The sequence below is a fragment of the Manis pentadactyla genome, chromosome 4 (genome assembly GCF_030020395.1).
Source record: "Manis pentadactyla isolate mManPen7 chromosome 4, mManPen7.hap1, whole genome shotgun sequence".
NCBI lineage: Eukaryota > Metazoa > Chordata > Mammalia > Pholidota > Manidae > Manis > Manis pentadactyla.
Genome location: NC_080022.1, coordinates 172877512 through 172947206, shown reverse-complemented (window position 1 = coordinate 172947206; position 69695 = coordinate 172877512). Strand labels below are relative to the sequence as shown.

At 51.2% G+C, this 69695-nt stretch overlaps 3 protein-coding genes across 23 annotated transcripts; 1 reads left to right on the top strand and 2 right to left on the bottom strand.

The window, feature by feature from the left end:
- Positions 1-6562: 6562 nt before the first annotated feature.
- On the top strand, positions 6563-19971 carry CD300LG (CD300 molecule like family member g). Of its 13 annotated transcripts, none has more exons than XR_008997403.1 (9): positions 6563-6730; positions 7619-7954; positions 10258-10407; positions 10544-10645; positions 11315-11567; positions 12232-12344; positions 14073-14125; positions 16691-16773; positions 17840-18005. XR_008997403.1 is itself a non-coding variant. In XM_057501560.1 (9 exons), the coding sequence occupies exons 1-9, from the start codon at positions 6688-6690 to the stop codon at positions 19249-19251; spliced, it is 1284 nt and encodes a 427-aa protein (XP_057357543.1). In that variant the 5' UTR covers positions 6563-6687; the 3' UTR covers positions 19252-19971. The 13 variants fall into 13 exon arrangements, 12 of the variants coding, with proteins under 12 accessions (XP_057357543.1, XP_057357548.1, XP_057357542.1 ...); XM_057501560.1 differs by lacking the exons at positions 16691-16773; positions 17840-18005 and adding exons at positions 18525-18644; positions 19138-19971; XM_057501565.1 differs by lacking the exons at positions 12232-12344; positions 16691-16773; positions 17840-18005 and adding exons at positions 18525-18644; positions 19138-19286 and having other exon boundaries at positions 11486-11567.
- A 6059-nt stretch (positions 19972-26030) lies between these two features.
- Positions 26031-48729, bottom strand: MPP2 (MAGUK p55 scaffold protein 2). 9 transcript variants are annotated; one of them, XM_036883177.2, is made up of 13 exons: positions 48602-48729; positions 45943-46006; positions 40868-40986; positions 33730-33882; positions 33451-33600; positions 32854-33081; positions 31986-32117; positions 31777-31882; positions 31625-31693; positions 31239-31400; positions 30357-30559; positions 29855-29983; positions 26031-28645 (listed from the first exon to the last, which is right to left on the bottom strand). In XM_036883177.2, the coding sequence occupies exons 2-13, from the start codon at positions 45971-45973 to the stop codon at positions 28469-28471; spliced, it is 1659 nt and encodes a 552-aa protein (XP_036739072.1). In that variant the 5' UTR covers positions 45974-46006; positions 48602-48729; the 3' UTR covers positions 26031-28468. The 9 variants fall into 9 exon arrangements, with proteins under 9 accessions (XP_036739072.1, XP_036739078.1, XP_036739073.1 ...); XM_036883183.2 differs by having other exon boundaries at positions 40886-40986; XM_036883178.2 differs by lacking the exon at positions 48602-48729 and adding an exon at positions 48269-48595.
- A 15230-nt stretch (positions 48730-63959) lies between these two features.
- PPY (pancreatic polypeptide) lies at positions 63960-65470 on the bottom strand. Its single transcript, XM_036883241.2, has 4 exons — positions 65450-65470; positions 64502-64692; positions 64216-64287; positions 63960-64098 (listed from the first exon to the last, which is right to left on the bottom strand). Exons 2-4 carry the CDS (start codon positions 64690-64692, stop codon positions 64074-64076), a joined length of 288 nt encoding a protein of 95 aa, XP_036739136.1. The 5' UTR covers positions 65450-65470; the 3' UTR covers positions 63960-64073.
- Positions 65471-69695: the final 4225 nt, after the last annotated feature.

Sequence of the window (69695 nt, the reverse complement as noted above, 5' to 3'; positions counted from 1 at the left end):
CTCATTCATCATCTAAGACAATCATCCTCAACCCAGAGTAATTTTGCCTTGACTTTCACAAGTTTTGGGGGCAAGGAGAGGACTATTGGCATCTAGTGGGTAGAGACCAGAGATGCTGCGAAACATACCATAATTCACACAGGACAGCCCCCATAACAAAGAATTATCTGACCCAATCGTCAGTAGTGCTGATGCTGAGAAACCCTGATCTAAAGGAAATAAATGAGCATCTTAGATCAGCAGAAGTGATTTAGTCCAAGCAAGTCCAATCCAGAGGGGCACTGGACCAGAATGACTAAGTGGGCCCTTTTTGACCAGATTTTGTCTTCCTTCCTCCTCTTCCCTGCAGCTGGGACTTCAGTTTACAGCCCGGTTCTCTCAGGTAACTCAGATCAAACACTTCTCCCTAAAGCACGGTCAGGCCTAGAGGTCTTTAATGACCATCAGGACCTAGAGAGTAGGGGGCAGCCTTCATTTGCAATGCAAATACAATATAATGCCTGAGCTGTAATAGAGGACAAAATAAAAGGAAAACAATTTGTAACCAAATAACACGTTTCAAAATATCAATGCTCAGGCCCCATGACACTAGAAAGTCTGCCTGTGCTGGATCCCCAAGGCCCCCCGACTTCCTGTGGACTCCAGTGGGGATGTTTCTTCCTCCCTATGTGTGCAACACATCCCCTCATCCCAGCTGTGGCACCTCCAGGTGTGGCCAGGCCACTCTCAGGCTCACAGACACCATAAGGATGTGCTGAGCCTGCCACAAGCTCACAGGTCCGGGAGCCCTTTTGTCCCACTTTTCTCCCATCCTATGATGGCAAGGCACCCCTGCAACACACACACACTCCCAGTTCTCTGGGTGGGAACAGGACACAAGTGTCCTCTCCTCTTGGATCCCCAAACCCACCAGGGGGCAACTCTCTGTTGCCCCCTTTACACCCATAGGGTAAAATCAGGAGCAGAGCCCATACCAGTGCCTCATTCCAGGCCCTTCTCCTTCTCCCCAATCATTGCAGCACTTCTGGGCCAGGAAGGTTTGTTTCTAATGGAGTCCTTAAGCCTAGCTCTTGGCTAGATTTGGGGCTGGGGGGCAGAGGGGGAGAGGACCCCACAATATACATGAAGGGAGAAGAGATGATGCATGTTAGACCAAACACCCTCTTCATAAAAATAAAATCTTGGAATCCAGGCATATTTAAAGAAGGAAGAACAAACCCAAATGAATAGTTAATGTCACAATTATCAAAACTGGAAAAAGAAGAACAAATGAGGCCTAAAGTCAGCAGAAGGAGGGACATAATAAAGATCAGAGAAGAAATAAACAAAATTGAGAAGAATAAAACAATAGAAAAAATCAATGAAACCAAGAGCTGGTTCTTTGAGAAAATAAACAAAATAGATAAGCCTCTAGCCAGACTTATTAAGAGAAAAAGAGAATCAACACACATCAACAAAATCAGAAATGATAAAGGAAACATCATGACGGACCCAACAGAAATACAAAGAATTATTAGAGACTACTATGAAAACCTATATGCTAAGAAGCTGGAAAACCTAGAGGAAATGGACAACTTCCTAGAAAAATACAACCTTCCAAAACTGACCAAGGAAGAAACACAAAATCTAAACAAACCAATTACCAGCAAAGAAATTGAAGTGGTAATCAAAAAACTACCCAAGAAAAAAACACCCGGGCCAGATGGATTTACCTCAGAATTTTATCAGACATACAGAGAAGATATAATACCCATTCTCCTTAAAGTTTTTCCAAAAAATAGAAGAGGAGGGAATACTCCCAAACTCATTCTATGAAGCCAACATCATCCTAATACCAAAACCAGGCAAAGACCCCACGAAAAAAGAAAATTACAGACCAATATCCCTGATGAACGTAGATGCAAAAATACTCAACAAAATATTAGCAAACCGAATTAAAAATTATATCAAAAGGATCATACACCACGACCAAGTAGAATTCATCCCAGGGATGCAAGGATGGTACAACATTTGAAAATCCATCAACATCATCCACCACATCAACAAAAAGAAAGACAAAAACCACATGATCATCTCCATAGATGCTGAAAAAGCATTCGACAAAATTCAACATCCATTCATGATAAAAACTCTCAGCAAAATGGGTATAGAGGGCAAGTACCTCAACATAATAAAGGCCATCTATGATAAACCCACAGCCAACATCATACTGAACAGCGAGAAGCTGAAAGCTTTTCCTCTGAGATCGGGAACAAAACAGGGATGCCCACTCTCCCCACTGTTATTTAACATAGTACTGAAGGTCCTAGCCACAGCAATTAGACAAAACAAAGAAATACAAGGAATCCAGATTGGTAAAGAAGTCAAACTGTCACTATTTGCAGATGACATGATATTGTACATAAAAAACCCTAAAGACTCCACTCCAAAACTACTATAACTGATATCGGAATACAGCAAAGTTCCAGGATACAAAATTAACACACAGAAATCTGTGGCTTTCCTATACACTAACAATGAGCCAATAGAGAAATCAGGAAAACAATTCCATTCACAATTGCATCAAAAAGAATAAAATACCTAGGAATAAACCTAACCAAAGAAGTGAAAGACCTATACCCTATAAGACACTCTTAAGAGAAATTAAAGAGGACACTAACAAATGGAAACTCATCCCATGCTCTTGGCTAGGAAGAATTAATATTGTCAAAATGGCCATCCTGCCCAAAGCAATATACAGATTTGATGCAATCCCTATCAAATTACCAACAACATTCTTCAATGAACTGGAACAAATAGTTCAAAAATTCATATGGAAACAGCAAAGACCCCGAATAACCAAAGCAATCCTGAGAAAGAAGAATAAGGTGGCGGGGATCTCACTCCCCAACTTCAAGCTCTACTACAAAGCCACAGTAATCAAGACAATTTGGTACTGGCACAAGAACAGAGCCACAGACCAGTGGAACAGATTAGAGACTCCAGACATTAACCCAAACATATGTGGTCAATTAATATTCGATAAAGGAGCCATGGACATACAATGGGGAAATGACAGTCTCTTCAACAGATGGTGCTGGCAAAACTGGACAGCTACATGCAAGAGAATGAAACTGGATCACTGTCTAACCCCATACAGAAAAGTAAATTCAAAATGGATCAAAGACCTGAATGTAAGTCATGAAACCATAAAACTCTTAGAAAAAAACATAGGCAAAAATCTCTTGGACATAAACATGAGTGACTTCTTCATGAACATATCTCCCCGGGCAAGGAAAACAAAAGCAAAAATGAACAAGTGGGACTAATCAAGCTGAAAAACTTCTTTACAGCAAAGGACACCATCAATAGGACAAAAGGGCATCCTACAGTATGGGAGAATATATTCGTAAATGACAGATCCGATAAAAGGTTGACATCCAAAATATATAAAGAGCTCATGCACCTCAACAAACAAAAAACAAATAATCCAATTAAAAAATGGGCAGAGGATCTGAACAGACACTTCTCCAAAGAAGAAATTCAGATGGCCAACAGACACATGAAAAGATGCTCCACATCGCTAGTTATCAGAGAAATGCAAATTAAAACCACAATGAGATATCACCTCATACCAGTAAGGATCGCCACCATCCAAAAGACAAACAACAACAAATGTTGGCGAGGTTGTGGAGAAAGGGGATCCCTCCTACACTGCTGGTGGGAATATACATTAGTTCAACCATTGTGGAAAGCAATATGGAGGTTCCTCAAAATGCTCAAAATAGAAATACCATTTGACCCAGGAATTCCACTTCTAGGAATTTACCCTAAGGATGCAGCACTCCAGTTTGAAAAAGACAGATGCACCCCTATGTTTATCGCAGCACTATTTACAATAGCCAAGAAATGGAAGCAACCTAAAGTGTCCATCAGTAGATGAATGGATAAAGAAGATGTGGTACATATACACAATCGAATATTATTCAGCCATAAGAAGAAAACAAATCCTACCATTTGCAACAACATGGATGGAGCTAGAGGGTATTATGCTCAGTGAAATAAGGCAGGCAGAGAAAGACAAATACCAAATGATTTCACTCATCTGTGGAGTATAAGAACAAAAGAAAAACTGAAGGAACAAAACAGCAGCAGAATCACAGAACCCAAGAATGGACTAACAGTTACCAAAGGGAAAGAGACTGGGGAGAATGGGAGGGTAGGGAGGGATAAAGGTGGGGAAGAAGAAAGGGGGTATTATGATTAGCATGTATAATGTGGGGGGTGGGGGAAGGGGAGGGCTTTGCAACACAAAGAAGACAAGTAGTGATTCTACAGCATCTTACTACACTGATGGACAGTGACTGTAATGGGGTTTGTGGGGGGTACTTGGGGTAGGGGAGAGCCTAGTAAACATAATGTTCTTCATGTAATTGTAGATTAAAGATAACAAAATTAAATTAAATTAAATTAAATTATAAATAAATAAAATAAAATCTTGGTAACACTTCTTTTACTTTCCCAAAATTATCATATGATAATCATAAATAATATGCCCTCTCACACACCTTTTTTTTTTTAATTTTGGTATCGTTAATCTACAATTTTTACTAGGTTCCCCCTTCACCAAGTCCCCCCCACATACCCCTTCACAGTCACTGTCCATCTGCGTAGTAAGATGCTGTAAAATCACTACTTGTCTTCTCTGTCACACACTTACTTTTTAACAATTGCAATATAATGCCTGAGCTGTAATAGAGGACAAAATAAAAGGAAAACAATTTGTAACCAAATAACACGTTTCAAAATATCAATGCTCAGGCCCCATGACACTAGAAAGCCTCATGAAGTGTCCGATGCTTCCCTCTGCTTGTAATAAATAAGTTAGGATTTAAGGAAAGTAAGGGATGTGAGGGCGATCTGGCTGCCATATCTGCCATCCCACCAATCACCAGGGTTCATTCGGATGATCGGCTGGCTGGGCAGGCGGCCCTTCCTCCCTCACGGCCCCATGGGCGTCCATCCCGAAGCTGTGAGCTCGGTGGAAGAGGACAACCTTCCCCCACAGAGGAGGATAGTTCTTCCATCAATGGTATATGAGGAAATGCGTCTCCCTGCTAGAACCTCCAAACAAGCTCTCAAGGTCCTTTTGTAGGAGAACGTAAGTCTTGTCAAGCTTCCAAGACTCCAGACACATCCAGATGAGGCGCTGCGTGGGACAGCCTGCCTCTTTACAAGAAAAAAAAGTAAGATCAGAAATTATTCTGTATAAAGACCCCCCCACCAAAAAAAAGAGCAGAAATATACTATCAAACGCTGGAATAAATATTATCTGAATGTGTTTTTATAACTGCAGCAACTGATTACCTTTTGTCGGGTTTTTTTGGTATCATTAATATATAATCACATGAGCAACATTGTGGTTACTAGATTCCTCCCGTTACCTTTTGTAGTTTGTAAGTGTGACAAGTTTTGGGCTGAGATCATTGTAAAAGCGTTTCAACCAATGGGAACTTATGTCCCTGTGCATTCAATGCCAGCAGTGCCCTTCAATCATTGTGAAATTAAGGCACATCTCCCCACATTACCAGAAACACACACATGCGCGCACACACACACACACACACACACAATCTGCTCTCCCAGAACCACTGAGTTAATAATGCTCCAGATATTAACCTGCCAACTGGGAAAATGCCAAAATGTTTAGCAGTGGTTTTCTAACGTATAAAGGGAACTATAGGAAATGTTTCCATTCTTTTTCTTTCTTTCCTTTTTTTTTTTTTTAACGTTTCCGTATTGTGTAAAATTTGCTTACAACCTGTATGAACTTTGCAATCAGGAGAAAACCCGACAATTATTTTGGAAACCGTGTGCCAGGGATCCCTCGAGTGTGAGTGTTTGCTTTGCACCTTTCAAAGAGGATTCAATTCTGAGGTAGAAAATGGCAAATTCACTTTCTTAGATGCTAAGCCAACTCAGGGCGTGCGGGGAGACCAGCTTTGCAGCGCAGCCTGCAGGTGGCTCCAGGTATTCCGCTCTGTCCTGTCCTTCAGCTTCCTTCATTCCCGTCTGCAGCGCCGCCCCGTGGCCAAGGGCGGTACTGTGGGGGGGACTGTTGACTAGGGGGACACTGGGCTCAGCCGCAGAGGCCCCTAATCTCTGTCCAACTCCGCTTGGCAATGTGGTGAAGCATATGGACCCTCTCAGAATAATGGTCTCTTAAATATATAAAATAAAATACATGCCCTTAAGAGAAAACCAGTATTATTGAAGTGGTTATCAAAGCATTTATACTTGTATTATATAACAATAAACATGCTCCAGTGGCTCTTTAATAACCAGCTCTACAGGGAACTACAACGTTTTCCCATCCAGATTCATGGACTCCCTGAATGTCAAACACACACCCTGTAGGGCACAGGGCCATGGGCAGGGTTACGACCCCCTGGAGGGGGCATGGGTTTGGAAGAAGAGCTCACGTGGGTTTTCAGGCACGGGGCGGGTGGTCCCCCACACCCCAACCCAGTGTAAGTAAAGGGAAAGGCAGAGGCGCCTCCCTTCCCCACTGGCCACAATGGGTGACCTTCACGGCTCCTCCCTGACTTCCTTGTCCTGATCCGGAGCATCGGGGGAAGTGAAAGCCCACTTGGCCCTGAGAGGAGCTCTCCGCGTCCTGTGTGTGCTCCTGAGTGTCCAGCGAGCACCATGCAGCCCCTCACCCTGCTGTGGGGCTGTCTCCTGATCCCAGGTAAGATGGGGACGTGGGGAACGGGAGTGGAAGGTTGTGGGGCTCATGACCAAGCTGGCCCTTTGGGTCTGCAGAGAGAGGACCTCCTGTATCTACGTTTCCTTTCTGTGAACCAGTGCACCCGCCTGATCCCTCCAGGCTTCACCCCCCTGGAACTAGTCCTTAGCCCTCAGGTGACAGCCAGGAGCCACGTTTTCTCTGGACCTGTGGGTCCCAGCCCCTTCATGGCTGGGTGGCTGTGCAGGAGACTTCCCTCTCTGGTTCTTGTTTTCCTATTCTGTGCCCAGCGTGGAGGCAGACAAGACACCCTCTATGGGGTTGCCATGTTAAACTCAGCAAGTACTTCTTGAACCTCACTAAACCACTCACAACATCCCTGAGAGATAAAGAATTAACCCTGTTTATCAATTCACAGGCCTGCCTTGTTTCTTTTTTAACTTTTGACATAAAAATTCAGGATATGTCTTACAACTGATGTCATTTTTTCAAGTTACAATGTCTTTTCTTAGTGGTACATCAAATTATGGTGTAGCTTACAAATGATAGCATCTTCAATTCAACGAATAGGACATTATCATCTATAGATGAGCAAACTCAGAGACCAGAGAGGTCAAGCAACTTCTCCAAGGTCACACAGCTTAGTGGCAGAGCTGGGATTTAAACTCCAGACTGTCCGAATCTAGAGCTTTTCTCCACCACCACCTTTCAATGCACCAGGTTTAAGCAAACAGCGCAGCAGTCCCGTCCTGAGGACCTGTGGCGGGGGAAGGGAGTACCAGTTCTTAAAGGGCCAACCCCAGAAAGCAGTGACTGAGGAGGTGTCTTCTGGTCTTGTCCCTGGTGCTTGAATCCAGGGAATTCCAACTTCCATCCTTGCTGTGGTTTCAGGTTGTAGAGCCCTGATGGGCCCGAAGGAGATCAGAGGATTTGAAGGTGACACTGTATCTCTGCAGTGCACCTATGAGGAGGAACTGAGGACATACAAGAAATATTGGTGCAGGAGGAGAGGGTTCCTTTTCTCCCGCTGCTCTGGTGCTATCTACGTGGAAGGAGATGGCCAGGAGAGGACGGAGGGCAGGGTGTCCGTCCAAGACAGACCCCGGGAGCTCATACTCAAAGTGACTCTGAGGAACCTCACTCTGCAGGACGCTGGGAATTATTTCTGTGGGGTCAAAAAATTGGGCCCTGATGAGACTTTCATGGTCTCTCTGCTCATCTTTCCAGGTAATAAATGTCTCTCCATCCCTGGCTGGGGCACGGGAGATGCAGAGGGGAAGAGGGAGGGGTGGGTGAGTGATGAGCAGTGGGGCCAGTTTCCCCATCACAAGGGGGTGTAATGCTCATATCAACCTCACCAGAGATCTGCAGGACACAGGGAGAGGAGGCAAGTCAAGTGCTCGGCTGCTGCTGGGGCACAGCTTGGCCATACGGGCCTCAGTTGCTCTCTCACTCTCCCTGCCCAAGGTCCCAGTGCTAGTAGGTGGCAGAGCAAGACTGAACCCAGATGTGTCAGATGCCACGCTCAGTGCCTTTCCTCTCTGCCCATATGTGGCAGACAGATTGCCGTGGGCTAGGGACAAGACTGACATCCCACAGAATAAAAAGACTCCCTTCCTGGAGTCAGAGAGATTCCTGAGGATTGCTCAAGCTAGGACCCCCACTGCTGCATCCCCACCCCGCCCCACAGCATCACCTACACCACGGCCATACTGCCTCACCCTGCTTGTGGCCCCAGCTCTCCCCCCTTGCCTCCTCTTCCCCGGATCTTGAAGTCCTGAGGACAGGTGCAAGGAATGCCTGAGAACAGGCCTTGGAGGCACTTGTTGAGCTCAGGGACAAGCAGCTGGGGCTGGAGCATGTCTCTGGCTGCCCATGATCCCACCTGGACCTGCTGAGCTGAGGACAGAGAAACCAGAGAAGGCCCCGGGGGGTGGGCCACCCCAGTCTGCCAGTCAGTCGGGGTGAGGTAGGCCTTTGCATACCATTTCAGAGATGGGGGCACTGAGGCTCTGAGAGATGAAATGATTTGGCCCAGGTCTCACGGCCGGAAGTGGTGGAGCCACAATTCAAATGCAGGTCATTTCTGGCTGTGGTGTCTGTTCTTTTTCTCTCCTGGCCCCCCAGCTGGGACCCATCCCATCCCCAGGCCCATTCCCACTGCCAGATCCCCATGATCCATGGGTCTTTAATTCAGTGAAATAAAGGTAAACTCACTGAATAATAACGGCGGCATAAAAACCACATTGAACCTGTTCTCCATGATTCTCTGATTGCCTCCAGTTCTTATCAGTATTCTGACCTCGTTTTTACCTAGTGGTGATCAATTTTACCTACATTTGAGCCTTTCCTGTTTTCATTCTTACTCTCGATTGTAATTATTTATTTGTGTACGATGTATGCATTATTATGTTACCCGCCTGTATCAGACCTTGCTGACCTCTCTCTGTTGACAGTTGGGATACTGAAAATAAAGAAGATGAATGGCAGTGGTGTGCTGGTGAATGTTCCAGCTGGCTGGGGAGGCTCTGATCTGTAGTGTTTGCCAGTTTCTGTGGTTTTAAATGACCTTGCCACTGTCAGTTTCCAGCCACCAACACTTTAACAACAGGCTCACAAAGTTCCTGAAAAGTTAACCATCAGCTCTTTGGAGCGAGTATGAGCCATCTCCAGCCCACCACTGAGCAGGATGAAACATCAGAATGTCTAGGAAGTTCAGAACAAGGCAAGAGCACCCACTATCATTTCTTTCATTCCCTGTTGCCTGGAGGCCCTAGGTAATGAAATATGACAGGGTAAAGAAGTATAAATATTGGAAAGGAAAAGATAAATTCTCTTTATTTGCTGAAAATTTGGTCATTTACTCAGAATAATCGGAGAAAACTGACCTAGAATTAGAATAGAGATGGAGGGATAGGGGAGAGTCCAGGATGGCTCATAAGACAGAGGAGGTGAATGATGGGCATGGGGGGCTGGGGAGTGGCTCCTGGGGGGTTGGCCACACCAGGTTTCTGCCCACTGTGCTGAGCACAGAGGTGAGGCATTTTACCCTTGCGGGTGTCCCAGTAAACAACTTGTTCCAGCATCAATGAGTATTAGCTCGGCCGATGGCACACTCTAAGTCCTGTGGGTATGAAATGGATGAGAGCTTTGCTCCTTCTGGCGAAAGCATTATGGAGGAGTTGACTTTTGAGCTGGTGCCCTAGAGCAGAAAGAAGTGTGTTAGACATAGATGGAAAGGACAGGCATGGCACAGAGAGGAACAGCATGTCAAGGCATGGAGGTTTGCAGGAGGCTCGCTTAACTGGGAATGAAGAACAACTCTGGCTGGCGGCCTGAATGGGGAAGAGGTGAAACTTACAAGGTGGGTTGAAGACTGAGCTTAAAAGGCCTTGAAAGGCGTGCTAAAGTGTTTGAACTTCAGGTTACAGGCAGTGTGGGGAGGGGGGTCAGCTTATAGGCAATGGGGGGTGGGCGTGGGCATTGACTGTTCTGATGCAGGAAGTGATAGGATGCAATATATATTTCAGAGACAAAACTGGCATCAGGAAGGGTGGCCCGGAAAGGGCAGGCTGGCGGGCAGCTGGGCACAAGGAATTCTGAAGGTCCGAGTGGGAGGCCACAGGGACCACAGGAGGGGAGGCCAGCAATCAGCTGGAATCTATCATCGGTGGCTCCAGGTAGCTGAGGGGAGGAGATGACGCTGCTCTGAGCCAAGACTGGGGGTGGGAAGGCCGCTGGCTGCTCCCAGGGAGGACGTCCAGCCCAGAGCCGTGACCCTTGCCCGCCTGAGACTAGCTTCTCCCTTCCCTCTAGGTCCCTGCTGTCCTCTCTCCCCCGCTCCCTCCTTTCAGCCTCTTGCTACAAACAGCCTCCAGCCCAAGGCAAAAGCTTGGCAAACTCAGCCCCCAGGATTGAGTGAGTGAATGCTTTTTCTGTCCTTCCCCCTTGGCTTTATAGAGAAACACCCAGCGAGCGCCAGCCTGGTGCCAGACGCTCCACTGTGTGGCCCCCACAGCCCGGGAGCTGGACTTTGGCTGAGGACTGGAGGCTCAGCAGTTAGACGAATGGCTCAAGGTCCCACAGGAAGCAGCCCAGCCGGGGAGTAGGCACAGCTTGACCACAAGCTCAGGCTCTGTCTGATCCCCCTGGGGTCTGAGGTGGGCAGGAGAGGTTGGGCCTCAGACTCTGACCTCTGGACCTGTCTCTGACACCCGATGGCTGGGGAAGGAGGTCATGGCCTGCTGAGGCATAGGTGGTGAGGGTGGGCGTGTGATGGTGACATAGGACTTTCTGGTGAGGGCAGAGACAATTGGCCAGGACTCTAGCAGGAGGGCAGAAAGGCTGCAGGCATAAAAAGGGGCTGAAAACTATGCCCTGGTGTGGGATGTGCCTGAGACGTGGCTTGTTTGCTCAAAATGACTTCATCTAGGCCTCTGTTGACTTCCTGGGGTATCCTTTAGCTGGGGATGTTCTGAGAAACTGGTCCCAGGGAGGCTTGGGTTCAAGAGCCTCGGCTCTGAAGTCTGGGGATGCTGGGATTCAAGGGTCAGGGAAGGTGCTGAGGCCTTGCTTTCGGACTTGTAGCTTCTCCTGGTCTCCACGCAACAGTAACCACAGCCCAGCAGGGGAAGACAGGGGCCGAGGCCTCTCCATTTGCAGGGACCTCCTGGCACCGGCACACAGGAACCTCCCCACACACAGGAACCTCTCCGTCCGCAGAGACCTCTCCTCATGAAGCAAACTCTCCTCATGCAGGGACCTCCCATCCAGCCTCACCTCTGGACCCCACCTCAGCAGAAGACGCCAGTGTTGTCTCCAGCAGCAGCTCCAAGTCCAGGTGAGTCCCAGGTGACCAAGGTCACCTTCCAGGCCATCACCAAACTGTATGGTGCTTTTGAGCAAAAAAGGACCCAGCACTCACTCATCTAGGTCAACACGCCTCTTGTCCTGGCTGTAGCGCACAGAGCGGAGGGCAGATTCAGCTCCCATTCTCCTGGCAGGGCCCTTGAGCAGTGAACTACCTGCACTACAGAGGCCAGCAGCCCTGGTAGCCTGGACATGCGGGGGTCACCATGGCCCCCGTTCCCACCTCTCTCCGTGCCCCGGACTGAGGAACAGCCACCCCAGTTCAGTAGCTTTCACTTGTTCACTCAGCACTAGGCCCTGTGCCAAGCATGAACATATGGAATGAAAAAGTTTTTTTTCTTACCCAACTGGAGTCCCAGCCTGAAGGACGGGGTTATATTATAGCTGTACTCAGTTGCCGACTCTGGCTAACTGCTGGCAAGTTCAGAACCCAACTGGAAGTGCTCCCTGGGGTTGGCAGTGGGGGCTGGGGTCCCTTCCATTGGGAATGACCAGGTGTTATGGTCCTTGGTGCCCTCTAATCTCCTTGGGAAAGACAAGGGATGGAGCTGGGGCTCAGAATAAGAATGCCATGGTGCACAGCATGCCACTGATATCTGGTGACAGCCCCTGGGCTCCTTCCATCTCCTCTGCAGGGTGCATGTCCCAATGATCCGAATCTTGGCCCCAGTCCTGGTGCTGCTGACCCTCCTGCTGGCCGCAGGCCTGGCTGCCCTTGGCAGCTGTGTATTCCGGTGGAGGAAGGAAGGTGAGCAAAGAGACAAGAGCAGGAGGAAAGCTCTCAGCCCGAGGCTTCACTGCCATCTCCCCACAGCCCCTTATGTGTCAGTGTGTCCATCTGAGATATGGGCATCTCTGAGGGAACCGCAGGGCAGTCAGCATTAGGGAAAAGCAACCCAGACGGGTAAGTGGGAGGATCGGGAGCTCTCGGCTCACTCATGTCTGTTTGAGCTCATCAGTCACTTCTCTCCCTACTGATCCCAGAGAATCCATGTCCAGTCTCTGCAGGTCCAGCCCCTCGTGTGAGGACTGACAACAGCAGGGAGTGCAGGACCAAGCAGTTGAACTTGAGCACGACAGGCATTGTGGCCCTACACCTGCCGCTGGGTCTCCACAGCCCCTTCCGAGGGTTGCCTTCAAATCCCAGCTCTGCCGCTTTCCAGTTGTGTGACTTTAAGCAAGTCACCTAACTTCCCCAAGCCTCGGCTACCTCCGATCACAGATATAGAAATAGAATACAGCAGAAATAGAATAGGAGCCACGTACATCTTTTAAATAGTCACACGGAAAGAGTAAAAAGAAACTAGTGAAGTTAATTTTAATAATATACTTTATTTAACATGAATGTTCAAAACATTACCATTTCAACATGGAATCCATGTAAAAAGATCACTGATACTTATTCTACATATTGAGGCTTTGATACTGAGATATTGAGTCAGTGTAATTCAGAGAAGTCGCATTTCCAGTGCTCAATGGCCTTGTGTGGTTCACAGCTCCTGCGGTGGGTGGCAGATTAGAGGGCTGGCTGAAATAACAGTAATAGGCGCAACCTTGTAGCAGGCACTGTAGTGTAGTGTATGTTTCTTTTATCTCCTTTTATCTCCTCAAACTGTGGAGTTAGGAACTACTTATTGCAAGCATCCCCCTCTTACAGGGGAAGAAACAGGCACAGCGTGGTTCAGCAGCTTGCCCTGGGTTTGCATAGCTCGGTAGAGGTGGGGCCAGGGAGATGTGTGCAGAAGTACTTTGCAGATTAGCAATGTCATCCCCGGCAGGTGGCCAGGGGGGATCCTGGACCTGCCTCCCAACTCTTCCCTGTGTGGCCCCTAGGAAGAAATGTAGCTTTCCCCGTATCTCCAGGTCCCCTCCTAGGAGTCAGGGAGGAGCCCACAGGGTGGAAGCATCCTCGTCACAACCTCAGAGCCTCTCAGCCCCTTGCCTCTCAAACTGTGGTCCCTTTAGCAGCAGTGACATCCCCTAGCAGCCTGTTAGAAATGCAGACTCTCAGGCCCCACCCCCAACCTCCCGAATTAGAATTTGCATTTTAATAACATTTCCTGGGGTCCTATGTGTACTTTGAGGTTTAAGAAGCAATAGCCTGATGGACAGTGACTGTAATGGGGTATGTGGTGGGGACTTGATAATGGGGGGAATCTAGTAACCACAGTGTTGCTCATGTGATTGTATATTAATGATACCAAAATAAAATAAACAAACAAACAAATAAATAAAAGAAGCAACAGCTTTAGCACACAGAATTCCTTCCCCAGCCAGTTTCTGGCCCACATGAGGGGATTTCCAAATACTGATTTCAAAAAGCTGCCAAGGGGCTGAGCTGGAAAGGGCTTCTCTGTGCAGCCTGCCTGCCAGCCCCTCTGGGAAGCTCCTGTTCCCAACTCTGCTTCTGTGGCAGCAGCTGCAGGCTGCTTCTGGCTACTCCTGCCTTCAAGCTGTTCTTTCTGCTCTCTTTCAGCTCAACTGGCCACAGAGGCACAGAGGAACAAGAAGGTCCAACTCTCACACTTGGTAAGGAAAGAGGCAGGTTGGAGCCACGTTCAGATCCCCACAGGGCTGGAAGTCCTGACTTCCTGGGCCTTCCGGCTGGGCCTCCCTACCTGGTCCGCCATGGCTGACCTCAAAGCAGGCCTTGCTTCCCATCTCCAGGGAATTTGTATGAGCCCAGAGATAAGCCCTTCAGGGTGCAGGCCAACAGAGGACCCCCCTCCCCCTGGCATCCCCCAGGTGCCAGGCAGGGCTCAGTCCCAGGACCAGCACTGTCTTCCCATCCTCCTTTTAGAACCAGAGAACATCAGAGCTGGGTCCAAAGGAGCCTTCAAGATCACCTCGTCCAGCCTTTCTCTGAGTTTGGTGCAAACCCCCTTTCAGAACACCTGCGGTGGGGAGAGTTAGAAATACATTCTCTTGATGCCAGTCCCAGCCCAAAGCTCTAGGGGCAGGGCCCAAGCACCTGAGTCTTAAGCACTGTCCCTGGGGATTCAGCACACCCCAGTGTGACAACTACAGACTCTAGTCTGCTTTTGCAGAAGAGGAAACTGAGGCCCAGAGAGGGTAAAAGCCCAAGGTGACAGCAGATGGTGGCCCACAGAGAGAGCAGGACCCAGGTTTCTCAAGTTCCAGCTCTCCTCTTTCCAAAACCCCGTAAGCTTTGCTTGGCTCTGAGACCAAGGTGGCATGGCTGCCCTGGGACCCAGGCTGAGGGTGGTGCTCTGGCGATCACAGGGGCAGAGGGAAAGGGGGTCCCTTGCCCATCCATCTTCCTGGAGAAGGGGACCTGTTCTGAGGCTACCATTAGCGGGCCCTTCCCTGATCCCTGCAGAGAAAGACTGTCCCTTCCCACGCCAGCACTTCTGCGTAAGGACAGGATGGCAGAGTCATGGGCTCAGGAATCAGAAGCCCCTCCTGCCTTGCCCAGTTCTCCACCCAGCCCCTCTTCCCTTGGAGGTTTACTGAGATGCACTCTGACCCTCTTAACGAGGAGAGCAGGAAAGGGGAGCTGCCATCACCCTGTTTCCTGGTGCCTGCAAGGACAAAAGACAGGCTTGATCCCTCTGGGGAGGCGTTAGGGCAGGAATGGGGTCCTGGGCTTCAGCTTAGGAAGCAGCTGTTGTTGTCTCACGAAGCTCAACAAGGCCAAAGGTGGTGGCAGACAGGAATGAAAGGACAGTCATGGAGACAATGGGGGGTGGCGCTGCCACTGGCCACCTCCAGAGCCAGCCTCCTGATTGTGCATCCTGGGGCTCACCCCCACGAACTCCGGAAGAAGGGCAGCGTTGGGGGAGAACCTCCGCACTGCTGTGGGGATGCCTGGGGGCTGCGCCGGCTGCATCTCCCTGCCCTGCTGTCATCCAGCGCACACTGGGAAGGGCTGCCTTGGACTGCTTCTGGCTGAGGCACCTGTCCCTGCCCCTGTTCATGTGGGAAGGGACAGGAACGGGCACAGGGCCAGGGCAGAGGGGCTGGGGTGGAGGGACTGCCTCTTTCTGGGAGAAAGATGGAACAGGGTCTCCTGAGGGGATCAGACACAAACCCTGTGAGCATGACCAGACGAGAGCTTTGGCTTTTCTGTTTATTTCCCTTCTGGCTTTTCTGTAGTTTTTAGCAGAGTCTGGAGGTGGAATTTAAAAGTTTTGGGGTTTTCTTTGCCCACAGTCAGTGAAAGAGGGAAGGGGACACTCCACTTGCACTGCCAGAGAGGCCTGGGGGTGTAAAAACTCAGAGGGAAGTGTTAGGGGTCAGACCAGCATTGTCCTTCCCAAGACAGCTATTGCTAGAAGCTCACCTACTCTTTTATTGAACACCTACTATGTGCCAGAGGCTTTACGTTTGTCATTGAATCTTCCTAACTCCTACACGAGGTAGGTATTCTTTTTTTTTTTTTTTTTGGTATAATTAATCTACAATTACATGAGGAACATTATGTTTACTAGACTCCCCCCATCACCAAGTCCACCCCACAAACCCCATTACAGTCACTGTCCATCAGCGTACTAAGATGCTGTAGAATCACTATTTGTCTTCTCTGCATTGCACAGCCCTCCCCATGCCCCTCCCCCACATTATACATGCTAATCGTAATGCCCCCTTTCTCCCCCCGCCCCTTGTCCCTTCCTTCCCAGCCATCCTCTCCAGTCCCTTTCCCTTTGGTAACTGTTAGTCCATTCTTGGGTTCTGTGTTTCTGCTGTTGTTTTGTTCCTTTGCTTTTTTCTTTGTTCTTATACTCCACAGATGAGTGAAATCATTTGGTATTTGTCTTTCTCTGCCTGGCTTATTTTACTGAGCATAATACCCTCTAGCTCCATCCATGTTGTTGCAAATGGTAGGATTTGTTTTCTTCTTATGGCTGAGTAGTATTCCATTGTGTATATGTACCACATCTTCTTTATCCATTCATCTACTGATGGACACTTAGGTTGCTTCCATTTCTTGGCTATTGTAAATAGTGCTGCGATAAACATAGGGGTGCACATTTCTTTTCACACTGGGCTGCTGCATTCTTAGGGTAAATTCCTAGAAGTGGAATTCCTGGGTCAAATGGTGAGGTGGGTATTCTTATCTCCCCCTTCTTACAGAATCGGAAATAGAGGCTCAGAGAGGATAAGTAACTTGCCAACAGCGACCCAGCCCTAAAGAGGCAGAATGAAAACCAGCTGAGGTCTGTGGGACTGACTCAGTGCCCTGGGCTTCCTCCACCTCTCCACACTGAAATACAAGGTGTCTGAGGAATGGCGCCTACTCTTTGGCTCAGGATTCTTCTCCCAGACTCAGGAGAAAGCCATCCTCAGTCCATGAACGTGGGGCGGCCGTGGCCCCTGAGTCCCGGTAGAGCCCAAGTGGGAGTGCTGGGCTTACATCAGGACTTGACTCTCGCTTCCCAAAGCTTCCCTGCTTCTCTGCTACTATTTTTCTATTGCCAAGAAGCAGAGGCGCTCGGGTATATCTTGTATATTCAACCACCCAGAATATGCCTCTGCACCAGCTGAAACAGGCCAATTATCCACAGCGTGGGCAGAGGGACCAATGAGAAATGTATATTGGACACAGGGTAGTAGTTCTGACCACTGCCTATGTGTGTGGTTTGCTCTCTGCCCCATGAGGGTCTTGGCTTAAATTCAGTCATCCTTGAGTAGGTGACACTTCTGTGGCTGCTGGAGGCCAGTGGTCAGCAGTGGCTGGGTTTTGTCCAAATCACAAACCTGCAAATATGGGATTCATGGGAAATGGATCTCATGTCAGGGGCCCTTTGGGCTAGCCCCAGCCCTGGCACATCCTTACCACAGCAAGGCTGGGAGAGAGAGTGGCCATGAGTGACAGCATTTGTGAAATCTCCTTCCTCCTTCCCTAGTCCCTCAGCCCCTCATCCACCAAGTGACAGCTTACAAAGGAAAGACTCCAACAGCCACCTCTGCCCCCATCCCCTGCAGCCAGGGCACTGATAGAAGCAGGGGTCCAGTTGTAGACAAGGGACACTGAGACAAAGACAAGAGTGCAGCCTGCCTTACCAGGATGGCAGCTATAGGAAAAGAGCTTGGGTCTAGGGTCAGAGAGTCTCTGGACAGACCTCAGCTCAGCCACTCACCAGCTGTGTGATGTCCGGCAAATTATATCACCTCTCTGAGCCTCGGTTTTCCCATCTCACAGGGTTGTGGCCAGAGAGAGAGAGAGATGAGATGCCCCCCAGTAGGTGTCCAGAAAATGGGATCTTCTTTCTTTGGTTTCAGTGCCCGTCGGGCCATGGGACTTGCTGGCTGGGGCACCCCAGGGCAGTTGTGTCCTTGGGGGCCTCGGCGGAGGCCTTAGCTGGCCCCAGCCTCAGCTCTGCCCAGGGGCTGGCGCGAGGGAGTGGGAGATGGAGGAGCCTGGCCTTCCCGACCGCAGGACCCACGGGAGCAGCCAGGCCTGGGCCAGGGGGTGCTCTGGCCCCCGCCCCTCCTTCTGGGGCCTTGGTTCCCTCATCTGATCAAGGAGGGGTTGCTCAGACTGATGGTCTCTAAAGACTTTGTCCTGTGCTGTTGGCTATTCCATGAGTCCCTGAGGTGTCCGACTCTGCTCTCTCTGGTCCTCTTACATAGTTCTTGCAGCCTGCATGTTCTTTTGGCTTAAAGGATAGAAATAACAATAAAGAAAACAGATGAATTATTCCTAGAGTTCCCTGTTATTGAGTGGTAAAACATTATCATGAATATTCATTATAACCCTCAGGGAAAAGTTCTTATGCCCATTTTACAGCTGAGAAAACTGAGCCTCAGAGAGGTTAGGTGACTTGCCCAGGGTCACACTGAGAGGTAAGAAATCGGGCCTAAGGACTCTGCCTCCGCAGCCACCCCGCCCTGCGTTTCCCTCCTCTCGCTCCGGCTCGCAGACCACCACTGCTGCTAAGGACTGTTCTGACAAAGTCTGTTTCAGCCTCTAGGGAAGAGCTACATCCCAGAGTGCGCCTTGATCAATCTTGCAGGGCCCACTGGGCCCCATGCCAGCCTGAAGCCCTCTGCCAGCCGCCACATGGAGATCCGGTGCCTAAGCCAGGTGTGGACAGAGGGCCCTGGGGTCTGGAGCCACCCAACCTAGCTCCTCACTGGCAATGCGGGCAGGTGGGGGAGGGCCCTTTCTTCTGCTTCTGCTCCCCCAACCCTGTGCCCTGGCACCCACCCATCATAACCATGGGCCTAGGCCATTCCACTTGGAAAGCCAGGGCTTGTAACTTTACATCCTCTTTTTCCTGATTCAGAAAATTCTTGAATAGCTTATTGGGAACCACAGTTTTAACAACTCTGGGTGGGCAGGATTCCAACATGCGCAGCCAGAACCTGGCCTGCAGCCATAAGGATGTTCTCCCAGGGGCTGGGTGGTGTTGGGGGCGGGTGGGGCATGAGTTAAACAAAGCTTGGGGATTCTGGGGAGGAGAACTTGTCCTGATGGACAGAGGACTAGAACTGTGGAAAAGGCTGGGGAGGACCCAGCAGCTACCTGGAGGACCCCTAGCTGGGCTCTGCTTTTCAGCCCCCACTATTCTTTACAGACTTCAGAGGAAGATGAAGCCCCTTCCCCGGACCTGGAGGGGGACATGTTCCCAGGCCCCCCCACACACACATCAGATGAGCAGCTTGACTTTTCAAAGTTCATCTCAGTCTAGGGGCAGAATGCCCTCCAGGCCAGGCCTGCTGTGAATCTGAATGGCTGGATTTGCACCAACTCAATAAGCTTTGTGCTACAGCTTGAGCTCACCTGGCAGACTCCAGAGCTCTCCCGGACCTCCCCACACTCTCTGCCTGCACGCCTCAGCCCGTCCTGGAAGCCTTTGTCAGCCCTGGAGCCTGCAGTGGTGGCCTTACAGTTCCGGTGGAGACAGGGACCTCCCCGGTATGCTCACATCCGTGGCCAAGGCGTGCAGCTGCTGGACCCTCACCAGGGCCAAGCTGGGGCTGGGAGATCTGGTCTGAGCTGTGGGCCTGGGTGCCCCCCAAGACTCACCTTCTCCTGCCTCCACTCCATCCTCAGACTCAGCACCACTTTCTCTTGTATTAACGGGGGAAGATGCATGCTGGGGTTAGAAATGGAGGGTACCTTCCTCCAAAGAGGATTTGCATTTGCTTCTAGGTCCAGAAGGATACCAACTTGGAACCAGATCAGCCCCTTCCCAGGTCCCTAGTTTACCAGAATGTCTGGTTGCCTTACCTTGTCCCTGGCTTTAAATTTAACTTTCCGAATGTGATGCTAATATTGACATTTGCCCTTAGGGCAACTCCACCTTTCCTGTCCACCGACTGTACCTATGTTTTCTTTTGTTTTGTGGTCCTTGGAGATTTCCCTTCCCACAAGCCCAGCTACACAATAAAAATTGCTTTACAAATGATCCCATTGTTTAAAGGCACAAGGTACCTTATTCACCACTCGGCCTCAACTAGAACCCTCTACATCCATTTTCCAGGCACTATGTAAACCCCTTGGATTTTTGTGTGACTTTAGGGGAGGGAAGAAGCCCATTAAAACTGAATTGAGATTTCCACTCTAATGAGCAGAGACTTCGGGAAAGATTTGATTCAAGTTAGAAAAGTAATGGGGTATTTCTTACACCAGCATAGGATGGAATAAAATCTACAATCACTACATCAGAGTAAAGGATACTTCTTCAAATTAAATATATCCAGCTTAACTATAAACTTCCTGCTTTGTTCTTCATTTTCTCGTATTGTCACGGATGAAATGGTCCACAGTCCAGTGTGGGCACCACTACCACACAGTGTGCGGGCAGGTTCCTGGGGGGCAGTGGAGACAGGAAGAGCTGTTTCTGGAAGGAAGAGCAAGCCCTGAAACATTGGGCAGGGATAATTTTTTTATCCTATAATTGAATAATTAAACTCTGAGATAATTTGTGAAATGGTCAGGCACAGCGCCAAGACTTGCAAAAGTGAAGAGTGAATATGAATATAAACATTCAGATGCTGCCTACTCAGCACCTCCTTCCTGAGCAAGGATGATGGTCAGAGGTGCACGCTCATGCCTCACACCTGGCATATCTGGTTCCCACAGTGCATTGTGGGTCCAGGATGGTCTTTTCCGAGGACCTTTGGCTGCTCGCCTGAGCTGAACTCCTGCCACCTGAGAGATGCCCTTGGTTAAGCAGGTTCGGTGAACTCTGTCAGCTCTGTCTTCTGGCAACTCTCCACAGACTCCCCCTCAGCCTCAGCCTTGTTTTCCACAAGCTTTTCTCCTTTGTTCCTTAGCATAATTTTCTAATCCACTCATGATAAAAGTCCTGAAAGTGGCTATCAGTCTGTCATTTCATAACAGTTACAGTCATTACTGATATTACTGAGTACTTCAAAATATCCCTCTAGCTGAAGGGCCCCATCCCAGGTGTGGAGCTGTAGTTAGGAGTGTTTGTGTATCTGATTTAAAGTTTCATACTATTTACCTAATTTAGGCCAAGTTTACCTTTATCCTTTTGTTCTGCCCCCAAAGGTCTTTACACTTTAAGCACACTTTAAGATGCTTCTAGGTCCTTTATCATGAATTCGTGCTGGAGGTGAATAGGGTTAAGCTGTTTGCCTCAGCTGGAAGTAAACTAGTGGTGATGAAGAGAATGAAGCTTCTGTTCTTAACCCATTACGGGGTTCAGAACTTACACACACACAGTCCATTTCGTCCATATAAAATAGGGAAGTCACACAGCAGCTTATAAGGTCCTTTCCCGTTCAGAAGGTCAGAGGCCATCGCCCGACTCATACATTTTTCTCCTTTTTTAAATTAAGGTATCATTGATATACACTCTTATGAAGGTTTCACATGAAAAACGTTGTGGTTACTACACTCACCCATATTATCAAGGCCCCCCCATACCCTATTGAAGTCACTGTCCATCAGTGTAGTAAGATGCCACAGAGACCCTACTTGTCTTCTCTGTGCTACACTGCCTTCCCTCCCTGTGACCCACATACCATGTGTACTAATCATACTATCCCTCAATCCCCTGCTCCCTCCCTCCCCACCCCCCTCTCCCACCCCTCCCCTTTGGTAACTGCTAGTCCCTTCTTGGAGTCTGTGAGTCTGCTGCTGTTTTGTTCCTTCAGTTTTGCCTCACCAACTCATACATTTTTAAGGAAAGAAAATTCAGACAGGTGTAACCACAGCTGATGATTCATTTGTTCAGAGAAATGGTTTTTGATTGATTATAATTGTACTAAATCTTATGCCAAAGGATGAGGAAACTGGGCCTCTGCCCTCTAGTTGTTCATGGTTATTGGGGGGGTCAGCAACATAAACAATGACCACAGTGTCCCAAGGTGGTCACATGGGCTCTTGGATGGTCACAGAGAGAGTGAACGGCAGGCACTGGAAACTGTGGATTTGGATCCTGGGAAATTTCTAAGACATTTGTCCAGGTGGAGATGTGCCTTGTGAGCAGTTGAAAATAGGGTGTCAGAGTCTTCATGTGTAAGACGTAATGGAGGCTTGTTTTCCAAATAGCAGGAAAAAACAGGAGCAGAAGGCAAAACACAGCTGAGAACTGGCATATTACATTCTCATTTCCTCCCATTCTTTTGACCCTCTTTGGAGAACATAGCTTTATTTTCTGCAGTAAGTAAGGATATTGTCTTGCCAATGGGTTTCAGCCCCGGGCAAGTTCACTATGGATTCAATGAGACCGAAAAATGATAACGGAACGTTCTTGGGGTAAAAGTGTTTATACCCAACTTTATTCCCACAGTGGCAGGTCAATCACTAGAATCCTGTCCACTCAGAGCGAGTCTGTATGTAGCAAGCCGGTCTCTGCCTCTGGGCCTCCCTGCAGTGCAGCGGTCTCAGTCTCTGTCCTCGGTGCTGCCACCACTCTAGACTCTGCCCTCCTGCAGCTGTGCAGCCATGCCACCATGTCACCCAGAGCTCTGGGCGGAGCTCTTTATATAGAGGCAATAGCAACATATTGCCCACACATGTGTAGTGAGCCAGCTGACCAGGGCCAGGTGAGAATCCTGGCCACAGGAACCTTCACTTTATCTACATATATGAAGAGCCACTTTATGCTCCAGATAGGCAAAAATAGGGATGCTATGCTCTCCAGCAGTTCTAAGTACCTTTACTCTGGCCCAAGCCAAAGTCGGTGGCAAACTAAAGGCAAGGAAAGCTCCCTTCTGACTGGGAAATTCGTGAATGGAAGGTAGTACGGAATTAGGTGATCTGTGCTTTCAGCAAAAATTCCACCACCACCCTCCTCACCTCACACAAATGCACACACATTCACTTCTAGGATTCAGCAGTAGACAAGGAAATCCTCTCTCAAGAATACCAAAATACCAATCCTTTTTTCAATATGTAAAAAGCATTCATTCATTCACTTGGCAAACATTATTACCTTATTTTCAAGAATTCACTTCAGCATCAGTACCTCCTGGAAATGCTTTTTGATGACCCCATGGGTTAACTGAGCAGCCGTTTCTCATTACAGTATCCTGATCTGGACTGTCTTCCTACCTGCCCTGGTAGACTCCAGGCCTTTGGATGTAGGGAGCATACTTTGTTCCAAGGTGCTCAGTAGATGACTGTTGAATTAATACTCAAGATTCCATGCTCTAATTTTTCAAGGAACTGGATGAGTTATTAAAAGATGTAATGGAAGAAAAAGATCCTGTTCATAATATCAACCCCAATATAAAATACAGGGTCCCTATGTAATTAAGCCTACTGAGAGATCTAATCCAGACTTTGAGATTTCAAAGATCAGTAAAATTTCCACAATGTATTTTGTCAACCTATCCATTTAGAAAGAAGAAAAAATTCTAATACCACAGCCCTTTTATAAAAGGAAGACCATTTTAACCCCAAAGAGTAAGGGAGACAGGGATCTCAGGATAAAGGAAAATTCTTTAAAAAGAGTGAATTTTGTTTTGTAAGAAAGTCACTGTGTTCTTTTTATCATGCTGCTACTGGTGGAGAACATGCTGGTCTGAACAGTCCTGCTCGGCAGATGGGCAGGTGGGAGACCCTGGCCTGACAAGGAGGCCTGAGCGCAGGAGAGGTGACCATGGTCCTGCAGGAGAAAACTGGAGAGTTCTGATTCTTCCCAAAGTAATTGGCCAATTTAACACAATGCCAGGTAAGATCCCACTAGAAAGACGGTGGACTGTGACAGAGACCCTAGATTTCACCTTCTGGAATAAACAAGAAAGCATGACTAAGAAAAAGTAATTCAAGAGAGCAGTTAGAACCTTTCTTTGCTAGATAGTAAATTTACTAGATAGAAATTTCTAAATAATTAAATTTTTGATAATAGCAATTAGATAAATAGATCAATGGAAACAAGATAGATAGTCCTCCCTGCTTCCTTGCATGGCTGGTTTATGTCTCTCCCAGAGCTCTGGGGTCACCACGAAACCCGTTCCTGAGGGAGGGGGGCTGGGCTGGGTGACCACCCGGCATGCGCTCAGCCTCCTAGTGTGCCTGCATCTATGAAGAGCTGAATCTGGGGATGGTAAGGTAGCCCGCCCTTTCTGTCATGGTTCCCTTTCTTATCCCATGGCCTTCCTGCTCCTTATTCTTGTATTCCTCTTCCCTAAGCCTTCTCCCAAAGCACACCCCCATCCTGGCTTCTGGTTGATTTTCCTCCTTCTCTGGGAGGCATCATGGGGGGACGCCCAGGGTGAGAGCCAGGAGCCTGGGGTCTGGCTCCAGCTCTGCCAATGACTTGATGCTTGACATTGCACGAAGCCCTCACCACTCTACGTCGGTTTTCACAAATGTAATACAGTAAAAATCCACTCTGCCCTACTAGCCACATGCTACTGTGCCAGGCGGGAAAAAGGATTTTTAGCAAAAACAAACAAAAAAACTGGTAGTAGAATTCCTTTTAGAGATTCAACTGTCTTTATTAGGAAAATACCTTGGTGCCAATTTGGGCCTAAAAGGAAATTTCTCCCACCCCAAAGGTATGACCAAAACAGACAAGCAATGGTTGGCAGACGTGGCTACACATTAGAATGACGTGGGGAACTTTGAAAAAAATACCGCTTTCCAGACTCCCTTCCCAGACCGGCAGACACTGGCTAGATCCTGATTCCTCTTCCTGAGCACCAAGAAAACTACATTTCCCAGGTTCCCTTGCAGAAATTCAGGGCCACATGACTATGTTCTGGCCAATAGATGTGGGCTGACAGGCCAATCCCATCAAGACCCTGAGCAATTTTCTACACATTCTGTTCCTCTTCCTGACACTTACAGATCCTGTTTGTTAACAATGGCAGAGTCACAAGATCAGAAGAGTTTGGATCCCTGAGTCACTGCTAGGAGTGCTATCCAATCCCCATCAGATGTGATGCGAGCAAAAAATGAATAATAAATGTGTTAAGCTGCTGAGATGATATGGTTGTTAGATACCGCAGTTAGCCTTTCCTGAACTTCTGATTTAATTGATCTGGAGCAGGGTCTAGGCAATTGTATTTTTTTAAGACCCCACCCCACCCCAAGCGATTCTTAATGTGCAGCTAGGATTGAGAATCACTGGATCGAGAATCACTGGATCAGATGCGGAGTTGCTAGGAAATACTTCATTTCTAGGGGCACCCAGGAGGTGGGAAGATTGCCCAGAAATGAAAGAAGCAGGAGAGGGCCCAGCAACACAGAAAGAGGCAGGGGAACGGAAGAAAAGAGCTGACCAGGAAAACATTCTATGTGCTGGGAAGGCCAGAGACATTCCAGGGTTGGTGTGTTTGATATTCAGTTCTCTCACAGCTGTTAGGTGGGTGATATAAGGCCTTATGGCTTCCTCCTAATCATCAGTGAAGTCAGCCCTATGCTCACCCCTGTGTGAGTGGATGCTTTGGTGAATCATAGGAAGGGAACCATATTTGGTCATCACAGAGAGAAGGGAACAGCCAGAGCCCACTCCTGAGAATCCTCAGCAAGTATTCCAGACCCCACTAAAGAACTCGAGGTGGGAAGAAAAACTGACCCCTTAATCGTGAAGGATTTGACATACATGGTGAAATCTGGGTGACACTTAAACCAGCTCTCTCTGGCCCCTATTATGGAATACCTGGAACCAACCCTATCATTAGTATTGGTAGAGTCTATGACACATTTACAGAGGATGAACCTGAGACCCAGAGAAATAGAGAGACCTACTGAGGGCCATACAGCAACCTCCAGGTGAAGCTGAATGGACTAGCCATGGAGTTCCTGAGTCCTCTGGTCCCCACAAATGCTCACAGACTCCTGGATACAAGCATTCAGAAAGAGCATCTTCTGGGGACTGGTAGTATGGAATGGCAGGACAGGAAATTTCAGAGGACATCGCAGAGTCCAAGACATGTCACTCTGACTCCTACTCCAGAAGCATCTGTGCTGGGCTGACCTATCTTGCCCTCTCCCGAGACCATCCACCCAACCCCAACCAAAGACAAACAGAGCCCAGAAGCCTTTGCTTTCTTTCACATTTAATCAAAGAAAAAGAGAAAACCAGTCAGAGAAAAAGTTGAAGAATCGGATGGCTGAGGGAGGGGCACAGGGAAGGATAGCTGGGCTGGGACCGAGTGTAGACAGTGGGAGCAGGTCCTCATCATCCTGAGGTCCTGAAAATCCAAGTATCCACGATGGGACGAGGGAAGACAGAGTCAGAGGGCTAATGCGGTGGGCACCCACACCTGTTCCAACCCAGCCCTGGCCCATGCGGTGGGGCTTGGGCAACAGATGTAGGACACAGTTCAGAGAGGGACAGAAACAGGAAAAGAGGGGTCTAGGGAGGCAGTAGAGCCCAGATGCACCCCCACACACACTAGAGATTAATGTGTCAGAACAGCATCAACACTGGAGAGTTGCCCTTAAAGGCCAGGCACCAACTCCCCAGCAGGGAACCTGAACCCCCCCATATCCCCACCACTGGTTGGTCTCTGGGTCAGGGGATTCTGGAGGTTAACCAGTGGGGAAAGGAGTGTCTACAACAACAGATCCTTTGTTATCTCTACTCCCAATTTCCCCAGGTGAGGTGGGTACAGGCAAATAAAACCAAGACCTGAGGTCAGCTGGTAAGTACTACCATTTTCTTCCCACTCCCGGTCACCTTGGGCTGAGGGTGAGGGTGACCAAGGAAGAGCTGAATGGAGGACAAAAAAAGCATAGACTTAGGGAAAAGACGAGTATAAAGATGACTGCACAGTGGATGCAGAGCTATGCAAATGAGGTGGGAGCATGCGTGACCTTTACATCTCATTTGCATATCTATGCAAATGTAATGAGATCCCTATTATAATAAATATATTTCTAACTTTGTAATAAATATTCCGTTTCTTCTCCCTCCCCTTCCCTAGGAAATGGGCACACAGTGGTTCAAGGGCCAGCTTGGGCTGATGCTGCAACGAAGACTGATTAGGCTGGGAAGCACAGGGACCAGGGGTTGGGGCTTTGGGGAGATGACCTGCAAGGACAGCTCACCCCAGAAGGATCACAGAGAAGGATGAGGGATGAGATGCCTGGAGAAGTCTAGGGCAGCATTCTTTACTTAAAAGGGATTTTCCTATTTTCCACAATTGCCCTCCCCAAAGAATGGAGGGTGGCATTTAGGATAGACAGACAATAGGAGAGGGGAAGGAAGACATCTGGGGAGGGCCAAGGCTCTGAAATCTGGGATAAGGGTCTCATAAGAAATGGGGGCTGATAAGAAACCTCAAAAAGGGGACCCAAAGAGTGATCTCCAAAGCAAAACCACCCTTTTGTTTCTCCTCGCCAAAACCAAACCTGATGCACACATGCCAGTGGCAGAAACTCAGACTAGGCACTGCAGCACGTGGGACATAAGCTGCACAGAAATAGTGTGGACAGCGCCCCCTGGAGCTGTGCAATGAGGAGCCTGCCAGAGCACAAACATCCTTCAAGCCCATGCTCCACGGAGGGCCCCTCTGCACCCTTCCTCAGCCCCCCAGGCAGCCCTGATGTGAATGGGCCACCTAAGAAGCCAGACAGACCAGCCAGAGAGACCAATATGGACAATCACCATGGACGGGGAGCCGGACATGTCCCCAGCATGGGCCATGGAGAGCATGGAGCCCTTCTTCGGCCAGTAGCAGCAGGCTCCTCTTGCTGAGCTCAGCCTGCAAACCACCCCTCCCTGGGTGAGCCCACTGACTCCTGCCAGCCTTGCCCTGCAGGGAGCAGAGCTGACCTGCCAGGGGCACATTGGAGAAGTCTGCGAGAGACTTCGGCAGTGAAAAGCTGTGGATGGGGAAGCACAGGGCCACGTGTGCTTGTGGGATGCTGCCTCATCTGGAGGAGCTCAGAGCAGCCCTCTTCCCCGGCTGTGGCAACTGGCTCTGGCTCTGGCTCCTCCAGCCTTCAGGATGGCAGCAGGCGGGCACCACCACCCAGGCACCCCCTGGCCACATGGAAACAGCCTAAGGCCTGCTACTAGGCTGCTCGGGTGAAATGGGAGGTGCCCAGGAATAGGGTGGATGTGGCCAGTCCAGAGGAGAATTTTAGGGGACTGGAGAGAGGTGGCAGGGGGCAGTGTACCTACTGACCACATGGTCCCAAAGCAGCTTTTCTCTTCCCTGGACTGAGCATTAAGGAAGTGACTCTGATACACTCCTGGGCACAGCATGGCCCTCAGAGAGGCATCTGATGGCCAGTGAGCATGGGGATTGGGCAGCACCTGGGCACAGAGGTACCGCATGAACACCCACCTCCCTGGCAGTGCACACCTCTGCACTGAAGCCAGATTCAGCCCACTAGGAGCCATTATCCAGGGAGAGCCAGACTGCCAGGGATGGAAGCAAAGGATCATGGCTGGGGGGTCACAGCTGGGGAAAGGGATGGATTCAGCGTTCTGGGTCACAACCCAGAGGAGGCGAGTCCAGGCGAAGAGCTCAGTACACCCAGCTGACAGGCACCCACTGGGGCTCCATCCACAGCTTCTCCATGGCAGCTTGGAGCTCACGGAAGGTCCTCTCCAGGTTGCTGTTGACCAGGCTGAGGTCGAAGTAGTGCCCATAGCCCCTCTGGATGCGGCTGCTCTCCTCTACTGTCCGCCTCAGGTCTGCCTCCTGCCGGCACAAGGGGACTCCCCTCTGTCAGTGTCCCCCACCCCTGCCACCAGGGGATCCAGAGCCTCCCCCATCTAGCCTGCTCCCTAAAGCCCAGCCAGCATGGTGGGTGCAGACTCCCTGCTTGAGACGCAGGAGCCCTCCCTGCATGCCAAGGCGGCTGTCCTGCAACCATGGGAAGACAGATGAGTGAAAGGAAAGAGGCAGGAAATCACCGTTGGTAAGTGCCAGGCAGGCAGTAACAGCTCTACATTTCTGCACAGCTCTGCAAGGCAGGACTAATTATTCCCCACCCACAGCAGAGGACACTGCGGGACAAAGAGGTCACGCAGCCAGTGACTGAACACAGTCAGCCTGACTCCAAAGCCAGGGCTCCCTCCAGTCTGACCAGGCCCCTCACCAAGGTAGCCTGTGAGGCATCTGCTACTCCTAGAGCAACACACACGAGCCCACGGAACCCCCACCCCAGACCCAGTTGAAGCTGCCAGCTGGCCAGGCAGAGGTAGGAAGGGAGCTCTGCATATTGGCTTAAATAAGCCGAGGTGGGAGCCGTAGAGCCTCCCGAGCAGCTCCGTGGCTCCGTGGCCGGGGGAGAGCAGCCTAGGGGAGACGAGCCCACACAGCGTCTTCCGGACCGGAGTGCTGCAGTACCACTTGTGACCAGCAGGGGGACCCCTGAGCTAAGAGCTGGACAACCCTACACCTCCAGGGAAGGCGGCTCCCTGGGGGACTTGGGGGAGGTGAGTCCCCTGGAATCACGCAACATCTAACTTGAAACTCTCTTCCCCGATGGTAACTTAGCCCTCCAGCCAACCTTTCAGCCTCCAGCTTCCTCCCTCACTTCAGCCTTTCCCCCAGCTGTAAATAGCCCTGAGCCCACCTGGTCCACCTCAGCCCACAGGTCTCTCCCACTGGCCCTTAGGGTTCCATTGATAAGCACTGTCCCACAGAGCTGACCAAGCAGTGGGCCTGGCAGAAGCTCCTGCACCCCAGGCTGGCTGGGCCCCTGCCTCTGAGACTTTGGGCACATCACTTCCTCATTCACACCTGTTTCCATACCTGTAAGTGGGAAAGGCTAGTCCCACCTCACTGATACTTGGGTGGATGCCTGTCCCCTTCCATGACACCACCTCCGTCTCTCCAACAGCTCCAGCCATCCCCACTCCAGGCAGCCATCAGACCCCTCCCACCACACCTCAGAACCCTCACCGTGAGCTGCTTGGTAGATACCCCGCTCTCCAGTGCAGCCCGATTCATGGCCCGCAGGGTCTCAAAGTCGGGGGCCTCGATGAACACCACATAAGGGACAAACTCAGCTGTTCTCAGCACCTTCACTGCCTGCAGGAGAAGAGGAGGGTCAGGGAGAATATTGCCACAGACATCCTGAGAGATGGAGGAAGAACAGCTGGGGTGAAAGGTGCCTGGGAATGGATGAGAAAGGGGTACCTGGGGTCCTGGGATGAGTCCTGGGGATGGATGGTACAGCACAGATGGCAGGTGGTTGGGGATGGGGTAACTGGAGGAGACTGGAGGAATGGGGGATCTGGGAGGCTGAAAGAGATTCTGGGTGGGCTTGGTCCCTAAAATAGTTGAGGGGTTATATGGGGATGCTTGGGAGACAAGTGCCTGGAAATATATGGGAAAGTGCTGCGGGGAAGCAGAGTACCCAGAGAGAATATTGGGCAGGTTGGAAAGGAGCACAGGCAGGTACCTGAGGATTGACATCCAGCACGCACACCTTGCCAGCAGCGACCACACCCCGGATGGAGTCGATACGTGTGCCATAGAGATTGCCCTCATATTCACCATGTTCCAGGTAGCGCCCAGCACGGATGTCAGCTTCCATCTCTGCACGGGACACAAAGCTGTACCCCTGGCCTTCCCGCTCTGAGTCCTTGGGCCGCCGGGACGTGTCTAGGGGGGAGGAGGGGCCAAATGAGCACAGGTAGACCACACCGCTTCACACACATATACATTTGTTCCGCATGGACCACGCAGCTCTGGAGGTGCAGCCTGCCCACTACCTTCACAGCTCTGCTATCTGGCCACACACCCAGCCCTCTCCCTCACCCCTAGAGCTCACAGACACTTGCAACATCCACATTGAGAGGGCCTCCAGAGACCACTTCTCTAACCCAGGGCTCACAGATGGGGGACTGAGGTCCATGGAGGGCAATGTCTAGCCCATAAACCACACAGAAAGGCCAAGCAGAAGCAGACCTGGGGTCTGCACTCAGGTTCCTGCCTCCAGGAACAAGAACCCCAGCTGGTTCTGACATCAAGAAGTCCTGTCTTCCACAAGGCCACATGTTTCACACAGGTTCCTGGCTGGGCTTTTAGTAAATGAAGCACAAGAGTGAGAAAGGCAAGGCTTGCCCACCACACCTGGCCACAGGTTCAAGGGACAGCTTCCCAGGCCTGCAGTTTCCCCACCAACCCACAGAGGGCGCACGCGCCAAAACTCACACCAAAAAGTACCACTTGACCTGGTTTCCTTGCAGTTGCCCATTGAGTGGACCCAGCCCTGGCCCCAGGGCAGCTCCTGATCCCTGCCATGCCACCCCCAGCCCAGCACAGCCCAGCTCCCACTCACAGGGCACAGTGGTGCCGTAGCGATCTGGATCCCACGTGATGAGCTTATTCTTCAGGCTGCGCCGGCCCACACCCTGAGCCCCTATCAGCACCAGCGTTTTCCGGCGGAAGGGGGGCATGCGGGCCACCTCCTCATAAATGAGCAGCTCATGGCGATCAAACTCTGGATACAGGAAGATGGTACTGCTCATCATACTGCTCATCAAGTGGAAGGGGTGGGGCTGGGCTCTCAGGGAGGCCAAGGAGGAGAGGGCTGGGGCCAGGTGCAGCAGAGAGAACTGTGCAGGGCCTAGGACAAGACTGGCAGCATCAGAGCCAGGAGAGCATCTGCACAAGTCATTGGCGTGGGGAGGGACGGGGACAGTGCAGAGGGCCTCCAGCACCCACCTGCATTCTTGGTAGTCAAATACATCATTCGCTTCTTTTTCTTTCCTGAAAGGCTGCCACATAGGGTCCCTGGCCATAGGGAGATGGGCAAGTGAGGCCAGGCAGGGCTGTGTCAGATCCCAGATTAGGGGTCTGTGTGGGGACCCTCATACCTGAGGTGGGTGTCAGCTCCAGGTCCCGCTTGACAAAGGCTTTCCGCTTCTCCTCCAGTAGCTGGCTGGGGATGAGCCCAGCGCTGCCCCCTTCTACATGGCATGCCTGAAATGAATATGGGACAAAGATCTGCCTGAGTGAGAAATCTCTCCAAGCCTTCACCTCCTCCCCACACACCACACCTGGAGAGATAGGCACCCAGGCTCACCTGCCACCAGTTGGCATCATCCTGGTTTACAATCTGGAGCAAATCCCCAGCACAAAAGCGCAGGCCTGCTTCCTTGCAGGGGATGAGGCTGTCTCGAGCAGGGTCATAGTCAAAGTGACATTTCACAAACACCTGGGCCAGGATGGGTGAAGGGTCAAGGGAAGAAGCAGAGAAAGGCTGAAGGAGACTATCCTTTCAGACTATCCCCTACCCAATGCCTCCCCCTGAGGTAAATGCCACATAGCCCACCCTCTCCCCACTCCCTTGGCAAAGATGAAAGAGGCCCTAGCATGCCCCTCTAGAGGTGTGATGCCCCCAGGCCTGCCTGGCCTGCCTCCTTGGTGGGTACCAGTCTCCCTTGCATCCAAAACAAAAGGACTCAGAGGGATGGGGGATCTGTTTAGTCCTGAGGCCATGTCCCCAACCACTGAGGAGGAGGCAGGATCACTGGGTAAGGGGCATAACCTAACACAGGACCCCTTTCTCCCCCCAGCCCCTCTACAATTGGAAGGGCCTCTCCACAGTCCACCAACCAGAAGGCAGCTGTACAGGACACACAACAACCTGATTGCGCACACACACACACACACACACACACACACAGGCAGGCACACTCCAGTAGTGTAGAATGCAGGCAAATCCCTTGCACATGCGCATGAGTGCCCAAGACTAGTGCAAATACACCAAGTGCAGAAACCTATAGGTGGCTGGATGAGCTGACCCCAGCCTGCAGGCCCGGCCCCCTGCCTTGCTTTGAGCACACCAGTTGAGAGTAGGGCTCCACCAGGGACCTGGGACCCTGGCAGCTGGGAGGCTCCGCCACTCCTTGGGCCTCATGCTGGGTTGGGGAGCTGGTGGAAGAACCCACCTGGCGGGGCAGATGGGGCTCCTGATAGCTGGGCAGGATCTTGAGGATGACACTACCACTGGCGCTGCGCAGGAGCTCCTGCAGTGCTCGGGGGTCGCTGCCCACTGGCTGCCCATTCACCTCCTTGATGATGTCGCCCACGTGCAGCAGGCCTTGCTGAGCCACCATGCCCCCGTGCAGAATGCGGGCGATCACCAACTCACCACCCTCCACACGGAATGTCACGCCCTGGGGGATGGAAGGCAGGTAGGATGAGACCTCACTGTTCTAAGTCAGAATCTTCAAAAGCCTCCTAATAGCCCCTTGGGTCCCATCCCCACCTGTCTGTCCCCTCCCTCAGAGTTGTCTTCCATCCTTCTGCCCAAATTCTTCACTTACAGGAGCACTAATGGAGGCAGAATGGAGAGGGTCCTGGCACATCTAAGTGTGCAGCTCATATGCACAGTGTCTGAGGTCTCCTGGGTCTGCATGGGTCCGTCCCTGGGCAAGACTGATCCCATCTTCATGGTCAGTGCTCTCCTGACCAGACTGGGCCCCCACTGGTTGTTCTCAATCCCCACTCTGGGCACCCCCACGGGCCCTGTCTAGCACCCTCACCAGATGCTCTCCAGCCGTCTTGCGGATGCCCACCATGCGCACTGCATCGGGAGGCACCGGCTGGTTGCTGAACGTGGGGTCCAGGCCAGGACTGGGGGGTGGTGTCTCATAGGTCTTTGAGGCCACAGAGTCGTGCGTCTCCAGGAGGGACTGGGGAGGTGGTGGGAAGAGGAGGGGCCATTGAGCAGTCCCTGTGGTCCCTCCCCATCCCAACTCTAACATCCTGCCAGCCCTTCCCCAGAGCCTGTCCCAGCTGTCACCCCAGCCCTGGGCCAGAACCTGGAAGTGGGGCTCCTGAAGGATGCGGGCCAGCTCTGCCGCCGTGCTGCTCTGCTCTGCCAGCTGTGCCAGGTCCCGCAGGATCTCCTGCACTAGCTCCAGGTTGTTGTCCCGTACAGCCTCCAGCTTCGTCTCCTCCAGCCGCTCGTGGGCCTGGGGGTGGGGGCAGAACAGATGAGGCCCTGCTTCCCCAAGAGCCCCGGGTCACCAGCAGTGGCCCACCAGCTCCAGGCATCTCCCTATGCTCAACTCCTGACTTTAGAGCCCACTCACGGCACTGCTCCTGGCATCAGCTTCAGATCCTCGCTCACTCAGACACAAGCACCCTCACCCATGCGCACACTCACCCTGCTTTCTCCCTTCTGCCCCCAAATAGTGATTAGGACCCAGTTTAGGGAAAGGAGAATCCAAAGAACAAGTACTTTCCATCCTCTTGCCAAAGAAGGCCTTTAAAATTGCCAAGCTAGCCCCCAGGACCCTATGAGCATCTGAGTTCAAGGACAGCTTCTTCCGTCCGACATCACGTTTGGATGGGGTCTTGGACACCCTGGAGCATGAGTACGGAAGCCAGGAAGGTGGAGTAACTTGTTCAAGGTCATGGAGACTTAAACTTGGGTCTCTTGTCCTTCAGCCCAGTGCTCCCACTGAGGGAGAGACAAGAAATCAGCACACGGTCCCAGGAGAGGACCCTGCACCTATTTGTTCTGAGCTCCATGACAAGGTGCTCTGGGAAGGGAAAAGGAGGCCTTTGCCAGTGACCAGCCCAGCGGGGAGAGCTATGCCAGAGGGTTGGGAAGAAAGGAGCCCCATTTCAGGGATATGTATGAAGACTTTTTTCCCTCTGAATCACTTGAAAGAGAGTTGTAGCCACAAGTCACTTTATATTCCAAAATACTTCAGCCTACATTGCCTAAGAACAAATACATCTACTCCATAAACTTCAACACCATTATCACCTGCAAGGACTTCCACACTGACACATTGACATAATATTCTCTACTAGATAGTCCATGTTTAAAATGTTCACTATTGCCCCCAAAATATCCCTGAGAGTTTTTCTTTTCTTATCAACAGTCTAACCAAGGACCATGTGGTACATCTGATTGTCACATCTTTTTTTATTCTCTTTTTAATCTAAAAAAGATCTCAGTGATTTCTGGTCTTTCAGGACACTTTTAAGCCCAGGCAGGTCTTAGGAGAAAGGGACGTAGGTGGTGGTATGGATAAAACAAGACTGGTCATGAGTTATTAAATGTTGAAGCAGGGCACTGGATGATGGGGTTCAGGGGATGTTTTTACAGATTTCCGTAATAAAAAGTTTTTCAAGTCAATGAGATGGGGAGATTTTAATAACACCCACAGGGATACTCTGAGGATTCAATGAGATGGTCACAGCAGGTGCTCAATAAAGGCTAGTTCTGTTCTGTCTTCTCCTCCCCAAATAGGCCAGGAGAACAGCATTCCACATGGGGAGGCATGCTGGCCCAGTTACCTAAACCAACGTCCTCCGCCAGGTGGGCAGCACTTCAGACTGACTGCCAGAGTCTGGCTGGGCAGAGCGTTCCTGCTGGGGAAACACAACCGGAGGGTCAAAGGAGTAGCCGTGGGAGCCTTGCTGTGCCTTGATGTTCCTCAGAAGCTGGAGGGCAAGGACATGCCCTGGAATGTTCCACCAAACCTTATGTGATGCTTAAGTCACTTAGCTCTGCACAGCCCACGGACCTCCCCTGGCTCTGTCATCAGTGTCTAGGACAATGCTGGGAGGCCAGGGCCCCAGGAGCTATGTTTCAAGAATGAACAAAGGCACCCAGGCATGCAACCTTCTCGCCACAGGTATCCTGGCCCTGTCCTTTCAGGTTAAGAGGAGCTAGCTCTGTCCTAGGAGCATAAAGGTCACCCATTTCAGCCTTAGTTAGCATCTGCTGCTCCACCAATGGGAGGACAAGTTTTCCCAGGAGCCCTCATCTAACCAAGAGGGAAGCCAGGGTGTCTCCCAAGCCACTTACCTCCCACCTCTGACTTAATGACCCCACCCTGCAGACTGAACTATGATTCCTCCTGGCCACGTGGGTGTCTTATCCACACATGGAAAAGCTCAGCTCTCCAAGCTCTCAACCTTTCCAGCCCAGATGAAACTTTAAACATTTACTCATTCAAATACAAAAGAAACACTACAGCAGGCTGATCTAAACAGGCAATTGACCAGTGCTGAGAACACACAACACGCTTCAGGATTTGCAACACACTTTTGTGTAACTTTGGACACTCAGAATTGAATTGATCATACCCTTGGTTTGTGGTATGCTCTCATCATTGGTTTGCGCATGACTTCCAAAAGGAAGGTTTCTAAAAAGTTAGCTGATATTAAATCAGATATTTTTGTAGTAATATAACAAGGATCTAAGAACCCACTACTCAAATCTCAATGAGGACCTTGACAATATCCTACATCTAACCACACGTCCCACCTACACATCTACTCACAGAAACCATCCTCTTGATTCCCTGTGTTCATCATGTCCTGGTTTCTCATTTTACATAGTTTCATTGTATCTAAATGTATTTGACATATTCCTTAAATTAATATTTTTGGTTATTTTACTTTTGAAAAGGGAGTTATGATACCTATTTTTATCATATATATATATATAATCCCCATGGGCCTGATTTTTTTTCACTTAAGAAATTAAGTGAAAAATTACTTCACTTGTTTTTTTTCTTTTTACCTATTATCATTTTGCTAAGATTTACTCTCATTTTTCATATTAAGAGATAACATATCTCACTATTTCACACTTCATATTATTTTGCTATGATTCATTCTTTTTGCCCCACATCCCATTAGTTCATTCATTTTAACCACTGTGTTATATCCCACTGTGCAGATTTGCCTTGTGTTATTCATCTCCTCTCTCCTTGGGAATCATCTGGGTCGGTTCAGGTTTTGCCACAGTGAACAGTGCTGCTATGAACATTCCTGTCTTCCTCTCCTGGTACACATGTGAGAGCTTCTCCCAGGAAACTGCTGGGGCATGGGAGATGTTCCCAGGTGGGTACATGCTCCAAGGTGAAGCAGTGCACATTGCAAAATACTATGCCATTTAAGTATCACAACAATCCCAGTGGGTTAGTAGTATTTAAGGCCATTTTCACAATAACATATCTGAGGCTTGAATGGGTAAAATAAATTCCTTAATAGCACATAGCTCACTGGTTTATACTAGGGCTCCAGTCAAAGTTTTCTGACTCTCTGAGCTCCTCCACAATTATGGTATCACCATCTGGGCACCTATATTTAGAAAGCATGTTCTTGGTACAGGCACACACTACTGTATTAGAGGCACCAGGCCCCACAACCAGGAGAGCAGTTTTGAATTTCTGTGGCAACCATTTACTTAATTCTGCTCTGAAAATTATCTTCAGCACAGCAGAGGCTCAAGCTTATTACAGACCAGAACCTCGGGCCAGGGACCCAGCCAGCACTCAAACCCAGGTTTGCCAGATCCTGATGCAGAGCTATAAGCAGGCTGGAAATGCAGACACGCTGCAGAGCCAATCTTTGAAAGCTTTTTCCTCTGCCCTCCCACACAAACTCTCTGATCTTGGCAGAAGACAGGGAATTCTCATTTAAAGCCCAGGCTCATCATTAAATCATTAAACAGTTCAAAAACTGACAGAAGTCCCAGAGAGTGGTGTACCAGAAGGTAAGGGCACTTTACACTTTGGATTCATCCATATGGTTTGCTTTGGCTAGCGGGGCATTAGCAAATGTGATGCAAGCAGAGGCTTGGGACTTGGGGCTTGTCCTCCCTTGCTGCGGAGACCGCCAGGTGAAGAAACCAGGGCTGGCCTCTGAGAGGATGAGAGACGGTACCATCCTAGACATTGCAGCCTCCCCAGCAAGACATCAGATATGGAAAGAGACCATCCTAGACCACTCACCCTCACAGAGCAAGTCCAGGCCAGAAAAACCACCCAACCAATCCACGAAATCATGAGAAACGAATCATGGTTGTTTTAAGCCACTACACTGGGGTCTGCCACTCAGCAGAAGTTAACTGATACACTGGGCTCGCCACCACTGTAGCCTCTGCTTGCCATGTCCCCTGGTCAGTCTCTCAGTGACTGCCCTGGGCTCTCATCCTTCTAGGCTCCTGTCTTGCTTCACCAGCTCTCTCACCACAGCCTCACCTGACTGACAGGTGTCCTAACTGGCAACAGTTTGCCTGAATTGCTGACTACCATCTGCCTTGGATTCTTCACCTTGGCCTTACCTGTTGGTGGAACACCTGCTGCTGGATCCACGCCAGCCCTCCCAGATGTCACCCACCTGCCAGGACTGCCACCTGCTGCCTGCAGCCAACCCCCTGGATTTATGATCTGCCTGCCAGGTTTAACTGCCCTCCAGAGCCTTTAACTCTCTGGATTTATCCCCTCAGGCCCTGCTCCTCCTGATCCCACATCTACTAGCCCTGCCCCGCTGACACTGATGCTGACAGTTGTCTGCCACATCCCCAGAGAGGAGAGTCAAGCCCCACTCCCTGGGGGTAAGAGAAGGAAGCTAATAGCTAACACATGTGGTTCCAACTTGACTCTGTTCCTGTGGGTTTCTGGGCCACTTTGCCAGGAAAAACAAATTTTTCCAGCTGCATCTTTGATCAAAGAACTTTGTCTATTAGGTTAGAAATTTGTCTATGTATACACAAAAATTAAAATTGGTGAGAAGGAATAAGTAGGTCCTATTGTCCAAAGCAAGTCATGAGGTCAGTCCCAGATTGAAGAGTGGAAAGACACTATTTTTGGCAAGTTACATGGCAAAAGGTTACATGTAAGGGAATGGGAGTGCCCCATCATGAGCTCAGACAGGCCTTTAAGGGAATTCTCTTCCTATGTGTTTCACAACTAGATATAGTAGCATTCCTGGGTTCCCTTAGCCCATTGGCCTCTCTTGGGCAGGGGGGGTCTCAGAAATGTCCACACTTTATGTATCTGGAACCATACTAGCTTAATGCATCTAGAACCATACTAGGAATTATGACCAGCTTATCCCCAAGAACATTTCTGAAGAAAAGAGTTTTAACAGGCTGATAAAGCACATTGGTGACTTCTCAATTAGGCTGTACTGTGAGGTCCCAGGACTGGGACATTGCAGGGCTCAGTGAGAAGACAATAGACTTGGGCTCCGTCAGAACAACCCATCTGGCAGTTCACTACTGTGCCCCAACACTGTGCCTGGGACACGGTGAGCACACAATCAATACTTGATAAACAGATGGTGGATGACTGAGTGAACGACAAGATGACCAGCGGCAGTCCCGTCACTGGAGAGCTGTCAAACGGATCGGACAGAGCCACCAGACAGCAATGCTGTCAAGGGGGGTCATGCTTTGGAGGGGGCTGGCTAGAGGACCTTCTAACTCTGAGATTCTGCCACCCGGGAACTCTCCTTATTTCACTGGCTATCTCACTGTAGAAGAAATTGCTAAAGTGACCCGGAGATAATGTGATCTAATAAACCCAACTCTGAAATTGGCTTTGGGAGGTTACAGATGTTGAGGATCAAAATGTGCTTATTCAGCAACTCTATTGCCAAGTGTCCACCCTGGAGAAACTCTCACACATGTGCAGAAGCAGATGGATATGAGGATGTTCACTGACACACTGTCCTTAGCAGAGGAAAATCAGTTCCTCTCAGTAGGGGAACCAATAAATAAATTCACTGGGCTCATTCATACACAGTTAAAGGAATCTATCAATGTCCATACTTACATCAATAACTATATTACTCACATGAACTAGAAGTCTCAAAAATCTAATGGGCTTACTTTATTATGTAAAGTTTAAGAATACATAATGGGGTGTACTGTTCACATCTAAACACATATATAGGCAAGATATGCAAACATTCAGGGGGAGGACATCAGCAGCCTCAAACCAGTGGTTACCTGTAGGGAGGCAAAGTAGTGGCTATGAGGAAAGGGAGGGGCGTTAGCTATTTGATACTTCTAATTTCCAAAACAAAAAGAGCAAGAACTGAAGCATATATAGCCAGCATGCCCAGGCTGGAGATGTGTACTCAGAGGTCTATTACATTATTTCCTATACTCGTTTGTATTCACTCATCCAACAAGTATTCGGGGCATATCTACTACATGCCAGGCACTGTTGCAGGCCCCGGGACACAGAGATCCAAACACACAGACATCCCTGTCCTCATGGAGCTCATACTCTCTGTGTTTGAAATGCTCATAATTCCTTGTCTTCATTTTTAATACATGAATACAATCCTTGACCACCAAATAAAAAGCTGCCTGCCTCCCCTAATCGGACACTCCAACCATTCTCCACGTGGAACCCTACCAAAGGGATGCTCCTAAACATCCAAGGGCCATCACCATGCCCCTACTTAAAACCCACAAAAGGCTCCACATTGCTCACAGAACGTCACAGGTCAATGCCCAGGCCCCGGGGCCCTCCATAACCTGCCCACATCTCTGCAGCTTGCCATCCCTACCCCTGTATCTTTCTAGCTTTCTCACCTGTTTCTGCTCAAGCTCTTCCTGTGGCCCCAAATCCCCTCTCCATCCTCCTTATACTTCAAGACTTAGTTCAAGTGGCCCTTCCCCCAGGAAGCCTTGCCTGCCCACCCAGGGCCAGTTAGGCATCTATTTTTCATGTTCCCAAAACACTGCATATATCTGCTTATATCATTGCCATTACCAGATTGTTTAATAACTTTCTCTTTCAGTGAGTCTTTCCCCCATTTGATGTGTCGCAAATGACCTTAAAAAGACATCGCACAAAACGCCCAAAGGCAGGGGGATAGGCAAGACGAACTCTGAGGATTCCAATGCACAGGCATGTTACCAGCCACCAATCATGCCCACCACAAGCTGGCAGTCACCCAACATCCATCCACACGGGCATGTCCACACACTCACCAGCCAGGTGTGGGGGCAGCCCCCCTACTGCAGACGCTCAGATTCATCACCTGGGCAGGGATGTTCACGCAAGACCCTCTCCAACGGTCTTCTGTGTCACACATGCCCCATTCCCAGGGCCCCCTGTGGCTAACACCCATCCCCCACTTTGCCTCCAAAGGCTGTGCCCTTGCGCCCACCTCCCTGGAGCACTATACCTTGGCCAGGGATCTTACTATGGGACTTTCCATAATGCCTCGAAGGAAGATCAGATCCAGTTCTGCGGCCCCTGTGGCATTGGGCAGGGATCCCAGGTTGTCCAGGACTTGCTGCATGGCTGAGAGAAGGGGCAGGCAGTGAGACACACAGGTACCAGCTGAGCACAGGAGACCAAAACACACCACAGCAACTCCACCCCACCCACTCATGTCCCCCAGAAGACAGCCTCTCCCCAGCAGCATTTTCCTCCCTGCCAGCATGGGCACTCCAGGCCCTTGAATGCCTGCAGCAGGGGCCCTGGGGTAGGAAAATGGTTTCCTTAGGCTGTTCTCTAGGCCTAGGTATGCCAACCTGGGCAGGTAGGAGGCTCCAGGAAGAGAAACTGGACTCTGAAGGGGGAGGAGGAGAGAAAGGGAAGCGGGTGTCAGGTTCCAGGTTCTGCCCTAAACCAGAAAACCACAGGCTCCTTACTCAACCTCTGGATGAGCTGAAGCCCCAGGACTCAGCCACCTGCATGTGGGGGGGCGGGGTGGTTAAAGAGACAGAACTTGGAGCATGTCCCTGAGTGCAGGCTCAGAGTCAAGTAGACAGCCACCCAGAAGGCCAGGGCCTATGCAGCATCCAGTATAAAATGCACCACTAATTCAGTGTGATTTTTCACAAGCCGCTGTCTCTCATCGGTCTCAGTCTTTTTGTTCCCTCCTGTAAAATGGGTGGGTTAGACTAGAAGGTATCTAGAGTACCCTCAGCTCTGACAGACAATGATCTGTAATAACATAAATTAATATAGATCACACAAAGCCAAAGCTGAGGTCCAGAACATTGGCAGGAGCTGGGGAAATAGGCACCGTGAGACCTGGGGTGGCTTTGGGTACCCAAGGGCAGAGGTTAAACCAAGTCACCTGGTGACCAGCAAACTCTCATCCTGGGACAGGACATATAACCAAGGACATGAGAGCACCTGACAACGGGTCACAGCAGTGGCTGCTGAGATCTGGGTGGAGAGAGGGGCTCCTGGCTGAGGCAGGTTCCAGGGGAAAAGCAGAGTGTGCCCAGCTGGGGGCAGAGATGGGCAGGGGGTATCATTACTCTGCCACCCTGCCACCCACGCCTACATCTGTGTAACAGCACCCAAGACATGGAGGAGGAGGGGTGAACACAGTCTCTGGCACCTCTCCTTGCTCTTGTCAGTGCCCCCTCCTCCAAGAGGGAAGGGGATGGAGAAGAGGGGGCACCGAGCTGGCCCACGGTTCAGAGGCTCCTGGTCTCCCACCCTCTCCCCTCTCCTCCTACTCACCTTCCCTAGAAACAACATTCCAGCCTGCCCTCCAGGCTCCTCCTGCCCAGGCCTGGGTTTGGCACTGGTCAAGAACCTGCAAAGCCCTTAGTGGGCTCAGGAAGAGGCCAGGGCAGGGACCCTTCCCACCTTGCCAGGGTGTCCTGGGATCCACCCTCAGCAGCCATCCTCATACACGGACCCCCGAATCTGCCAGCCCATGGTGAGGGGAGGACTGAGCCAGGGGGGTTGGTGCCCTTTGCCCAGACCAGCTCTCCTGGCAGGCCATGGCCCCAGACCCTTAGGCTCCCGTTAGCCCGCTCCTGGGGCATCATCCCCAGATGACCCAGACCCCAAGAAGAGGGAATAAGAGGCCAGCTTTCCGCCCAGCCTTCCTACCCTTCTTTCCCTACCTTCCCTTCGGAGATCGGCTTCTTCAGAGGACCCCAGCGATATACCCTCCAAGGAGGCCCCGCTGCCTTGGCTACCCGCCATGGCTGCCCCCCACTTGCCAGCCCCGGGACTCCTGGAGTAGCCTTCAAGCCACCGTCAGCGCCCACCGAGCCAGATGGGGGCAGCGCTGGAGGAGGCGGGACTCCAGGAGCGCCTCCTCAGGATTAACCAATAGCAAGGCTCAGTTTCCCTGCCTGCCTTGCTGATTGGCCAAAACTCCGAGCAGAAGGTGGGGAAGGGGCTATAAAAGGGTTGGGAAGGGGGAGGTGGGCGATCCCCGTCCTTTTAGTACGGTGGGGGTGCGGAGGAGGTGGCTAAGAGAAGCTTTGTGGAGAAGAGGTTTGAGCGTGCTCCCCTTCAGGACTGGGGCGGTGCTCAGAGACCCTCCCCTCACAGCCCAGCTGCCGGAAACCCAAGCGGGGTGCGGACTTGGTCCCATCTTCTGTGGCCCCTTCTGTGCCTCCTACCCTACCTCGCCTCTTCTAGAAGTCCCACCTCTAATACACCCCAAGCCACCTCCTCCTCGTGCCCTCCCACTTCCGTCTGCTCCCCCTTTCCATGCCCCGTGCCCTTTACAGTATCCTCCCTCAGGATCAAAGGAAGCCCCCCAAGAACGACTCTCAGTCTGCCAGGAGCAATGCCACCACTGTGGCATGAAGCAAAGCAAAAAAAAAAAAAAAAAAAAGCCCCAAATGCCTCCCTCTACCTGCTAGCCATAAGCGGGAGGTGAGGAACAGAGAGAAAAAGAAGGGAAAGGTGGGTGGTACCACTGTGGTCAGGGAAGCGTACCTCAAGCCTTTCTCCCCCTCCCCATCTCCCATTAGCTCTCCTCCTTGGGTAAGGGGGTGATGTCCCATAAGCAAGTTAGGCATCTTGGAACTGAGGATAGGAAAGAGCAGGCTCTTGCATGAGGGACAAGGGTGGCCAGGGAGAAGGAACTTGGCCGTTACCCCACCTCAGTGCCTCCATTCCTCTGAGACCCTGTACTTATGAGGCCACCACCAGGCCTTGCTGCTGCCACCAGATAGCGGGAATTTCCCTAAGGAGTGGCACCGGGTCGCAATTCACCCCTGGTTGCCATGGCAGCTGGAGGGATTACACACCAGGTTATTAACCCAGGGATGCCAGAGAGATTTAAAGGGACAGCTCCACCTGAAACAGCCCCACATCCTAGCCTTGATTCAAAGACAGGAGGGAGTCAAGTGAGGGGGAAGGAAGGGTGAGGCTGCAGGTGTAGAGACTTCGGGAGCAAGTTCCCTGAACTCTCAGCCCATGCCATCGCTCACACATCTCCTAACCCACCCCAACCCTCCAGAAAAGGGCCCTCCCACTGTACTGGATAGAGTTGGGTCCCTCTGCAAGAGCAATACACCCACACCATTTCCCCCCTCCACAATGACAATGAGCAGGGTATCCCATGGGGAAGGGTGGACGGAGGACCCTCTGCTTCACTCTCTGCAGAGCCAAGGCTGGCATCTCCCAGGGAAAGGAAAGGTTGGGGGAGTGTGAACTTGCTCTCAGAAGCAGGGGCACAGCTGTCTATCAGACCTACAGGAAGTGTAATGGCCACCAATGAGAAGGAGCAGAACCCACCATTAGATGTTTGATGCCAGGAGTTCATTCATCCCTGGAGTGGGCACACAGCATGCCTGAGGGAAGGGCTAAGAGACTCACAGCCTTAGAGTCACACTCCACCTGTTTCAGGTGGAGCTGTCCCTTTAACAGAAGAAACCCAACAGGGTAAACAGCTTGCCCCTGTCCTTCTTCCTTTTGATATGGGAATGCAGAAGCAGCCCATGGCCTAACACTGAGAGGAACAGGGCCCCAGGAGTCCTCAGAGGAATCAGGCCCCATACCCACACCCCTGGGCTCCATTCCCTGCCCTGGCCCTTGTCCCCAGACCCCCATCAAGTGTCCTGCAGCAGGTCTTCTCCTTCTGCACCCCCACCAGGCACTATTAATGGGTTTACTGGGCAGCCCCAGATTGAGAGGCCTTTAATCCAGGCTCAGGGATGGGCTTAATTAACCCCTAAGCAGCTTATGGTGAGGCCTAGGCAGGCTGGAGGGGCCGGGGTGAGGGAGCCCCGGGGGACAGGCTGGACAAGAGATGGAGGCACTGAACCCCCAAGGCTGCAGGAGCTGGGGGATTAGCACAGTTCCTCCACTGCATGGAGTAGAGGCCTTTCCTGGGGGACAAGGATGCCACAGTTCAGGCGCTGGCCCTCTCACAGCAGCCTTTGTGTTCCCGGTTCAGTTTCTCAGCAAGGAGAAACAGGGAGTCATTCTACCCAAATCAGGAGGCCTGGAACATCTTGTAGAGGTAGCAAGTGAAGGGGCTGCATGGGCAGGACACATCCAGGCAGGGGGAAGTCAGACAAATCAGAGCAAAACCAGAGCAGCCTACAGTTGTTGTCAGGGCCCTTAGCCTCTAGCACAGGGAACTTCACCTGGTGGGTCCCTGAATGCACTTAAGTCAATGAACCCTTGGAGCCAAATGCAGATTTTGTGCATGGAAGCATTTGCCTATGATGAGAGTTTGCAACTGCCACCAGATTCTCAAAGGGATCCAGGACCAAGGAAAGTTAAGAACACTGATTTTTCCCATGACCTCATCTTACAGATGGGGAAAACTAGTTCCTAAAACAGAGGTGGCTGACTCAAGATTACCGGTTAATGAGGTAACAACTCAGAAGTACAGCACAATAATTGTGAATATTCCCAATAGGAATGTGCTCTTAGGGTTTCACATCAACCTCTTTACAGAAGAGGAGGCACAGGCTCCAAGAGTTAAGCCGCTTGCTTTTGAGCCTTCCTAGCTTGTCTGAGTGGTCCACTCCCTTGCCTTAAAACCTCCTGCAGAACCAAATCCAGGCTTCGTACTCTGGCATGCTCCACCACCAGTTGCCTATGGCCCAGAACATTCACCCATCTCCAGCTCATGCTAGTTTACTCCACCCACCTGGTGGGCACCACCCAGTGGACTCCTCAGCCCCTGGCTGTGCTGCTGCTGTCCCTCTACCCCCAAGCCATCCTCCAAGACCCTGCATCTAGGGGTCACTTCTCTAACCAGCCTGGCCCTATGCCACTGCCCTCCAGCAACAGTGTGGGGCATCTCTGCAGGGTGCATGCCCTGCTCTCCACAGAGGTGAGTTGTGCTGTGTCTCCAGCCCCACCCTTGAGCAGGTGCACCAGGGCCACAGAAGCTGCCTGAAGAATGACTGAGTGACGGGGTGGGGCAGCAGTGGGGGACAATCTGTTCTTACAGCGACCTGTGGGAGTGACTAAGTCCCTGCCCGACACCCTCAGAACCATTGATACAAACTGACATCCTCAGCCCCTTCTTACCAGACTCGGAGTTGGTAGCAGCAACTGGCATGGTGAGGTCGGCAAGGCCTCTGAAATGTCTCTCCTAGAGGAGGAGGGAGAGAACAATGAGAAAGCACGAGGGCAAAGCATTGGGAAGGGAATCAGGGAGAGCCCTCCCTCAGGTTGGCCAATAGAGGAAGGGAGAAGGCATTGCAGGGACTGGATGATGGCACTGCCCTGGGAGGTAGGAAGAGCAGATGTAACATGCCCATTTCTCCAAGGAGGAGGAGACAGAGGATCAGAGAGGCTAACTGATGTGCCCAAGGTCATAAAGCCAATAAGGACAGCTACAGTGAAAACCCCCATTTTATGCCTCTTAAAAAATATTGTGTTTCTGCCTGCCATCTGTCTTGTGTTTATTTATTTTTTGAGAGGGGGTGAGAATCTAGAATTTGAGTCAAAAGCAGGAAAGATGGGTGCTCCCAGACTGTAAGCTCCATGAAGCCAAGAACCACATCTGTTTTATTTTGCCTCTGGAACTTAGACCTAGCACAGTGTAGATGCTCTACAAACATCTGTCTGATGGCTGACAGAAACGATGTCGTACCTCCCCAATGCCTCTCTGGCTTCCTCTTTCTCCCCTTGCCCTTTCTTAGCTCAGAGCTGGAACAAAGAGTAGGGGACTCTAGGCAGAACCAGACATGGAGTTTACAGCCACAGTTCCCAAACCAAGGCCTTCTAAGCTGGGGTTGACTCCCCCATTCTCCAGGGGAGGGTGCAGGAGGGCAACCCACCAAACTTCTTCCCTTTGCCTTCCGGTGAATGTGTTGCTGGTGAAAACCTTAATTCCCCGTTGCCATGACAACAGGAGGCAGCGGCTCACAGCAGGGGTGGGGGAGTAGAGGGAAGCAGCTGGCAGTGCCCACTTTAGGACTGAATGCCTTCTGGGCCCTGGGTGTGGGAGAGCTGCAATTTCACCTCCCCCAGAAAAAAAATTCTTCCCAGAGGGACCACTACCAGATTTTAATAAAACCCTCTCTACTCCCATCCCACCCACCCCCAGGCCTGAAGGTCACCTGAGCTCAGGTAGCAAAAATTACGAAGGTGATGGAACGCTAGCCCCCCTCCTGGATCTGTCCCGAGGACAGCCAAGAAAGGAGCTTTCATGGAGAGGTAAGGCACCGCCTGTCAGGACAGCACCCAGGCTGGGAGAAATGCCCGGGATCTACTGTGCCAGCCAGAGCCCCCAGTGCCAATCCCGGCCGTCCCTGTTCCTAGAGAGCAGCGAGCAGGGATCCTTCCATTCCCGGCTGAAGTCCCGACGACCTGGGGGCGGGAGCCTTCTCCCGGCTGACGCCGCTCTCCCAGACTGAGTTACTAGCCGAGGGGACCCCAGATGCCCTCCTTTTCTAGAGGGTGGAGAGTAGAGGGTGGGAAGAGACGGAGGATCCTTTCCCCAGAAGTCTTGCCCGGCCTGCCAGGGTTTTCTCCCTGGGGCGTCTGTTCCCACGGCACCAGCTAGCTCTGCCCCACCCCCACCCAAGCCTCCGAGAGGGCGGGGCCCGGCTGTGCCCACAGCAGAACAGCAGTGCCAGGCAAGCCATTCTGGCTCTGGGCCAAGGTTCAGTGCCCAGGCATCTGGGAACCCGCACCTTGGCTTCCAAAAGCCTGGGCCCAGGTGCCTTCTCACCTCCATTTCCAGCCTATCCACATCACGGGTAGGTGCTGCGGGGCCAGCCGCGAAAGCGGGAGGTGCCTCCTAACTCCCACCCACCCCTCCATCAATACACTTACAAAGGGATGTAGATGAAAAGGTCTGACAAAGGCCCTTATAAGACGGACAGGTCTCGGGGAGGAGTAGACAGACTGAGAGCTGAGGGTCTCAGAGGCCGGGCAAACCTGCGCTCACTAACGCTTAGACCGCCCCCGCCCCACAGGCCCAGTCCTAACACGCTGGGCGCTAGGACCTGGGGGAGGGGGCGTGTGGCGAGCCATCAAAGAAGGCTCTCTAAGAGCGCACCCTCGGGAGACGAGGGGATGAGGTCACTGAACGGCTGCTCGCACACACACCCGCCCCCGTCGTCGTTTCTCTCCCCCCGCTTTAGCTGACCGAACTTTCTGACCCTGGATCCTCGCTCCTGGCACCGATCCTCTCCCAGGTTTCCGGGCCCTAACCCTGGCCCCCGAACCCGCCCCGCCCCAGCCCACTGCCTGGGACGCAGAAGATGCAGCGCACCCCTAGCCAGGACCTCTTCCCAGGGAAGACTGAGGTGTTGGCCTCCCTAGAGGCCCGGGGGACTACGGGGATCCACGCAACCTGTCTTGCGCCCCTACCCCCCGGAAGCGCTAACAGCGCGGTTCTTACGTAATGCCCGGCTCCGAAGTCCCCCGAATCCGCTCAGCCAGCGGAGAGGCGGCGCAGATACCCCGGCCCCGCACAGCTCGCTAGCACGGTGGCCGACGTCACTTTGGAGCCCTCACCCCGGGGGCGGGGCCCAGCGTCTATGGGCAGAGGGGTCTGGTCTCCCTCTAGAGGTACCCGAGGAGGGGAAGGAAGGTGGAGAGGGAGGAGACGGGCCTGGGGAAAGGGGCCCTGGGAAAAAGGACCCAGAGAAAAGGGCCCCAAGTGCCTTGTCAGGACAAAGAGGAGACAGGGACTCTGGGGTGGGTGCTGGCCTGAGGGCCCGGAGACGCCTACCTGCACCCCGGGGAGCCCCTAGCGCCGGGCGGCTCCGGCGCAGCCGAGCGCTTGGCATTTATTGCTTGCTGATCGCTGCCCAGCTCTTAAAGCGGCGAGGCCTCCTCTGTGCGAGGGGGCGGAGACGGAGAGGAGGGGAGGAGGGGAGGGAGACAGGGACGCGGTGGGACAACCCGAAGGAAAGTCGTCTTTCCGAGCTGCTAGTGGGCAGATGGGGAGGTGGTGTTTTGAGAGACACTGCACAGCCCACGACCCCCTGCTCACTTCCCGCTTGGGGATGCAAGTACTGAGACCTAGTGTCCCTCGGTGCCCAGTCCCTTAAAAGGGCAATGGTGGAAGATTACTCTGTCCCCTTCTCTCAGTTTAGAACCAAGCGTAATTCACCTTTGCTCGTTGTCCTGCTTCCCAACTAGGAAAGAGAAAGGGGGGGCGGTTAGGGAGACCCCAAGGAGCAGATTCACCCCCATAGGGCTTCGAGCTCAGGGGCCGCTTTTAAGGACTCGGGTGGTGGATTCCTAGATACCAGACTCTCTAGAAAAACTTGTAAATAAGGGGAAACGTTTGATAAGGGGTTAGAGACCTATTTTAAGCCGGACTGGAGAGCTAGTCCATACCCGTCTACAAAATACAGCAAGAAGTAACTGGCTATTCTGTCTCAGAGTCCCATCTCAATAAGTGAATTAAGCGTTAAACTCAGTTAGTTGCCCGCCTTCGCCCATCCTCTGGCTCCACCCCAGACCTGCTGGCAGAAGATAAAGCATGGCCTAGGAATACTGGAGGTTCAGCCCAGAGACCACTCTTGGCTCAATGTGTGGGCATTTGGGCCAGACTTTGTATTTCTCTGACCTTGGTGTGCCCCCACCCCCTCCAGTTGCCCTCTGGAATACACAGGGGTTATCCCTTTTTCTTGCTAGCTGGGATCCTAAGATCTGAAATGGACTGACTGCACCCTGGAAATTAGCTTGTAAATCTCAGAAATGGGTTTGACTTGGGAATCCATTCCAGAAGCAGGGTTGACTGGTCCCCATACTCAGGAGGTTCAGCTCACCCCGAGCTCTGATGGGCATGGGTTTTGGTATATAGGGAAAAGCCACAGAACCGAGCTGAACTCTACTAAGAGCCCTGTTTCAGTGCTCTCCATCTTTACTGAGGGAGAAGAAACTTAGTCAGTGACCCCAGATGGCAGGGACTGGAATTGGGGGCTTTTGGTCTCCAGTCAGAGGCTTCTGCAGCATACAGCTTCCAACCCTTTCTTCTGCCTTCAAGTCATAAGATCCTCCTACTTCAACTCAGGAAGAAGTCCCCATTCCCATTAAGGAAGGCTATCCTCCACTTTCACCTGTCCACCTCTGGGCAAGGAATCACACAGCTATTTGCATTTGGCTGGTAGATGGTAGGATCTTGAATCCCTCCAAAGTATTGACTACTACTATGGGGCAACTATTATTCCATAGCAACCCACAGCAAACCTTCAATTCCATTCAGGACCCCAGGACAAAGAAGGATCCCAGATTCTGGCCCACTAGGGAGATGGAGCCCAATTCATTATTTTTACAAGCTGCCTCTCCCTATTAGTCAGTCAGTCAGTATCTCACCAATAAACACTTTATAGAATGCCAGCTCCTCACATCTGTTCAAGTGATAAATTGTTTGATTCTCACAACAGCCCCATGATATTATAGAATGGGGAGAAACATTTCTCCATGCAGAGTAGGATGCTCCTCTTCCGTTCTACACAAGGTGCCAGCTTCAATGATACTGAGTCAGATACCAGCTTGGGTGAGTCCTGATCTTCTGGAGCTCACAGGGGAGGGTGGAGGTCTGGGAGCGGGGTGTCAGACACAAAAAGCACTTTCAAGTGGTATAACTGAACATCGCAACAGAGTTGCAGTAAGTGTTCTAAGCTGGGCCCTAAAGGAATGAGCGTGCTACTGCTGGGAAATTTAGTAGCTGGGAAGGGAAGCAGGTTTGAGGGGTCCACAGTGCATCCCATGGCAGTTAGAGACCAGCCCTCCTGCGGGGAGGCAGTTGGGGATGGAGTGTTGGGATGGGGAGAGAGGGGATGAGTCCTCTCCCTCTGCAGTCTGTAATCAGTTCTGTCTTCCTCCTACCTCTGACCCAGAGATCTCAAGGGTGCAGGCAATTCTTGCTTCCCCTGAAGTCAAGGTGCTTCTCTGGTGGGTGTTCACCGCAAGGCTTTGGTAGTCAGAGCACTGAGAGAAATAAAACTCAAGTAGATGTTCTTAATTTCCACCAGATTAGGGGTTTTGAGTGACGTTGCCTCTCCCGCAATGGCCAGCAGAGGCCGCCACTAGCAGCCCGAGTGTGTGTACAGCACCAGCTCCAGTTCCTCGCCCCTCCCTGCAACTCGCCAATCTTGTTCGAGAAACTTTTTCTATTGCCTGTACCTCTCAGTAAAAACAAAGTTTGGAACCCTTACTGTATGTGTGTATTTACATATATAATATAATATTAATGTATATATTTATATTATTTATTTACTTATAAATGATTCTATCTATGCTATTGAACTAATATGTACATTAAAAACCACTCACACAAAAAAGTATATAAAAATTATTATTTTTTAAACTATAAATACAATATTTTCTTACCATATCCCAAAGGGTCATTTTGTGCACACCTAGATGCAGCCCCACTTTGGAAACCAAATTTCTAAAGGAAAAGCCTCACCCGACCTACCCCAATCCCGGCCTCAATAGGCCATCCAGACGGGTAGCTTTGCCTCCCCTCCAAGACCAAACCAAACCCTCCCTGGAGGACCAAGGGTCCTGGCCCCTTGCTCTCCTCACAGCCTCAAGAACCCCTTCACCACCACCACCACCAGCAGCTGGCCACATACAAGCCTGTCCTGCACCCACCTAAGATTGCCTATCTGGAGGACAGAGACCCAAAACCTCTCCCAGAAGCAGCCTCCCTGCCCCCTTGCCCCTTCCCCACCCCAGGACCAATATTCTCACTTCACCCTGCCTCTTTGCTTTATTCGCCACAAATCTATGGGGTGGGAAGTTCTGGAACTAGACGGTTACATGTTGAAATCCTGACAATTAAATGTTGAATACATAACCTCTCTGAGCCTCACTCCCTCATCTATATGATGTGGATAACAGCCTCCACCTGGGGAAAGGACAGATGCAGAGTGGCTGCCACAGTGCCAGGTACACAGAAGGTGCCCTATGAATGTGGCTCCCTTCTGGGAGTAGGTCTGAGCAGGCTCTACCTAGGTACCAGCTGAGCAGTGGGGGTTAGTCCTCCGTCTCTGGCTGTCTCATGTGCCCAAAACTGACCTCAGGTCTCCTTGGGGTAGGTGGGAATCCACCCCAGGGCTTCTGGAGCCCCAGGTACCTGGTGTGAAGACCATGTCCTCTTCCCGCTGCCCAGACACACACCTGGTCTGCCCTTCCCTTTGCCATGGGCCAAGAGACTGGGTTGGGGCAGAGACAGAAAGGACAGGGGCTGTAGAGAGCACTGGGGTGATTTGCCAGATGCCTTCAGACAAGGCACCTGGCCTAAGATGGGTAATATCTGCCTCAGAGGCTTCGTGTAGACTGGAAGGGATAACCCCAGTAAAATGTTTTATAAACCATGGCCAGGGAGCCAGGTCGCCCAGAGCACTCCCTGGCCATTTCCCCTTCCTGGGAATATAGAGAAGCCCCAGTCCCACAGCCGTTCTCTGCCTCTCCCCTCCCATCACCAAGCAGCAGCAGCTCTTTCCCCCTAAACCTGTTTGGCACCAACTCCTCAGCTCCAAGCCTCCCCCAGAATCTTCTCCTGCCCTATGCATTTGGGTTTAGCTATCCCTGGACCCACGCAGGGCATCTCTCCTCTCTGAGAGGCCTGGGGACAGAGTGGGGGATCGCTGCCCATCCTACAGGGGCTCTAGTCCTCTGGCTTCTCCACCTCTGCCTGCCTGCCTGGAGATGTTGATATGGGGAACAGAGGGGGACCTAGGATGGGGAGAGGTCTGGGTCATCAATGCCCACCACCATCGTTGCCCTTTTCCAGGCCAGAGCCATTGTGGAGGAGGAGAGCAGTTTATAGAGTGGAAGGGCTCGCCATCACCCAAAGCAGACTGGGGGTGTGCGGGTCCTGGGCAGCAGGCTCAGGGTCTATGTCAGAGGTGCAGGGAGCGGCATGGTCAGAGCTTATGGCAGGGACAACCCAGACATCCCCCCTTTTGTTCATCCCCTACCCCCCACAAAGGACTAGCACTAGGGCAGGCAGAAGGAAGTGCCGGGGAGGGGAGTGGGGGGGCAGTGTCTTCGCAGGAGCTCCAGGTCTTCTTGAGCTTGAAAGGCAGAGGAGTTCAATGACTTGCCCAGGATCACACATCAGGCAGGTGGAAGCACTAGGCTTAGCAGGTCAGTAAAGAGATTTACCTAGTTTTCCATCAATTACTCTTCAATTTACAAAAATATGATGACTCACAAAAACAGCCAAATTCAAATAACACTTAAATGTGATTTAAGACTATGCATATAATAATCAGCATTAAAAGAAATAAACACCTAGACACAATTTGTATCTTTCTACCTAATCCTTAGCTGTTATCTATCCAGCTTAATCTAAACTTGAATTATCTAGACTTGATTAAAATACTTTTACTAATGTGCCCTAAATCTTTTATTAACTTGGCATCAGACACTGGATTTGAGAACAGCTTAGCAGCTCTGAAGAGCAGCTGGCAGGGATGCTGTGATGCAAAAGCCGTCTGGCTGGCAGGGACGACCATCCTCCAGCATGAAAAATCTGGCTGTTTGGCCTTAAATTTTCTCATTTGTAAAATGGAAGGTTGGAACATGGGGACGAGTCTACTAAATTCCCTTCCAACTCCATCAATCTATGTATCTAAGGAGACAACTTCCCACTCTGCTCATAAAGGAGATAAACACCTTCTTCTTTCCAACAGGGATTTCCAAGAGTTGGCCTCTTGGGAGATATTTGTTGAAATATTAATTAGCCCATTCAATAAATAACTATTCCAAATAAGTTATTTGAAGATGGCGACTAGATCTTAGTGGCCCCTGTAACTCCAGCACCTAGCACTGCCTAAGTGATTCTAGGGGACCCTGCGGGATGGGAATGGTAAGGGATCAGCAGCAGCAGATATGGCCCGGGGCCCTTCCATGTTAAACTGGACAGGTAAAGACTGACAGGCAACTGGATGCAGAGCAGACCTTCAAGGCCTCTTTTCTGAAAAGGTAGCTGTGGACATGGAAGGCATTCAGAGCAGCAGGAAGAGCTGAGGAGGAGAAGGAGAGGAGAGGAGATGAATACGCTCCTCAGATCTGAGTGGGAAAGAAGAGGCTGCCTAGAACTGATGGCCCCATCTGTGTCCCCAGTGCCCACTCTGCGAACGGGGCTTCCATTTGGTGCCTAAGGACACAGAGCCCACAGAGATTGATGACTGGCCCCGGACCATACCCAGCTGGGGGCTCTAGGGTCTGCGGTCCTGCTGTCCTGGGGGCAGGGGCAGAGCCAATGCCATCAACAGGGGTCAGCTCTGTCCCCCATTTAGGGGAGACTCTCCTGTCCTTACACAGGGACATGCAAAAACAGCTGATTAATATCTGCACAATGAAGGACGTTTATGTGAATTTTAAGTATACACATACACAGATATGTTTTTAAGTACATATATACACACACAATTATATATAATTAAGTATATGTATTATGTACATTTGAACTTATAAATAGTATATATATATATATATATATATATATATACACACACACACACACAATGTTTCATCAGCCATTTTCATTTAGTGGATGCCAAATTTGTTCCTGCATCTCTCAGGTCTGACAAGGCTGATGCCCCTCTTAGAGGCACCCCCACTTGGTGGGGGGAGTGTGGCTGGGCCAAGGGCACATTAGGCATTAGTTAGTTTGTGATATGAGGAAAGCTGTCCCCCCCTCTTCCCCTGGGTCTGGGGACTACTGGAGAAGAGCAAGCCCCCCGCCAGAAAAACTCCAGTGAGAGCAGCTCCTCCTCCTCCGTCCTCCCCCTGCTCAGGCCTTGCAGGGGCGATCACCACAGCTCACCCTGACCCTGAAGCCAGAACCCGCGTCCCGTCAGGCCGAGAACGCTCCTTGTTGTAAGTGGAAAAGAGTCCAGGGTGGAACGTTCTACAGGAAACAATCGTCTGTGTATGGAGTTTTATGGGAAAGTGTAGACATCGTGTGAAGGAATAAAGTAGATTAAGAGCCCCCATTAGTAGACAATATTAAAAATGATTAGAATGCAAATATCTCACACTGAAGCTGGGGGAAAGACTGCTGGCCTGGAAATTACTGGAATTTTGTTTTTCAGAAAAACTGAGGATCAGATGACTGGTTCTCTCTCTAGTCCTGCTCAAGAAAGGCTTCACTCAGTAAGACTGTGGAGAACAGACAGAGCTCCCGCTGTGGGAAACAAACTGGTGGTTCCTCAAAAGGTTAAACAGTTACCATACGACCCAGCAATTCTACTCCTATATGAGAGTATAATGAAAGTATATGTCCACATGAAAACTTGTACATGTTGCTATAATGATCATAGCAGTATTTTTCACAATAGCCAAAAAGTAGAAATAATTCAAATGTCTATCAACTGATGAATGGATAAACAAAATGTGGCCCATCCACACAACGGAATATTATTCAGCTATCAAAGGCATGCATTCAGTGAAGAATTTAATCTTGCCTAGAGAGAGACCTGGCCTTTGCCCTTGGCTTTGAGAATCTCTGAGCCCTGTCATGTCTGATAGAAGTGGTTTTGCTTGCCTGGGACCTGGAGACCTGGGTCACCCCAGGTAGTCTAACAATGTGATTGGGGAGTGAAGTTGGGGGTCACATGGCATCATTTTGGCCTCTGGATGGGCTCGTGACTGAGATCAGCTTGGGGGCAGTCAACTATGCCTATATGATGGAACCCCAATAAAAACTGTGGACACCAAGGCTCGGGTGAGCTTGTAATCATACTATTGTCCCATATCATTGCTGGGAAACTAATGCTGCCCATAACTCCATGGGAGAGACAACTGGAAGCTCCTGGTTGGAACATGCCTGGACTCTGCCTTATGTGCCTGTTCCTTTGAATACAGACTTTATAAGCTATATCCTTTAGCTGTAATAAACAGTAACTGTGAGCATAGCAACTTGCACCATGTTCTGTGACTCCCTCCAGAAAATTAGCAACACTAATGGTGGTATTAAGGGCCCCAAACTTGCAACTGGAGTCAGAAGTGAGGGTGGTCTTCTGGAATGTCCCTATAACTTTACATAATAACACATGATACATGTATGAACCAAGAAAACCCATAGTAAGCAAAAGAAGCCAGTCACAAAAGACCATATATTGTATGATTCCACTTATATGGAATGTCTGGAATAGACAAATCTATACAGAAAGTAGACTACTAGCTGCCTAGGGCTGGGGGAACAGGGAGCAACTGCTAAAGGGCATGAGGTTTCTGTGCTGGGGATAATGAAAATGTTCAAAAATTGATTGTGGCATTGGTCACACACCATACTGTGACCAGTGTGAATATATCAGAAAACACTGAATTGTATGTTGTAAATGGGCAAATTGTATGCTATGTGAATTATACCTCAGTAAAACTTCTACCAAAAAAAAGGGGGAGGACCACCAATAGAACAAAAAGGCATCCTACAGTATGGGAGAACATATTCATAAACGACAGATCCAATAAAGGGTTGACATCCAAAATATATAAAGAGCTCATGTACCTCAACAAACAAAAAGCAAATAATCCATTTTAAAAATGGGCACAGGATCTTAACAGACACTTCTCCAAAGAAGAAATTCAGATGGCCAACAGGCACATGAAAAGATGCTCCACATCGCTAATCATCACAGAAATGCAAATTAAAACCACAATGAGATATCACCTCACACCAGTAAGGATGGCCACCTTCCAAAAGACAAACAACAACAAATGTTGGTGAGGTTGTGGAGAAAGGGGAACCCTCCTACACTGCTGGTGGGAATGTAAATTAGTTCAACCATTGTGGAAAGCAGTATGGAAGTTCCTCAAAAAACTCAAAATAGAAATACCATTTAACCCAGGAATTCCACTCCTAGGAATTTACCCTAAGAATGCAGCAGCCTGGTTTGAAAAAGACATATGCACCCCTGTGTTTATTGCAGCACTATTTACAATAGCCAAGAAATGGAAGCAACCTAAGTGTCTATCAGTAGATGAATGGATAAAGAAGATGTGGTACATATACACAATGGAATATTATTCAGCCATAAGAAGAAAACAAATCCTACCATTTGCAACAACATGGATGGAGCTAGAGGGTACTATGCTCAGTGAAATAAGCCAGGCAGAGAAAGACGAGTACCAAATGATTTCACTCATCTGTGGAATATAAGAACAAAGGAAAAACTGAAGGAACAAAACAGCAGCAGACTCACAGAATCCAAGAATGGACTAACAGTTACCAAAGGGAAAGGGACTGGGAAGGATGGGTGGGAAGGGAGGGATAAGGGGAAAAAAGCGGGGGGGCATTACTATTAGCAGACATAATGTAGGGGGAGGGGCATAGGGAGGGGGTTGTACAACACAGAGAAGACCAGTAGTGATTCTACAGCATCTTACTGGGCTGATGGACAGTGACTGTAATGAGGTATGTGGGAGGGACTTTGTGACGGGGGGAGTCTAGTAAACATTGTAGATTAATGATACCAAAATAATAAATAAATAAATAAATAAATAAAAGAGGGGGCGGGTATGTGGACTGGAAGCTCCTGGAAGGGGCACTTTGTTGTGTTCACTGGTGTGTCCCTTGTGCCTGCAGCAGTGTCCACCATCCCTCCAGGAGGACAGGTACTCAATAAATACTGTGAAATAAATGTGTCAACCGACTCCTAGAACTGAAGCAGGCCCCTGAGGGCTCCTGGTCTTGACTTTTCCAGACCACTCCCCTTTGCAAAGACAAGAGAACCTGTACCCCCATTCTGCTTTGGGATCCAGCTGAAAGGCGTAGCCACATCAGATCAAGGCCTGGGGCATAGGGCTGAAGGTGGAATAAAGTGGGTGAGTGGGGACATCAGAAGATTGACCCACTGGGTCCCAGGCATCAGAAAAGGCCCTCCAGCCTCCCAAAGGTTAACTCAGATCATCAAAGGGATTCCCTGGTGCAAAAGGTTTGGGTCTGAGGCTCTCAAACCCCAGAGAATATAAGGAGAAACTCAAGCCTGTCCTTTGGGAGCAATCTCAGGCTTGGGGGAAGGGGTACTGGATGCTCCAACCAAGCCCAGGCAGGAAGAACCAGGCTCCAGAAGAGACTCCCTCCTATCTCTCTGAGGCTCTCTGAACCTCCTTGTTTTAGAATGGAGATTTTATTGGTATTTGCGTATGGTAAGGCCAACAGATCAGGAGATGACTGCATTGAAGACAGCTTGGTGCTCACCATTCCCAAGAGGAGGGAGCAAGCCATGCCACGCAGGACCACACAGAGCAGCACCAGGGCTGGCCAGGAGGGAGAGGGAACAAGAGGAAAATTTGGGCAAGGGCATATATTGTGGTTTCTTGAAAAGCAATGCGTGAAGCAGGGCAAGCAGGCTTAAGATTGACTAGTCTGAATCATTTCAGAAGGTTCTGGGTCATAGGGGTTATCCCTAGTTGTCTGGTACCCAGCCCTGGGGTGGTTAGGGCAGGGGACTGGGGGCCCTGAGTGTGAGCCCCACACAGGAGATGGGGGGAGTGGGGACTCTGGATTGGCCACCTTGCACATGACAGGCATACTAAAGGCAAGTCTGTACTACCTAAGAATTGGCTGGCCCTGGGAGAGGCAGACTCTCCAGGATCAGAAGGCCCCAGATGTCAAAGCATCATAAATACAGAAAATAAAAAGGTATGATTGCTACACTCCCCCTCTGAGGCTCTTGATCCCTCCCCAGATGGCTTTGGCCCCAGCTGGAAGGCAACCTGCCCAGCCCTCCCTCAGAATGTGCAATGAAAGGAAATTCTACACCCTGGCTTTATACACTGCCTCTCAGGCAGGATGGTTAGTTAACACGTGTTCACACAACTAACCCCAGACATCTCTTCTATTCCAGGCATGGGCAATGTTCTCGGACCATGAAGTGAGTAAGGCAACGTTCCCTCTCCTCTCCTGGAGCTCAGCCTGGCACAGGAGCCAGACGGGGACATCCCCTGGCAGAAGACCCACTAAATGCCATCACAGCCACCCAGCTGGAACAAGAGCCCTGGGAGCCCAGGACAGGGCAGGGAGGGGAGTGGGAGGCTTCACCGAAGACGAATTGCTAGAACTGGCCCTGGGTGGGGTTTTCCCGGGCAGAGAGCAGAACAGCTTATTTAAGAAAGAACAGCATTAGTCAAAGTCTGGGGCATGTGTGAATGCAGACGATTCAGGAGGCAATTGGCATCTAACAGGTGGGGGTGGACAGGTATAAGGGAGGAACCTGCCCACCAGCAAGACATGGGGCTGAAGAGAGTGGGTGAAGATGCAAATGCCCAGAACAGGGTAAGGCGAACAAACTGTGCTACATCCTCACAAAGGAAACGGTGCTCCTCACAATGACAGAAAACAAGGCCAATTCACCTAACAAAGTCTCAAAATATGGAGAAATGTCAAAAACGTTACACTGAGTGAAAAATCCAGACACAGAAAGAACATATAGTTTGCTGCCATTTACGTGAAGTTCTAAAACAAGCAAAAGTACTCCGTAGAGGTGAGATGGGCAGTTACCGGAGCCAGGTAAACTGGAAAGGGGTGGGAGGGAACTTGCAGGGGTGAAGGAGACATTCTGTACCTTAACTGCGGGGGTGGTTACATATTTGTCAAAAATCATCCAACTGTACATTTAAAATGGGAGAATTTTATTGTGTTTAAATTATACTCCTATTAAATTGTTTTGAAGGTCTTTTTAAAATATAAATAGGCTGAGGTCATCTTGTGAAGGACCTTAAATGTCATGCTAAGAAGCTTAGATTCGTCCAGGAAATCATGGGAGGCTCATTAGTCAAAGGTTTTTCAGTTTGCTTTGGTTTGGTCTGGCAGCGAGTACAAATCCAACTCAAGGCATTTCAAGCAAAAGACAAGATTTCTCTGAAGGGTCCTGGAGTGACTCACAGAATTCAAGGAAGATTTGGGGCTGAAAGCCTGACCAGCCTTCTCTTAGCTTCGCCCTCCAGTAACCCCATGCCCTAACTCTGCTGTTCCCCTTAGCTGAAGACACTTTCAGAGAAGCAAAGCAATTTGTCCAGGAACACACAGCCAGCAAAGATCTCCAGGATGAGCAGTGCGGCCTGCAGTCCTGAGGGCAGAAATGTCAGCTTCACTCCCACCCCATGCCAGCAGCCCTAGAGCCAGGAGTAAGGGTGCTGAGGCCCCCCAGCAGCCTGCAGGGAAAGGGTGGTGAGGCTGAGGGGAGACGGTTAAGGGTCTCAAGGGCTCTGGGGACAGATAACATGACCATGGGCATCATAGTATGTAAATCACTGTGTGTGCCTGTGTGTTGCTGGCGCAAAATTCTCTGTGCACAGCTGGGTGTGCATGTGGGGATCCCTGGGCTGGTGATCCTGTATATAACTGTTATTCATTTAACATGTATTATTGAGCACCTATTAAGTGTCAGACACTGTTCTAGGTGCTTGTGAACAAAACATAAAGAGCCCGGTTGTAATGGTGGTTACACTGGTGGGAGGCCTCTTGGGAGGGTACAAGACAATTTTTAAAAAGCATGGACTATACTAAGTTAGAAGGTGCAAATGGGGAGGTGGGGGTAAGTAGAGCAAGATAAAGGGATGGGTTGCAATTTTAAATAGGGGTGTGGAAGTAGGATCCATTCAGAAGGTGAATTTTGAGCCGGTGCCAAGGAGCCCAGGAAGTTGGCCACGCAGTTATCTGGAGGAAGCCTTCCAGGCAGAGAACAGCACCTCTGGCATTTCTGAGGAGAGGCAAGGGGCGGGAGAGGCTGGAGTGGGGCAAGGCGTTGAGGAAGAGGTCAGCGAGGTTAGGGAGCTGACTAACGGCTCTCTGGGTCCTGTGTGTCCATCTCTGGGCGTGCCTCCCCCTCCATCCCCACTGTCCCGTTTACCTGGAGCTTTGTGGGCATCACTGTGCACCACTGGGCCTGACACCTGGATATCCCCCACGGCGCTCTTCCTACATCCCAGGAGCAGACGTGTCCCTGTGCCTGAGCGCCCCCACGCCGGCGCGCCCCAGCAAGCCTGCCCTTGCCGGTTTGGGCGTCACGTGACCCCCCGCGGCTCGGTCCGCTCCGTCCCCTCCAGATGCGGAACCTGCGCCGCGCATGAGCCCTGATCCTGGCGTGCCTGGCGTGGCTGCTCCTCGGGCCCAATGGGGCCTTGGGGGAGGAACTGCAGGCGCAGCAGCCCCCGGGGCCCAGGGCGCCGACTGGCTGACCAACTTGGGCCAGTTCAACAAGTACCTAGACAAGTTCTTCAAGGGCAGGTGGGCGAGGGGAGGGAGGGAGGCAGGGAGGGCGAGGATGCGGGAGGAAAAGGACGCCACCTCCCACCCCCTCAACACGCTCAGCGCAGCCCCATAACCGCTGCAAAGACGTGTTCCCCAGCTTGAAGGCTAAGGGCACCAAGAAATCTAAAGACGCTAAAAACACCAAGAAAACCGCGAACGCCACAAAAAAACCTCCAGCGAACGCCAGGAAACCCCACCCCACCCCCCCCACCCCCCCACCCCCGCTACAGAGCACCACGGAAGTTCCACGAAACCCTGACCGCCGACCTCCTCCCTGGGTGGGCCTCAGGTAGGAGAGCCTGGGCTCTGCTGGCACCAGTCAGGGGCCTCAGAACTGGGGACAGGTTGGGCGGGAATGAGAGGAAGCCCTGGTAGGTGGGGGAATACCAGGGGCCCTGGGACTTCCTCCTCCAGGCTGGGCCTTGACCTCCGGATGCCCAGCCAAGTGTCCCCGCCCACAGACCCCCTTTATATTCTGAGAGGGGCCTCTCCTCCCGACCCCTCAGTGAGAAAATTAAAAGACACAAAATTTGTTGCTTCTGTGACTTCTGTGGGCCCTGGGCAGGAAGGGACCTGGCCTTCCAGGGGGAGAGGGGACGCTGGAGCACTTACTGTGGGAGAGCCGAGACCTCAGCTGCAGGTTTCTGCCTCCTCCCTGAAGCCCACCCACCTCCCTACCTCACACACCTACACCACTAGCAGGGTGGGGGGCTCTAACCAAGAGAGAGAGCAGAGGCCAGAGAAGCAGTTCCGAGCAACCTCAAAGGATGGGCTTCAGCTGATACCACCACCCCCGCAAGCTCCTGCACAGCAGGGCAGCTTTGATGGCAGCTGGGGCCAATGGTGTTGGCACAGAAACAAGCAGTCGTAACTGAGCCTGTGCCTCTCAGGACACCCAGCGTAAGGTCCTGCCTTTTCTCCCTCCCCGCTGCCCCTCTCAGCCCCTCTGGCAGGGAGCAGAGGCAGGTAAATGGGCAGGAGCCCAGCAGAGCCCATCCCTGAGAAGCTGGGTGCCAGGGTGGCATTCTGCTTTGGGTGCTGGTGGCCATCGGAGGGCCCTGGGCAGAGACAGAGGCCTTTGCTTCCAAAAGCACCTCTTATGATTCTTATGATCCAACTCACACACAGGTGTATCCTGAGCAGGGTCCTAATTCCTGCCCTGGGGAAGTGCCTACACAAGTGTCTCCCTGCTTAGAATCCATCCCCTTAGCTGCCAGAGAAAATCCTAGGACTTTTCTGTAGGTCCATCATCTAAACCCAAACCCTGCTCATCTGCTGAAACCAGCTCCTCCCCCAGATGCCCCTTGGATTTAAGAATCAACCTGAGCCATGCATTTGCCCAGTCGCATCCTCTCCACCCCTTTGCTTTTAGGGCCCAGTTCCACATTCAGGTCACCACAGGCAGCCAGGACTTGAGGGGAAACCCAACTGTGGTATTGTTGCTGTGGGGTCAGTGTGAGGGGATGAGCCCAGTAAAGTGGACCCCACCCGTCCCATCTCTTCAGGCAGTGCATGTGCAAGAAGCAGGAGAAGCCATTCCAGGAACCAGAAAAACTCTACTTCTCTCACTTCTTCCCCACGCCACCCCCAGCCACCATGACTGTTCCTTACTCGCAGGTGCTCCCAGCCCCAGGAAAAGCAGAGAGAGACAAGCTCATTCTCTCCCAGGCACTCACACATACCACCCCATCCCCACCTCTGCAGGGAGGCTGAGAAGGGCAAAGACTGTTGGAAGCCCCTGGGGCCCACTGGGTTCCTCCTCAGTGCAGGCCTCCCTGGGGCAGGACCTGGGTCCCGGCCCTTCTCAAGCTGGAGTGTGGAATCCACAGATTGGACTCCTGCAGGTGGCTGGAACTCTCCGCCAATCCAGCCTGCTCCCCGGAAAGCCGAATTCCCCCCGCAGCCTCCCCGCCGCCAGCAGCTGCTTGAGTAGCTCCTGTGCCCAGGAGTTCACTCCCTCTCAGACAAGTTCTCTCCAAATTTCTGGTTCTTCAAAGATGCTTCTTTATACAAGGAAAGCCTGCTTTCTGGCCCCCTCCTAGGGCCACGTGGAGTTACACCGTAACTCTTCAATAACCAAACAGGCTTCACATGTCTGAAGAGCGTGTTCTCTCTCTGCTGTCTTTCCAGCGCGCTTCATGGAAAGAGCTGGTCAGCAGGGCTGCAACACAAGCCTGCCCCTCAAAAGCTTCCATTCACTGAGCTTTTACTTGGCTTCAGAGCCATGCTATGGGTTTCACACGCATTATTTCATGTCTGCTCATGACATCATTTCCAGACCCCTCCTGATCACAGTCCCTCTCATCTGGCCATGCTTCTGCAGGGCCCCGTGTTCCCTGAGGAGCCATACTCCAATGGAACACGCACAGTGACCCGTCTCTGACCTGCCTGGAGGAGGGCAGCTCTGATGCCGCTGATGCAGCCTCAGCACCAGTCATTCCTCCGGGCTGGGCCATCGTCCTGCCCCTCTGCCAAGGATGCTTTAGTATACATTTTAACTCCACCTACTGCCTAAGCTATAGGAAAGCATTGGTAGGGGTATGTTTGGGGGCAGGGCTGTCATAAGGCTAATGATCAATAGCGTCTAGAGGTGCTGAAATGGGAAGATTCAAGCTTCTCTGGCTTGCTGAATGACCTTCGGGGGTCCTTGCCTTCCGTTGAGCCTCAGCTTGCCCTACTGTGAAGTGGAGAGGATGAGCTGACGGATCTGATGGCCCTGCAGACGTCCTGGGTCATTAATACCACCTTCCTTCCCTTCTCCTCCTCCCTCCCTGCCCCCTGGCATTTGGTGGCCTGCTCCTGCCCCATCAGGGCTACACACACACACACATACACACACACAGAGGGGCTATGACTTTGATTTGGTTTATTTAGCTTGTGTGGGAGAGGGAGAAGCTTTGACCAGAGCCAAGGTGCAGGGGGAAGAGCTGGGCTGGCACTGCCCTTGGAGTTGAGGAGGCAGGAGGTAGCATTACAAGTCCATCGGGCTGAGCTCCCTGTGAGGAGAGGGTGGAACACATGAGTGGGCAGTCATGCCCTCAGGAGACCCCAGGCCAGCCATGGGCCCCTGTTCTACCCCCTGGGGATCTGGGCATGCAGGGAATCAAACCTACCTGGGGGCGGCTGCATGGGGGGAGCCCCACTCCAAGAGGTCCAGCGTGTCTTCTCTGTCTCTTTTCCCGTACCTGGGAGAGGAGAGATGGCTGGGGTTAAAAGCTGTGCCCACGGGTCAGCTCACCTGCCTCATGCCCACCCTTGGGTACCACCCCACCTGGGGCACATGGGCCCAGGCATGGTCAGTAGAGATGCTCTGCTTCCCCAGGAACATGGAAGGGGCTGGGACTGGGGTCACGGCCCAGTATCCCGGGGGCTGGGATCTCTCTCCTCCCTTGTGCACACCTGGGTCTGGTCAGCATGTTGATGTATCTGCGGAGCTCAGCCGCATACTGGGCCATCTGTTCTGGAGTGGCATTGTCCCCAGGGTACACTGGCTCCAGCGGGGCCCCCTGGGCACCCAGTGGTGGCTGCAGCAACAGAGCCACACATGTGGACAGCAGCAGCAGGGAGAGGCAGCGGCATGCGGCAGCCATCTGAGGGGCAAGGAACAGAGAGAGAGAGGCAGAACAAAACCCACCCATCCCCGGCCTCTTAGCCCATCACCCATTTCTCCAAGCCTGGGGACAACAGGGGCCCGACCACCCCACCTCCTAACACTGCGTTGGAGAGCACAGCGAGCCCCCATGCATGGGCAGCACAGCCGCTGGAGCTCAGCCAGGGCCTTGGCAAAATAGGAGAGAAGATAGAGACAGGGGGGTCTCATGACACAGGACTCATGACATCCAGGGCCCGATGGCTCTGGAGGCAGATGTGGGGCAGGGGTTGGAGGGGAGGGGCTGGTAGGAAGTAGGGACACTTCAGCTCACCCACAGGGTGGGGGCACACAGAATGAACTTGTGGCTCCAATGGCAGAAGTCCATGGCCTGTGGGTCTGCCCACTTTCTACCACCCTCTCCCCCCGGCAGGGAAGGCCTGCAGATACAGGACCTGGAGAAGAAGCTAATGCCCACGTCATCCTTAGCAGATAGGCACAGTTACACACAGATCCCAGTCACGCACCAGGTCATAGTCACACATTGGTGTGCACAGCCACCACCCATTCCCCGCACACATTTGTAGTCTTCTGGCCAGCAAACTTCTCTTCCAGGGTGACAAGTTTGTCCAGATACAGAACCAGACAAGACCTCAGGCCTCCGGAAGCCCCCAGCCCTGCAAAGCATCAACTCCTGCCCATCCCAGGCCACAGCCTCAAGGAGCCCCCAAGAGCCCAGGCACACTGAGCTCACTTACCCTGAGTCCTGAGCGAGTGGGTGCTGGACCAAGCGGGCACCTGCCTCGGGCTGGATGGGTCCCTTTATAGTCCTCAGCCCCCCAGAGTCCCCGCCTCCTGTCAGCCTCTCTCACCCTTAGTCCTCACCCCCTCCTCCCACGATCTCCCTGGTACCAGCAGCGCTAGCCCTGAGCCAGGGACAGGAGGGGGACAGGGCAGTGTTGTGGGGGCCGGACTAGCAGCATAGCCAGGAAAGCGGACCACGCTAAGTCTCCTGTGGGCCCCCATCTGCCTTTGGGCACCACAGGAGGCTTGGTTCAAGAAGGGCTTGGTTCTGGGACTTGAAGATAACCAAAAGGTTCTGGCCCAGGCCTCGGAACAGCCCCTCCTGCCTCCTGAGGATTAACCCACATCACTAAACTGACTCCCTCAGGGTAGAAGTTTAAGGCTGCAGCTCTGAGACTCCAGGGATGAAGGATGAGACCCAGGACTTCTGGTCCAGCCTGGGATGAGAGCGAGGCAGGAACGGAGGCTCTGCCTCAGGTAACTGAGCAGTGTGGAGAGAAGTGGGGACCCCGGCAGGGAGAAACCCACCTCTTAGCTGCATGTAGGATGCAGAACAAGAATTGATGTACCTGGGTCCAGGGAAAATGGACGTGGGGGAACCATTTCTGGTAGCCATTTCCAAGAGCCCCCATTTCAGGGGCTCTGATTTGTAAAGCATGATTTGTAAAGGCTTTGATTTTCCAAAGTACTCCCAGCTCAATCACCTCGCTGAGTCCCTACAACAACCCATTGTACAGACTCAGAAACTAAGGCTCAGAGACATTAAGCAACTAGCCTAAGGCCACATAACTAACTAGTCAGTGGGAGATCCAGGGTTTGAAACAAAGTCTAACTCCAAAATCTGGTTCATTTTCTAAGTGGAGCTGTCAAAGTATTACTATAATTTCCCACTTTTTGGCAGAGAAACATGAGGCTCACAGAGGTGAACACACTTGCCCAAGATCACACAGCTGCCTGGGACTCAAGTTCTGACTTAGATTCCCAGCAGCCTCCTGACTCAGAATCCCTTCCTCGGTCCCCAGGCCCCTCCCGGTGCAGGCCAAGGAGCAGTAACTGGCTGTGTCTGGGTGACGCATTGAAGCCTGAGAGCAAAGGACCTCTCACTCCTGAGGTTCTCCTGTCTGGGATCAAGACACTGAAAGGTGGGTGTGGTAGGGGGCAGTCGTGGGCTGTGTAAGGAAGGTAAGGCATAGTGTTCTGGCCTGGTGGGCTTAAAGGACCAAATCCTGGCCCTGTCTGCTTAGCTGTGTGAGCCTAGGAAAATAATTGCCCTAGCTTCTGTGAGCTTCGGCTCTCCTCAAGATAGTGGGGATAAAGGAAATCTGTAAATGTCAGTGTTCTGCCTTGTTCCTCTCCGTTCTGATTCCTGGTAATAAGAACGATAATGCTTCACCTGACAACAGCTTACATCCCACGAAGAAAATACGGAGGTCGCTGTGTCTGGGCAAGTGCCCACCCACCGGGCCTGGTTTTCTCACTTGCAAAACGAGGGAGGTGAACTAATGGGTGGCTGGTCTCAGGCCGGCCTCTGGTGATGTTGCAGAGGCTGCAGTACCAGCAGGGGGCGCCAGGCTCCAACCCTAGTTGGAAGGATCTGGGCTCCCACCTGGCCACTACCTGTCAGCACTCAGCCCCTGCAGACAGATGGTAGATCTCGGGACTGACTGATGTGCTGGAGCCATTTATAGTTTTGTCTTCTCCCAGAGGTAAACAGCTTTGTCAGTGCCTAAGAAATGACAGGTACTCCACAATGTCAACTGTACCTACAGCTTTCATTTTTCCCCTTTGCAAACATCAGCTTCCCCTTCTGGGTCCTCTCAGGGCCATCAGGACAATTGAGGAGGAAGAGGTAGTGGATGTGCTTTCTAAACCATATGGCCATGTCCAGCAGTGAGCAAGGTTTCTCACTAATTTCACATGTTCCTGGGGCTCGCTGTGGAGCCCTGCTTAGAAAAAGGCACCAGGTCCCTAGCTGCAGCGAGCCCTCTGGCACAGGGAGGATGGCCAGTGGGCAGTGTGGGGAACGGAGTGAGGGCTCTGGTGAGACTAGGAGAGGAGCACCCAGAAACACCCGAGTCCCCAGAGTGAAGGTGGGTGCATGGCAGCAGGGGTACTGTGCGTCCCTGCAGGTGGAGCGCAGGGCAGGAATCTGACCGGCACTGCATCCTCGCTGTCCTCCCCTGCCACAAAAGTGCCTCCGAAGCAGCCTGGCCCAACTCTGAGACCAAAGTCTTATTCCCACGTTGGGGGGCAGCAGCAGGAATGGGGAAAGCTAAGGGGTGGCTGCCCCCTGCTTCAAGGAACCCAGGGAGTCCTTCATCCCCTGGAGAAGCCATTGGGTGGATAGCTATCACACACACACAGACACACTCTCTCACACACACTCACTTGCACAACTCACTCTCACACACAACTCACACTCATTCACACACTCTCTCTCACACACACACACACACACACATACACACACCTTGAGCCCCTGTTCTACCCCCTTAGGACCAACTCATACCAGACTGGAGGCTCGGGGCTTTGGAGCCTGGACTCTGGCCCCACTTGCCTCCACCCTGGGGTCTCCAGCTGCCCTCTGCAGGCACAGAAGTGCTCAGTCTGTCTCCCTCCCTGCAAATGTTAATCCTATCATTGTCAGCACAAATTTTTCCTAAAGAGGAAGGCGTCTTTCTTGCTTAGAGAGGCTAAACTGATCTATATAATAAAGTGTTGCAGTGGGGGAAAAGTGAATGGGGAGGAAGAAAAACCATGGGGACTGGATGGGAAAGGAGGAGACTTTTTCTCTCAGGTAGTTGGAAGGAAGAGGTGCCAGAGCAGTTTTGAGATGGGTTAGAAGTGAGTAGGAGAGTAAAGGAAAAGAAGGGGGATATTAATAAGCATGTGCCAGGCTGTGCCAAGCTGACCTGTCCTGTAGGTTCAGCTCTACTATTCACTAGCTCTACCATTCACTAGCTGTGTGACCTTTGGCATCTTACACAATCTCTCTGAGCCTTAAAGCAAGAACTATTATTATTATTATTATTTAAGGTATAAGGATCTCTGTTTAACCAGTGAAGAAACAAATGCAGTGAAATGAAATGACGAGGCCAAAGTCACACAGCCAATTAATGGCAGAGATGGGATCCAGATCTCTTGTCTCTGAGGCCACTGCACCAATCGTGGGGTGCCTGCCCTTGAGGGACTCGTGGTATGGGACAGCCCTGTGTGAGAGTTCAGATTCAAGTACACTCAGGACAGGGCGGGAAGGTTCCTGGAGGCAGTGAGGCTGCGGTGGCTTTGAGGAATGGTAGAGGAATGCTATTTCACAGAAGCAGAGAGGGACCATGGGACTGAGCAGTTCAGGGGTACACATTGAGGAATCATGGGAGATGCCATCATAGGAGAAGGGGTGTGTCATGGGGAGCCTTGCGTTTCTGGAAGAAGAGTTTAGACTTAATGGGTTGTAGACTCAGACCTGGTACAGGTGGGCTTTCTTACCTCTGTCCTTACCTACATGGCCTCCTGCAAGTCTCTCCCTCTGAGCCTCAGGACTCCCAACTGCTCAATGAAGAGCTAGCAGCAAATGATTTCTAGACAATGTTCTAAGGAGACTGTGTTTGTAGCAGGTAACACTATTTGTCCCAATATCCACTGTCTCTTTCTGTCATAAAAGAACTTAAGACAGCCACAGGCCACTCACCTAAAATATCTCCCCTGTTGTTCCTGCAGTGAGGTGGGGCTGTGTGACTAAGTTTTAACCAATGAAATAAGAGTTTAAGTGACCTGTGCCATTGTTTTTAGGAGTGGACATGCCTTCCTGTGACACGTCGTACCAAAGGTGACCATGAAAATACCTTCTATCCCACATATAGTCATACAATGAGTTCTGTGTCCCCTCTCCTTGAATGTGAGTGGCCCCAGGACTGCTTTGACCTGCAGAGTATGCTGGGAGATGACTTCTGAGGCTATTCATAAAAGGACATTTTTATGGATTGAATTGTGTCCCCACTAAATTCATATATTGAAATCCTAATCCCCAGTACCTCGGAATGTGACCTTTTTTGGAAATAGGATCATTGCAGAGGTGACTAATTAAGATGAAGTCATACTGAGTAAAGTAGACCCCAATCCAAGGGAAATTTCAACAGAAACAGGCATGCACAAAGGGAAGGGGTGTGAAGAGACACGAGGAGAACATAACCAGCTCTAAGC

Bases quoted from the DNA above. Each gene is read 5' to 3' on its own strand.
- CD300LG (XM_057501559.1), top strand. From the start codon at position 6,688: ATGCAGCCCCTCACCCTGCTGTGGGGCTGTCTCCTGATCCCAG. The intron at 7,955-10,257 runs GTAATAAATGTC...TATATATTTCAG, and splicing joins CTCTCTGCTCATCTTTCCAG to AGACAAAACTGGCATCAGGA. The intron at 10,408-10,543 runs GTAGCTGAGGGG...CCTTCCCTCTAG, and splicing joins TCTATCATCGGTGGCTCCAG to GTCCCTGCTGTCCTCTCTCC.
- MPP2 (XM_036883175.2), bottom strand. From the start codon at position 42,639: ATGGCGGGTAGCCAAGGCAGCGGGGCCTCCTTGGAGGGTATATCGCTG. The intron at 33,883-40,867 runs GTATAGTGCTCC...CCCCACCCCCAG, and splicing joins TAGTAAGATCCCTGGCCAAG to GCCCACGAGCGGCTGGAGGA. The intron at 33,082-33,450 runs GTGAGGGTGCTA...TCCATCCCCCAG, and splicing joins AGACGGCTGGAGAGCATCTG to GGCGTGACATTCCGTGTGGA.
- PPY (XM_036883241.2), bottom strand. From the start codon at position 64,692: ATGGCTGCCGCATGCCGCTGCCTCTCCCTGCTGCTGCTGTCCACATGT. The intron at 64,288-64,501 runs GTGTGCACAAGG...CTCCTCTCCCAG, and splicing joins AACATGCTGACCAGACCCAG to GTACGGGAAAAGAGACAGAG. The intron at 64,099-64,215 runs GTAGGTTTGATT...CTCTCCTCACAG, and splicing joins CCCCATGCAGCCGCCCCCAG to GGAGCTCAGCCCGATGGACT.